The 72,089-nt window shown below is 32.4% G+C and overlaps 1 pseudogene; it reads left to right on the top strand.

Annotated features, from left to right (window-relative positions):
• The first annotated feature begins 34,189 nt into the window (after positions 1–34,189).
• On the top strand, positions 34,190–34,308 carry LOC120599075 (uncharacterized; annotated as a pseudogene).
• The last annotated feature ends 37,781 nt before the right edge of the window (positions 34,309–72,089 follow it).

Raw genomic sequence — 72,089 nt, 5'->3', positions numbered from 1 at the left:
TTTAAGAATAAAAAAATTGAAATGTTCTGCCCAAGGACACATAACCATTATCTGACAGAGATACATCTAGAATGTATGGCTCCTGAATTTGTACCAACCTTCTTTCCACTACAACTAGCTGTACTTTTCTGGAGACCTACCATCTTTGACACCCAGAGTAGTGAGTTACTTTATAGAAGAGACCTACAGATTAGGATATTTCATAAATTAAACGTCCTTTTATTGTTATCCACAGTGTATTTTCTTCATGCAAATATTCTTATATAAGGAGTAATATGAATAGAAATTCCTTTTAAAAAGCACAATATGTGTTTGGAACTTCTATAATAATGAAGAAAGAAACTCTAAAAATACACTCCTCCATAAAACCAATGAGTACATTTGTTAAAATTGCCAAAATTAAGTCTTTCAGTACTCTTAACTAAAAGCTCACAATAATTCAAGCATAATTTATTCAATGCAATTCTAATCAAAATACTAGCAAGATACTTTTGAAGATATCAAAAAATTGATTCCAAAATTTTTTTATGGAAATGCAAAGGTCCTAGAATAAGCGACACAGTACTGAAGATCACAAAGTTAAAAGACTCAAACTACATGATTTCAAGATTTTATATAATTATATATAACATATGAAATATATATAATTATATATATAATAATATATATAAATATATATAATTTCTTATACATCTAAAAGAGTAACCATATTCCCATCACGCACAACCTCATGTTAAATTAGGAGTTACTGGAATCAAACAGTATGTCACCAGGAATTAGTTTGGGCATGAAGAAAACACCCACATAACCAAATTGTTTTTGCTGCTTAATTAATTAATTTACATTGGGACATTTGAACAATAGCTACATAACTGAGATACTTTTGAATTCATCCCTTCTTACTCGTAGCCTAATTGTGCCAATCATACCAATATTTGTTGATATTACTTTTTACTTTTTAAAAAAAGTAAGATAAAGCACAGGAACATGAGAGAATATTAAAGTTTCACATTCTCTTCCTAAGTATTATGATGTCATGTAAATTTCCTCATGAGTTAAATGCCAGATATGGTCATCTTTGACAACTGACTTTTAGTGGTGAGGTTGTTGATAAAGCGAAAGGGAATTCATAAGCCAATGGCAATAAAAAACATGCACTGACTGGTGGCAGAGTGTATTAAAAGACTGGAACTGCAACTTTCATTCATTGAGACATACCCCAGCCCACATGTGTCATCAAAGAAAGTGTACCATGCCATATAAAGAATGGGAAATGACTGTGCACCAAAAGTAGCATGTAATTAAATACATATATGAACTCAGATGATAATTCAAGTTCAAGAAGGGGAGACCACAATGAGTATACGGGGGAACTTCTGTGGCTTAAAAGCCTCATGTCAGACAGGACCCCAAATCCCTACAGGCATAACTTCTTAAAGGACCCTACAGGAAATGTGCCAGTTACAAGAGTCATCCTCAGGAAAGCCCAATGTAGAATCCTATTGGTATTCATATTTCCTTGTCCAGAGGCAATTTACAAATTAGGAGTAATCTCCTTTTAAGTAATGTTTTGACATAGCATTTAACACTTACCAGATTACCATTGAATCAGACCAAGAAAGTTGACCTAAGGTCATATCTTCATGTAGAACTAAACACGTTTTAAAGATAGAAAAGGCTTATCTTTACCTACAAGTCTTAAATTTCTACCTTCTGTCTAGATTTTTTCTATAAACATCACAGTCTTGTACCCATGTAATATTAAATATAATTATATATAATATATAATATTATATATTTGCTTACTTGACATTTTCTTTTTGATCTAATAATGTCAGCTAATAATATCCAGATTTGAATTCTTGATTTTCTCCACCAAACACCTTCCTCGAGTCTTTCCAATTACACTAAATGGCAATATCTTTCTAGATGCCAACATTGAATTATTGGAGTCATCCATAACTTTTCTGTATCCCTTATACCTCACATCTAATGAGCAAACACTGAATATCTAAAATCCAAACATTTCTCCTAATTGTCACCGTAACATCTCTACCTCAAATAGCCACCATCTCTTGCCAGCTATAACAATAAATAAATTACTATATTGTCATTCTGCTTTAGCACTTCCCTCTAAGCTACGTATAACATAGAAACTTAAGTGATCTTTTTAAAGAAGTGAAATTTTATCACTCCTTTACTGAAAAACCTCCAGTGGCTTCCTACTTTCTCAAAATAAAAGACTACGACCTTTACATGCCTACAGATTCTTTTTGAAATCTAGCCCCAATTATCTCTCTGCCCTCAGATCATACTATTCTCACCCTTGACATTTTTCCCAGAACTATATCAGCATCCTGGGTGATCATTGAATATACTAAGCATGATTTTACTCAGAGACTTTTCAAAGGCTGTTCATTCTGCCTAAAATGCTCTTCTCCAAAATGTCTTCATGTTTTGGTCCTCATAGTTTTAAGTTCTTACTGTCAGCTTATTAGAAGGCATTTTCCTGACATAAAACAGTACCCTGCTCTGGAAATTCCTCTCCCCTTTGTCTACTCTATTTATCTTCATAATAGTCATCACCGTCTACCATACTATGCATTTATATTTTGGGTTTGCTTGCTAATGATCTATCCTGTTTGCTAAAATTTAAGTGCCCTGAAGTAAGAAATCTGGTGTATTATTTTTTTCACAGTTGTAAATGTTATATTTAAGTTAGAATCTGGGACAAATAGTTTCTCAATAAATATGTGTTGAAAAAATGATTGAGAAAATAAATAAATAAATTACATTGAGTGGGTGTTTGTGTGGGGGGGAGTGGATATGTGTTCATTCTGAATTTATCACTAAGTATGAAAATATTTGGCACAATTCTTTCCCTCAGGGTCATACTTTTGTAGAATGAGACTGTACCCTTTAGATAATAAATAATTAAGTCATTTCTTATGCATCTATTTCAACTGGCAAATATTTAATCTGAACATTTTAAGGCTAAACTCTCCTCCTTGCATGGTTCTACTGGGTTAAGTTAATTCTTGACATGTGTTAGCCATCTTTCAAAGGAGCTCTTTATATCCCAGGTCCGTTGTTTGCTTTTTCCTCCACGATCCCAATATCTCATATTGTCTTTGCTAAATTCAAATTCTGCATTTTTCTTTTAGAGGAACAACATGCAGCTCTGTACCTTCTGATAATCTATTGGAATCCTGGTTACTGTTATGATTTTTTTTTTTAATGTAACAGGTGAACTATGATGAAATTTGTGGCTGAAAAACCACCATTTGGTTGCAAATTTGTTTCTGCCTTCTAGGATACCAGTATTTATCTCTGGAGCAGCTTTATAGTAGTATAGGAGCAAAATCAGACCAAAGTGGGAAGAATTTTTAGTTTTAAACTTACCTTTACATTATGCTATAAGAAAAAAAAATGTAAAGGAGATGCCTTAGTGTCATTAAAAGAAAACCTGATCCAACTGAGGGAGATATACATACTACATAATTCAGATAACATAAATAAACTTTGTATAATGTAATATCAACTACTGTGTTGTTTTTCTGAGCCTTGGATCCAGGCAATTGCCAATTGAGAAAGATTACCATAGGGGAATGTTTTATTTTTCTTCATGAATTATGTTATATCCAGGACAGAAAATGAGGTGGGACTTGAACTTGGAGAGAGAAAAATGTCCTTTTTCCTTGAAGAACATCAGGGAGTTGAAAGAAGGGATTCCTATTGGTCAGGCTAAGCTGATCACTTTTACATGGTGACCTGTCAAGAGCAAATCAAGGGTGATGATGTGGGGCCTCGGGCTATGGGCTTTAAGAGCAGATCAGAGTTAAAAGCTATTTTTCCTTTTTATTTCCATTCTCTATAGGTCTTGTCAAGTCTTAGATAGCACAGACCTGTTTCTTTTGTATTATGGGGTATTACAGGAAATAATGACTTCTTCCCTCCATTAGTGGTAACTAAGGAGCATCAGAGGTGGTCATTGTTGGCTCTAAGTCCCAATATGTGGCTCTATAAGGACCTTTGACAGCTTTGAAGGCAGTGCTATGCTATTAAGATGAGAAGACCAGCAGGGAGGGACTTGAGTTTATTTATTTATTTTTTTCTAGAAGAAAAATGAGTCAATTCCTAGGATGTTAACAGGAGTAGCTTGGAAGCCAGTTTTTGAAGTCCAGGTCAATGTGGGCTTTGATAAAATAATTTGATATAAAACAGACACATAAATTCATTTTATAGATATGAGTTAGTGAGGCTCAAGAACAAAAAAACACCATTTCTAAGCAGAATCTATTTAATGACTTATAGATTGTTTTATGGAATTTTTTTATAATTTCACAGCACCCACACTACACTGCTGGCTGTTCCTTTAGCTTCTTTGGCACAGGAATGAGCTAGAATTTTTCCTTTGGTTTAGAGTATATATTCATTTCTGTAAGAGCTGTTTCATACAATTTCTCCTTACACCATTTTCTCTCTTTCAAAAAGATGCATTTGGGAATCTCCGTAAGACTTGGCAACAGCTCTTGGACTTACTAAACACGACCCCCTACACAACTTTCAAACTCACACGCAAAATCTCTCTTGGATCAGTACTAGGAATCATGGATTGCCCAAAGATAAATAAATAACGCTAAAGAAAGATTTCCTTTGAGAGTAATATGCAGAAATCACTCGTAAACCATTTCAGTGCATAAAAATTATCAAAATACATCCTTTAAAAGGTATTTTTTAAAAATTTATAGTCAGACTCATATCTGAGCAATTATTTTAATTTGGCTAATTGTATTAAATGCATACAATGTTTCAGACATTCTATAAAGTTATATACAAGACCGTCATGTCCCAATATTGTATAAATGTGTAAATGTAAGAATCTTTTAAAGTTTAGTTCTAGATGTCACACATTAAATTAAGAGTAAAAATTAGATTACTAAATATCACAATGATAGTAACATTAGTCAGATTTTGTGTGGTAAAAAAACACTTCAAAGAGCAGAGGCAAAACCAATAATAATACATTTGTTCCTGATTCTGTGGTGCATCTGGGTGTTGTTTCCAGCCTGGGCTCACTTGGTGGATCTTCTCAGTCAGAGGGTGGAACGGCCGAGAGAGCTAGAATGGCTGGATAGTTGGAGTCTCTCTCCGACTGTTCTCTCACCTTCAGAATTCTTGCCTGGACTCATTCAGATGTAGGAGAAAGGTTCTCAGCAGCAAGACAGGGTGACCTTATGTACAAGCACTTTTCATTTGTTTTGTTTTATTGTCCAGGGAAAGTCATATGGCCAAGTAAAGTCAGTGTGGGAGGAGACTGAGCCAAACACATGCATACAGAAAAGAAAACTTTGGTTGCCAATTTGCAGTCTCTCAGTAGATATGCTTGACATGGATGAGATTCTAATAAATAAATAGAAAAACAGAAAAAAGATGACAAAATTTTTAATATAAACAAATTTTATAATAAACTTTTCCCCTTCTAGCTCTGAAATATAATATTTCTCTTTTCATATTATTTTCATATATACATTTAAGCTTTATTTTATGATGTAATAGAATCTATGAGTTTAATTTTGGCTGACATGTTCCTTAAGCACACCAAGGGAAAGTTAACTTTTTAGTCAAATGCAAAAAAAGACTCATAATTAATATGTATATTTTTATTTTACTTGCCTTCTTATGAGTCCAAAAGTAATTAATATTGATATAAAATAATCACAATTTATACATAAAGTTTAAATGTTATTTAAATAATTATTATTCTCGAACATAATGATATACCTCCCTTGGTTATCCCTGAAGGCTAACTTAGAAGCCAAATAAACCTATAATTTCAGTTGGATATAGTCACTATCACTGAAAATTCCATTATTCTAGAGAGAATTCTACATTTATTTTCAGCTATATTTATGGCTGCTGCTAAGCCCTATTTGAGGAGAGTGTGATGAAACAGATAAATACCATAAATGAGACAACAACTGCTGGAAAAAAATTGAGGTAATAAAAAAAGAGAGAAATTTGGGGGCATGTGGCCCATTTCCATTTCTAACCACCTACAAAGCCTGAAGATACAGTTGCCAGACTATGAATAATAAATATCATGGCCTACTTGAAAAATAATGCCAAATGATATTGTGCCATATGGGTCGATTACTGGGAACCAATCAGAATCTTTTAAGTAATATGCGAAAATGTTGTGCTGAGTTGTTTTTCAAGTTGAGTTTAGTTGAGGCTTGAGAGCTGGCTTATGTAGTAAATATAAAATTCAATTTCAAAGTATTGAATTTCTTCAGGAAAATATTTAAGCAATGTATGAGGTATAATCCTGGCCAAAAGCCTCAAGTATTAAAATAAAATTAAATTGTTAGCTAAATAATGTTAAATCCATAACTTTGACTATAACTTCTCTTGGGAAACTGCACATTTTATGATATTTAGTTTAAGAAAAATAAAGAATGTTTCATTTCAAAATAGATGTAACATAAATTTAATGAGCTCACTAGAAATTTCTTCTGGGACTTCTAATTAATATTGAAATTGTTTTCTCTCATTTCCACATCATGTATTATAGAATTATAAAAATCTTAAGATTTACAAAACACTTTCCATGTGATTTTCACACAACTGTGTGATGTGCAGTAGTTGAGAAAATTAATTGTGGTTGAAAGAAGTTGAGTTAATTTCCAAGGTCATTCAATAGACAATTGTAACTTAACAAAGGGTGGAATTGAGACTTTTGCATATTTTATAATATTGGGATTAAATTTTATGTAAGCTTGCACAACAGAATTCTGAAAGATTTTTAAAGTTCTTATTCATAAAAACAAATCCAATGATTGCCATGAGAACATAACACTTTAAAAGGGTTTAGATATTTGTTTTCTCCTTTTTAAAATCAAAGTTCTTTGTAAATTTTCAATTCCAACATAAAATGTACAGAGACCTAAATTTTAATTTGTGGACTGCTGAAATGATAAGATTGTGTTATAATTCTGTTTTATAAAATACTTGGTCTATATGAGGAAAAAGATCCCAAATTGCCTTACTTTAGCATTTATTTAGATAACATTTTTACATATTAGAAGACAGAAAAAGTTCTGAGTCACCGTAAGAATGGAGTCGAATTTTCAATTCTCGATTGTTTAAGATAGTTACGATAAATATTTTCATGAGAATGCTTCATGAGTTACAATTCTAAAACTGAAGTGATTAGTGCATGTATCGGTAACTACACAAATCAGATCAAATTAAATATACTGTACTGGAAACAGTAGGCTCTCTAAAGGTACTTTTTAAATGAATCAATGTAAGAAGACCAAATATTATAATAATGAAAAAAAAAAAACGGAGTAAGTGAACCTAGAGTTTTTTTGTTAACTCTATTTATATGCTTTAAAACTATTTCCTAAGTATATAATAGATCTAAAAATGTGTGCCTCTTTACCAGGTTTGATTTGCTTTCCTACTATAGCTATGACAGCTTTACTAAGATTCTAGGGGCTAGGTTTCATTATTACACAATTCAAAATTTATATTTTTGAATGTGTCTAAATGACCTGTAAAAATTATGTATTCTAACATAATTACCATGGAGGAAGTTGAAGAAAGTACTTTCTTAATTAGAGATTGGTCCTACCCTAAAATGAAATGACTTGAAATATATCCATTTTATTTTGAATTTTTCTCTTAATGATCTCCAAAAAAGCGATATCATGGGAAGTCTGACCACATGATTTATAATTTCATTGTGATTTATTGACTTATATAAGCACTTGAAGAATTTTCAAGTGCATTTCATATCCACTGCTTATTTTGACCTTGATAATGTCAATTGGAGGTCTATACGTGAAAGGAAAAGTTATGGAACTTTTTTGTGGAATTAGAAGGAAAAATATGTCTTTTTAGTATTAAAGGATTTCCTTTAAAAATAGAACGAAAAAAGATAAAGAAGTTAGTAAATTCTCTCTATATAAATGTCATAAAGAATGTGAAGAAATACTGCATACTAGGCTAACAAACATGAGATCAATAATGAACTATTATAAAGAACATATAAAGCGCTTGCACAAATTAGTAAGAAAAAGACTAATAGCTCAACATAATAATTGGTAATACACATAAACAGACATTTCAATGAATGGCTCATAATTCTATGACAGGATTTCAACTGCTTTTGTAATCAGGGAAATTCCAATTAAAACCACAATGAGATGCCATTTCACACCCACAGACAGGCAAAAATGAACAAGTCCAAGAACATGAAGTTTTGGCGAGGATGTAGAATAACGGGAACTCTTATAAAGCAGATAGGCTGTACATTAGTGCAAACATTTTTTAAAGCATTTTTGGCATTGTATAATAAAGCTGAGAATGTGAAGTGTGAATTCATAATCTCAGTCCTGGGAATATGTCCTTGAGAAATTTTGACCTATGTCTGCCAGGAGTCATGTACATAAATGCTGGATGCTCATAACAGTGGCATTATTTGTTTTAGCAGAACAAAGTGAGACAAATGAATGAACAAGTTAACAAACATTGGAACCATGATATGCCTTGAGAGGAAAATAAATTAATACAATGTGTTACATTCTTATAATGCAAAACTGTTCTATAGTTTTGTCTGTTTATGAGTATTATCAATTATTATGTTGAGCTATTAGTCTTTTTCTTACTAATTTGTGCAAGTGGATATAAAATAAGCAGTGGATATAAAATGCACTTTAAAAAAAGAAAAGAAAAAGATGAACTATAGTTACCAATAGCTTGTAACTAAATCTCACAAAAATGATGTTAGTTAATAAAAAGCAAGTTGCAAGAGGAATGAAGAAGTGAAATACAAATATTTTAGTTGTGTTTTCACTACCTGGTTTAGGGGAGAAGCAGAGAGTAGAAGAGGAGGGAATAAAATTAAGGATGGACATAGAAGAGCTGCAGTTTACTGTTAAAGTTTGATAACTTGGGCTTAGAGTCTGTGTAATATTTTTAATGGCTTACATGTATAAACATGGACATCCATTTATGTTTTTAGACTTTAATAAACATTGAGAACTATAAATAGATGCTCCAATAATTTCTTGTTCCCCTCAATAGTTTATCTTGATCAATCAACGCTTAAATACACTTGGAGACCTCCTGCCATAAAAAAGTAAAAAGAGATTCAGTTATCAGAAATAATAGAGAAGAACAAATGTTTGATTTCTATTCCAGACCACAACAGTTCAGATTTAGCAAGGAAAACAGAAGCCATTCCATATATTCTGAGTCAGAAGAGATGTAATATAGTGATCTAGATGTAATTCACGACTGTTGGAAGAGCCGGGGCGAGAAAGGGAGCTGACACCAAGGATCTCCTACCAAGGATCTCCTGTATGTGCAGCTACCAAGTGGGTGATTCTCAGGAAAAAGCATTGGTAAAACTCACAGTCAGACACGAAGCTTAGGTGGCTACACTGCCAGAAATTTTTTCATTCTACACGATTCTTTAGTTTCCCACATGATTCCGATGCAGAGTGCCTGGAGATAAATCTTTGAAAAACTCTGTTGTAGATGATTATTCTTTTACTACCCTCTTGATCTCTTCAAAGATATAATAAAACAATAATTACATGAATATGAATCCATTGCCTTCAATAGTGGCACTAATTTTAATAATTTCCTTGGAAACAAATGTCTTTGGTGTAGCTGACAAGCCCTCAGCCACAAGTGACTGCCTTTATGCAAAGCCTTGCATTTGTTTTATCTTCTTCCTGTGGTTGAGAATCGAAGATCAGGTAGATTTGTTTTGGCTGCCCTGATTTTCACCAAGACTTCCCTTCATTAGACCACTGTAAGCCCTATATTCAACTCAGATTAGCTACTGGAATTTAAAAAATTGTTCCAGAACATGTCTCTATAGAATTTAAGCTATCGAGAAAATGTTTTCATTGCGACTTGCCTCTAGAGCTTGCTATTTATTACCATGAGGTAACTCCTACCAGCATCTATGATCGGATCTCTTAATTTCAGAAAGAAAGAAACTTGTTAACTAGAGATTTTGGATAAAATTTATACAAACCCATACTAACAGAACACTGACAAATATGTTTGTGAATAAATAGAATACTCATGTTAAAAAGAAAGTGATTCTCAGACTTACAATTCTTTCCTAGATTAAAGAATGTCTGTGAACTGTTAGTCAGTCTACTCTTGTTTTTATTAACTAGATTTAACTGAGCTAATTGATAAATTATCTTATTCTATTTATTAATGTAAACTTTAAAGATTGCTCAGAACAAAGAGATGAAGAAGATTCAGTAGGAAAAGTGACACATTTTTTTCTCTAAAACTATGAGCATACTTAAATTTTTCTAGCTTAAATTCTTATCAATGGGTGAAGAGAGGAATATGAATATTTTACTAGATTTTTGCTAATCTGAATAATGGTTATAACTACTTGGAGGAGCTCAGTGTTCAACTTATATTCCAAAATACTTTTTTATCATTTCATCCACCCCTGTAAGACAGGTCCTCTCGTTACCACCTTTTTACAAATGGTTGTTAGCTAGCTAGCTTAAGGTCTTTTAGCTTTTAGGAAGCAGGGCTTAAATCAAACTATGTGCATTTGCCTCTAGACTCACAATAGACAATCTGAGATGCCCCATGACTCCTCTGCTTTTGCCATCTTATTTGTCCATGCCTTATTCCGAGGAGTTATACTTTGGGGAACAATCTTCTGCCTATGAAAACATCTCAAACCAAGACAGTCTATGCTTAGAAATCAACTATGGTACCCCTATATTCCAGCTACGTTAAACCACAACTTTTTCCAGACCCAGACACTTCTGTTTTCCACACTCTTGTGTAAACTCACGCCTACCTTTTTAAAAAATTTTGGCAGCTTAAAATGGAACGATGTATCTCATGATTCTTCACTTGGATGGAATTCTTTCCTGTGCTTCTTACCCTATTCTGCCCTCCATGATCCCTGCCCCAACCTGTAAACCTTTACCCTGCTTTACCCCTACCCCCTTGGGCCCTCTGAACACCAACTCCCACCCCCTACACCCTGCCCCTGAGCATTCTTTTGTTCATTTCTTGGCTGGTCCCCAGCCTGGCCTGACCTCCAGGGCTGAGAGTCTTGGCTCGGCTTTTTTGGTGGTTGTATTAAATCTGCTATTCATATTGAAAAGATTCCTATTCTGGGAAATTTTATTCGTTATTTAAATGTCAAACACCTAGTACATGAACATCGCTTTTTATAATATTCTATTCTTTATGCTCTCCTCTAAAGAAGCAATGTAGCTAAGTGATTAAACAGATAGGGGAAAAAACAAACAAACTAGAATCAGACGGTCAAGGCGAAAACTCCAGCTCTTTGGCCTTCTAGCTGCACAATCTTGGGCAAGTATCTTTACCTCTCTGTGTAGCTCAGAATCCTTCTCTGTAAAATAAAAGGATAGGAACCATACCATCATTGAGATGATTAAAAGAGGTTAATACATGTAAAACATTTAGAATTTGTCTTGGCGCAGGACAAAGGCTATATACTTTAATATTATTTGGAACACCAAAATGTTTCAGTGACTTCAGCCAGTATTTTATTTTCCTTTTACAATTGCAATTATTTCTTTTGCAAATTATATCAAATAGGGTTCTTCACAGCAATAGCTAAATTTGATTGTCCGTGGTGGGTACCCCTGTACTGTCTTTAACAAGTGTACATATAATATGTGATCTACGGAGACTTTACTAAATCTGCTTTAATATGATCAGTTTGGTTAATGAGAAGAATATATCTGCATAATTGCAACAACTAAAGTCTACATTTAAAACAAAAAAACAAACAAACAAATAAGCGAAAAGAATAGCACTATGGCTTTGGCAGCAGTGAGAAAACAAGCTGCCTGAAATGAAGCGTCCATGATGAGAAAAGGCTGGAGATGAGAGAGGCTTGCCTGATAATCGTACTTTAATCTTTCTTCAGGGGAAATGGCAGGTGGGGATGGGAAATACACGATTGTGTGTAGTCCAGTAATAAGGCTCGATTTACATTTTAGAAATATTTCCAGACAGCAATATGAGGATGGTCAGAGATCCTCTAATCAAGTGGAAGCCAATTTTTATAATTTACACTTGAAACAATGATGGTCAGAAATAATGCAGAAAAGGGACTTAGAGGAGCAATAATAATGACGTGAAGTCCTGTGAAGTAAGGTAGAGTTTGTAATAATATCTGATTTGTAAGCTTACTGTGGAGATTGCATGTAAACAATAAGAATAGTGTTTGGAAATAGTAAGCATTTAGTAAGTGTTAGCTCTTGGTATTAAATAGATGTTTCTATATATTAAGCCTATGTGTTTTAGCAAATACAATTTTCAAGTGGCCACTCACTTTCTATTTATGACTTACTTTTTAAAATAGAAAAATTGGAATGCTAATATTTTATCAATAGAGTGACTATTATAGAAATTCTTTTAACCTGGGTGATTATGAAATTTTCATAATTAATGTTTCCCTAGATTTACATGTGCTGCAAGATTTGGGATTTAAAGCTAAATCCTTTTGTAAAGAGAAGTAGGTAATAATTTGGGGTTAATTCTAAACCTGGTAAATACACTTCCCAATCTCTATAAACCAAGATTTGCTCTGCCCTCTACTAAAAACCACATTTTTTTTTTTTTTCCTCCTGGAGGCTTTCAGTGTATTGCTTAATGTTAGACAACTATGGGCTGAATGATCGGTGTGCAAATAAAAGACATAAGAAAAGGTATTGGAATCAATAGCAGAGTGTAACATTTAGTAAATGTAAATAAATGCTTCTACTCATCCATAAATCAGCTCAAGTGATGCCATTATTATTTTTTATGGGCTAAGAAGAAATTCAGGGGTATTTTTTGGAAAGATTTTAAGGGGATTCCCAGATCCCAATGCATTTTGAGGAGACATTAATTAAGAGAGGGTCTGCCTGGAAGAATATCAAAGGAATTGAAGTTATGCAAAGCAACATAGATAAGATAATTCCTAAGGGATAAGTTTACAAATAAGAAACTAAAACAAACAAAATTAGCCTATCTGGGAGAAATGCATGTCGGAGTCATGATTATTAGCTATTACATATATTATGTATCAAGTGATTTTTATAGAAAACTTTTCTTATAGATAAGACATTCCTTTAATAATGAGGATTTTTGTTCCATTATCATTGGATGCTAAATTTTAAATTTTGCTCCTTTCTATTTTCAAGGAAAGCAAGGATGTGGCCATAGTGCAGGACAATGGTATTTGTTCATTCATTTAACAAATACCTACTGAACACCTGAAACACACCACGTACTCTCCTAGACATTTATTTGCATACATTGAAATTATTAATTTTAACAGACATATGGGGCTGACAAAAATAACATTACTTATACTCTTTCATTGTAACCTACTCATTAAGTAATTTTGACCTAAAAATGAATTATCAAAGCACACTTTTAATTAAAAGTTGGGGGAATTGATAAGCATATTGTAAATAAATTTATACTCTATCAAGCGACTTTGACAAGGATTAAGATATTAATCTTCATTTTTTATTTATGTAAACTATCCAGACCGAAGGAGAGATCTTAAAGCGACAACAATGACAATAAAGAGTACCTTAGGTATAACTGTTTATTCTCTAAATCAACTTGATTGAGGTATGAATAACAAACAAGAAAATGCATTCATTTTATGTATATAGATTGCTGATTTAAATACATCTGTGTTACCACAAATGCAATCAAGATGTAGAATATTCCCATAACTTCCAAAACATTTAGTAGGCCTCTTTTAAATTGCTTCTCCCCATCTTCCGCTCCAGGCAAACGATCTTCTCTTTGTCCATATAGATTACATTTGCCTTACAAGAAGAAGCAGGTTTTTATTGCATATGCATAATAGTTAACAAAAGGTAAGACAGTAGAATATTGAAGTATGTCATTTTTAAAGTACGATTAAGAATTCCAAATTTCTTAGAAAATAGTTTTATCATAACTGCAACATTCACAAATTGTGGTTAGTGATGTCCTTTAGATTAGATCTACTTGAAAGGCTCATGCTATGCCTTTTTTGATGTGTTTAGCTATGCATGATTAGCCATGCAAAATACATGAGTGGAAGAATCATACGCTATGAAGATGGTAGGACACATAAGCCAATAGAATAAAAGTACAGACAAAGAAGCTAAAGTTAAGAGTCCCTAAGGACCTTACCAATAGTCACCAAGATAGTGAGAAAAAAAAGTGAAAGATTGAGTCTGTTAAGAAAGTGCACAAAGTGACAATTTTATTGCAGATAACATATTAAAGGTTTGTTTAGTCAGCTCTAGGGCAGTGAATTTTATATATTTGTAATGCTATACTTTCTTAAATAATAATCCGTCATTCCTAATTTCCCATTGTATTGTAACCATTTAAGTAAACGTAAAATATTCTAACTTGTTTAGCTGAAATAATCATAGCAATGCTTTCATTACTGTTTGACCCTAGACTGTTAGGAATTCACACACTCACAAATGACTCTAGCCAAGCTAGTGTTTATTGGTAGTCGTATTGCCATTATTATACTATAAATAGATTTTGGTTAAATTCAATAAACATTTGATAATAACACTAAGCCAAAGCTTGCTTTGTGGAGGACTTAAAACTTTACAAAGCATATCTACATACATTGTCTTAAAATATTGTCTCTTTTTTCAAGAGATTATATAAATAATTTTCCTGAGATAATAGAGGTTATGAGAGGTATAATGAGAGCTAGAACCTAATTCTTTTTACTTCTTGTCTAGGACTTGTTCAAGGTTACAGTAGAAGTTTTCATCACTATCAGCTATGTGTATCTCTGTCACCCCCAATTCTCCCTCCCTACTCATTAGCCATCCAGCTTTCCCTTCTCCTCACACATCAATATGGTAACAAGTTGATCCTGTGTTATTGATAAATAATGTAAATATATTAGAATGAGAAATGTTCATGAGTGTCAACCTAAATTTCTATGCAAATATGCAAATATGCAATATGTTTTTTCCTTTCTGTAACAGGTCTTAGAGATTAAAATATTATAATTATTAGCCAAATATGGCATTTATTTATATTTTTAAAATTCCGTGGGTCAGGATGATTCATGTTTGACTTTGGGAGTAGGAGAGGGTTGGACCAAGATCAAGGATACATCAACTCTGTCTGGCTTCTCTGTCTGTACTTCTTTAGGGGTTAGAGGCAGGCCTCTACTCATATTCTCTTATGGCCTATCGAGTACTAAACATATTTCAATTATTCAACAAGAGGAATTTCCCTCTGGCCCTGTCCAGAGAGTGTGTGAAACTCCAATTTTCTGTTTGGCTCTGATATAACTCTTTAACTCACTTGTATATGATCTGAATATTTTTTAACGTATCTTCATCCTTGCATTTGTTCTTTCTTTAAGAGACTAAGCACTATACAGCAAATAAATTGGTGGTTTCTTCTTAAGGTAGACACATGCTTAACAGGCTTTCTTCTTGCAAATATGTCACGTGTTCCCTCAATGTTCACAATTTCAAAAGACATTCTTGCTATTGTTGTGCCTCATCTCACAGATGACTTTTAATATGTTTTTTTATTCCTCATAATACATAATTTAAATTTTTTTATTCACTGCCTATATCTTACTATAATTTTGTATATTCTCTTTTTCTTTCAAAAAATATTCCTCAATATTAATTTTTTAAATAAATTTTTACAGAAAACATTGCCTTTTAGTCTAGACTATTTTAAATTATTGTTTTCATGCAGTAAAATAATGGATATATCATGTATTAATTTTTTACTATTTCAATTACTGAATATGAATGATTTCTTCCAGTTATTTTTTTATTTCATTGTATTTTTTCCAGATATGTAAATCAATTGCATGTAAAAATGTTAGTAGATCTTCACATACAAAGAGTAAATTTTTCAATTTTATTTTAGTTTTTAAAAATTACATTGATTAGGATATCCAAGAAGACGTTAATCGATACTAGGTAAAAATACATATGATGTTGCCTTTAGCAGTCATGCTGTGCTACTAATATTGTATCTGTCGAGTAGGAAAATTTTCCTCTCCCTTTCTAGGTTCTTTCAGCTGGACTAATAATTAAATTGACATGAGACAAATTAATAAGACAAAATAACCAAATGTAATTACATATGCGTATATGGGCATCCCATATACATGAGAGAGTCAGAGACCTCACATACACAAGATGTTCGGAGACAAAAAGGTAAAATGAGGTAAATTAGACATTCTGAGCTAAAGAATAAGGAAAGGGTCCTGAGGCCTCAGAGGGAAGGAGGGTAATTTGCAGTACTATAGGGAGAGCAGACATTCAATGATTAAGTGTTTGCCCTGTCATATAGACCATAAAAAGTTACTTCTAGTAATAACTCTTATTATGAGCAAGGCCCCGATTATAATTCTTAAGGGAGAGATAAAAGTGTCTCTTGAGTCTGCAAGGCCTCAGTTGCCTTCAGCTCAAAATAATCCACTTACCAAAGTAACACATGATGCCAAGTGGCACACCTTGGGGAGGACTGTTCTGAATCTCTTCATGCAATTAAAAATAAAATTTGAATGATCTATTTTTATATATGTATAATAATTTTATTGCCAGATCTATATCTCCCCTCCACCCCACCCACCGAAATGGCAATAGACAAACTGCATATTGATATAAAGTTCCTATAAGATTGAGGTGGTCAAAATGACTACATCAATCAATGGAAGAAAGTTGTTCTGTAAAGTAGCTTGGACGGCCAGCAGACTTTATGCTTTAAATAAGATGCATTTCATTAATTTTAGCGTTTAATTTTTTCTTTGTTTTTAAGGAAAAGAATTCTATTGCTATTATCATTAATTTATGTTGGATATGTTCTTTTAGCCCATACATTTTCCCTTCATTCTTTGGTAGCAGAATACGTCTTGTAGAAATCCATTCTACATGCCTGTGGCAGGGCCAACCCTGCTTAGTCTCACTTCTCTTACAAGGTTATGTTCATGACTTAGGCCACGGAAGGATATGGCGAGACCATGGCCATGATACATGTTAGATGGCTGAGAGTTCTCTATTAATTTTTCAAATACAGAAAAAAAGACTCTTTTTTTTTGCTGTGATGTTGAGCAGCTTATAATGAAAGAAAACTTGAAGAAAAGAGAAAGACAGTTTTCTCTTGAAAACTTTGTAGCTTTAGTAAATAAAAGAAACAGTGGAAAGACGGTTAGGGCCTTTCTAACATTAGCTAAATGATTGGAAAGAAACACAGCACACATATAATTATATCTTATACAGTCTGACATTCCAAGTTAATGGAAACAATTGACTGCCTCTCTTCCCCACCAAACACAAACAAAATTCTTTGGCAGTGGTGTATTAATCTAGTTGAGCTAGATTTTTATTGTTTGCTATGAAAGAGGCCTGACTGATATATTATTATTGTTAGTGTATCATGATTATTGTATGTTATCTTTTGTTTTGTACCAGTAAGAACATTGGGGAACCATTCTTTGTTGCATAAGTCAGAGATCGAGGAAGCACAGTAGTAAATCCTTGGAAGGTAGGTGACATAAAGAATATAAGTAAAATTTAATATGATCAAATAAACAAAATCTTAGTAGAAAATAATAATTAGCTTGACAAAATATTCTTTCTTATCTAGAATGGTTTTGTCTTATCTTTCTTGCATTCATTTTTGTTGTTCAGATATGATTCTGTTATGATATATATGCTTATACTGACATTGAGTTGTCAATAACTTAACAGTTAACAAATTCACATTAGAATCCCATTCTCTCCAAATAATATCTTTCTAATCTATTGTGAACCTTCCAGAATTCTGTGTAATTATATACAGCATACATGTTTGGAGTATTCTTTTGTGAGCAATATGCAGAAGCTTTAGCCCATGAACTTTGAAATATTCCATAAGGTTGGACAGAAATGCAGTGGCTCATTTTCAGGTCACGCAATAGGTAAAATGCTATTTGTGTTTACAGTTCTAAATACACATAAGCATATCTGTGTACATTTAAAAACATTATTCTAGAACATTATCAACATATCTAACATAAAATTACTTATATATGAAACCAAGTCAAAAATTTCTACTTCTTATTAAAGTATGTCATTAGTTAAAATTCCTCAGTTAACAATAAATGTATGTCAACCTAACCACATTTTGGCACTGTTTTCTTAGGAGCACCTAAAATATTGCTATACTTTACTTCAGCTTTAAAATACTAACATATGAGATTTCATTATATTGACCACTTACACTGACACTGGTAGGTTTATCAAAATGCACTTCTCTATCTTTTCTGAAGTTATGATAGCAGCAAAATTATTTCACTAGTTTCATGATGACATTAAATACATCTATGAACACTCCCCAAGTTTGTTTTTAATTAAGATTCTTTAAGAATTAGATAATTGAGCATAAGCTCATAACATGGACATCTGCCAAAAATTAACAGTAGTTATGCTAGTGAACTATGTTGCCTAGTAACAAAAGCAACAATAGCATTTTTATAGCATTTTAATAATACATTCAAATTGTCCCAAAGTTCTCATAACTAAATACATGACAAAACTACTCACACATATTACATAAATACCCTGGTGAATATGTATTTTGTCTTCTGTTTCAATGTTCTTTTTGTATATTATCCCAATTTTCTACTTCATTTTGGAAATAAGTTCTGTGCCACAGTAGGTGCCAAATGAAGAAATAGAAAAAAATAAAATAGAATCAATCATTAATTTTAGAATCGAAGAATAAAATTTCTGTAATAGAGGTTTTCATGAATGAACTTAATGGCTGAATAGACATAACAGAGGAAAGAGAAATGAACTTTGTGACAAATCAATGAAAATTATCTAAGATAAAAAAACAGAAAAAAACTTAAAAAAATAAATGAACAGAGACATGGGAAGTTGTTTGATGATCTTAAATGGTCTAGCACATTTGTACTTAGAATAGTAGAAGAGAGAGAATTGAGAACGAAAAATTTTGAGAAATAATGTTTAATATTTCCTAAGTTTGGTAAAAGATATATAGTTATAGATACAAGATGCTCTGAGGATATCAAGTAGAAAACAGGAAAATAAGCCAAAAATGAAGTACATCTTAGCTAAATGGTTGAAAGCCAACGATTTTGAAAGCAACTAGAGAAAATTAACAAATTTCATATACAAAGACAAAATTTCAATTAATAACTGAATTCTTATCAGAATCTATGGAGACAAGAAAATACAGAAACCACAGCTTTAACATGCTGAAAGAAAAACAGAACCAACTAACCCTGGCACCCCAGAATTCTATATCTATTAAAAACATTCTTTATTAATAAAGGTAAAGTATAGATATTTTCAGGTAAAAGAAAACCAGGGCAATTTATAACCAATAATGTGCCCTAAAATAAATGTTAAGGGAATGTTTTTAGGGTGAAAAAATAGTAGCAGAGTCTGACTGTGTTCTCAGAAAAGAAAGAACATTTGAAATATTCTTTCTGGACAGACGGAATATAATGTTTTTTATTTTGTCACTTTCAAAAATTTTTGATAAATATGTATAAGATTATCTGTAGGTTTATGTATATATATATAATAAAACAATTGTAGCATAAAGAAGAGTATGTTATAATATAACATATATTTGCAAGTTTTTGCTATTTTAGATAAAGTACTGAACAAACTTTGCAGAATTAAGGTTGTACATTGTAATAGCAAGTTTTTGCTATTTTAGATAACATTACTGAATAAACTTTGCAGAATTAAGGTTGTACATTGTAATTCTGCTAATTACAAAAAAGTAACAAAAAATAGGAAAGTTTAATTGGAGTTCTAAAAATTATTTGAATAATAATAAAAAAAGATGGTAAAAGAAGTTCAGAGGAATAAAAACAAGAGAAAAGCAGAAAACATATAAAATGTTTACAAAAACAACCATGTTAACACACTACTTGTTAATAGATTGATTAAACGAACAAAGTAAAATCATATTTTCTGAATGGATTAGAAAATAAAACAATATACTATCTACAAGGGACATGCTTTTGTTTTAAAAACAAATATACTTTAAAAGTAAATAAACGGAAAATATATATAAAATACAAGTTTAAAGATAAGAAGACTGGAATAGTTATATTAATTATAAATAAAAGATTTTAAGACAATATGTTCTACCAAAAATAAAAAAGAAAATTTTATTATTAATTAAAGATAAATTCATCAGGCAGATATAACTATCATAAATGCTCAAGAACTCAATAACAGGATTTTCAAATGCATTAGGAAAAACTGAGAGAATTAAATGGAGAAATAATTTCATAATCATAGTTGGAAACATCAGTACCCCTCTCTCAACAACTGAGAGAGCAATTAGAAAAAAAATCAAGTAATAAACATCTAAATGATATCTTCAACACCATTAACTACTTTTACTTAATTGATGTTTACAGAACACTAAAGTTAATAATGACAATATATATTCTCAAATTCAAATGGTAGATTTACCAGGGGAGATATTCTGGGATGTGAAACAATGCTCAGTAAATTTTAAAGTATTAAATCATACAGAGTATTTTACTGATATGAAAGAGTATTTGCTCATGATGGAATTAAATTAGCAATAAAAAAATATAACTAGGAAAACCCCAAATGTTTGCTACTTAAATACACAAACAATCTATGGGTCAAAAAAGAAATCATTGAGGGAAATTTTTTTAATTGAACGTTAGTAGAAACATCATATATCAATGTTTTGGTATACAGCTAAAGAAATGGTTAAAAGGATATTTAGAGTACTATAATTATTTTATACATATAATTCTATGAAACAACAATGTTAAAAATCAATAATTTAATCTCCATTAAAACTTTAGCAAAAAAGAAAAATTTAACCCAAAATAATTAGAAAGAACAATATAAAAATAAAGGGCATCAATAAAAAAGAAAATGGACATATAATAAAAAATTAACGTAATAAAAATGGATTATTTGAAAAAATTAATAATCCCTAGCAAGTTTGATAAAAAAAAAAAAATCAGAGGAAAGACACTCTGCCAATATCAGCCATGCAGGAAGGGGCATATGTGTCTTTTAAAGAATTCTAAAAGAGCATCATTAACAACTTTATATCGATAGATGTGGCAATTTAGATGAAATAAACAATCCAGCCATAACCATTGCTGCAAGAGCCCGCTTCACACAGGTGTGAACATTCCCTAAACTTGGTTTCTGTCCCTGAATTTTTGCGTGCTTTGGCTCCCACATTCCTGCAAACCAGAATGTGCAGATGTATTAACACCCACAAAACAACTCTTGACCGTGAGGGATGAAGAACAAAAGCTAATGGATACATTGTTTTCTTTTCTATTCTTTTCAGGTATAAAACTGCAAGAAGCATTCTACACAAATTCCCAGATACCTCAAATGGTTTCAATAGAAGCAAGTCCCAGTTACTCACAGCTCGATAAGAAACTTATATTGGCTTTGCCTCATTTCCTGTCTTACTCTTCACAGTCCTCCACTCTGGTTTCCTGCCATGACAAACACAAACTATCTATAAGCAAGTCTTAGAGTCAGGTTTCTAGGGAAAACATGACATCAGTGGGACCAGAAAATTTGAGAAATATCTGGAAAATAGCAGCTGGAATTGAAAATGACAGTAAAAAAGAGCAAAAGAATTATTTTCTGATGATCTCCAAATGAGTAGCTTGCAACAAAAGTATATCTTTTTCTCACTTTCCGTGTTCATCACAGTTGTAGTGTAGCTCTATTCCACATGATCTTCACTCAAATATTCAGTTGGTTGGAGTATTCTCTACCTGGAAGAATGACAGTTGTCATATAGAGATAAAAGAAGTATGTCATTTCTCACATTTTATTGTATAAAGCTTGCCACATGGCCATACTTGAGTTCAATTGCACAAAATATATAACTCTCCAACAGGAATGGATTCCAAATATTTGTAAAAATTGCCTGTAATTAACTGGTAACCCCGCATCAAATAATGCCGGAAAGTCACTAGTGTAGGTTGACCTGAAAATGTTAAAATGCCTTAATTGTATGGGATTTTGTGTTATACCTCTGACACTGATTTCAGCCAAGCTATTAAGGAATTATAGGTATCATCATGCTGTTTGAAGACATGCAATTTCATGTCCCAACTTACTCCTCGAAGTAGTAACTGTGCCGATGTCAAACCCATGCAGCTTCAAGCACTTAAACGTAATAACCCACAGTATTCAATGAGCTGTTTCTTAATTCTGATGACTTTGTATATCTACTAAGAAAAGTGAAAATTTATGTAAACAAATTCTAAGGTTGTGAGTACCACAAGAGAATGTTGACTGAGGCAAGCACAACATTGGATGGAAATACATTTCCATTTAATCATCTTGGTGGGCTGAAGACAACTAATGCATATCGAAGATAGATTGAGGTAAATACTTGGAACAGAGATTCAGAGCTACTTCTGAGCCAGAAAAAAAGAGGATAATGCATGTCGCTGCAAACCTTTTATTTGAGCATTGCAATTAATTACATTCCTCAGGGTAAGAGAAGTTAGCTTACTATTATAATGCCTGTTATATCATAGTATTTCAAGCACCATTTTTGTGTAGTAAGTTTAAAATGCCCTGTAGATATTACATAGCTATCATAGTCCTTCTCAAAAGGGTGGGATGGTCTGAATTTGATAATAGCTACCGTTGGACTTGCCTGTGCTGAGCTATTAATTTAAGTTTAGATTGTTGAATCCTGTTCTTTCGTTTTATAACCAAAGTCTGTTTTTCATCTGCATGTACAAGTTGGCCATCTGCTTTGGTGACAAAGAAGAGGTGCCTCAGAAAACGTTCTCAGTCCATGCTGCAGTGTTGAAAGTTTTATAAATCTATTTGGAGTCATATAAACATTACTTCCCTAATCCAGACCTGGTATCATTGATAATGGTTTGTTTGCTTATTTATGTGTTTATGTATGTATGTATTTATTTTTATTTCCTATGTTCCTACACAAAAGAATGGAGAGGTTTGAAATCATAATTTATTTTTCTTGTTTGCAGTGCAGTCCCACTTGTCATATTTTTCTAAGCTTTAGGCCTGATTGCTCTGAGTATATGTGTCTGGCTAAAATATGTACTTTATTTGAAGATGGAACCTCTAACTCCAACAACACAACTTACCTCTGTGAACATCAGTACAGAAGACTGTCAGCTACATAGCTCTGGTATGTTTATCTCATACATCTCCTTTCTCACTGCCTCATTTTTTACTTCGTTGAAAATAAGAGATCTAGGGAAGTTTGCTTACAACTTGGATGGAATTGTGAAGAATGCAACTTAGACCAGGTCCTTGCTAGTTTCTATTTCTATATTCTCCTAGAATTGGCAGGATGTAAATGAAAAATAAATTGTGGTGTTTTGGGATTTTTTTGCAAAGCTAAGAGATAATGCTTTTGAAATAGTTACAGATGTTTCAATGTTCCTCTAAATGGATCTGAATTTAATAAGTTGAGAGTCTAAGTCTGGGCTCTGTGAACACATTTGTCTGTCAATTTGTTTGCTCCAGTACTTTTGTTGGGTGCAAAATATGTTGGCCAAATGAATACACTATTTTAAGACATACTCAAAGTTTGCTTCTTAACTCCATCAACCAATCAAACTTCCATGAAAAGAAATTGTCAATAAATTTTTCAAAGCTTAACTTTTAAAATATATTTCGGTAAAATAGATTTTTATAAAATGACAGAGCTAAATGTCATATGAAAAAAAGACAAATTAATTAAGTGAAATTTATAAATTGAGATTTACTCTTGGTCATTTAAAAATAAGCACAATAACCACTAACTGATATTTGTTTAAAAATGGCCTCTAACTCCAACCTTGGTAAGTAAATATAATAACTAATTTCACTTAGAACACCCCCTTTTATTTTTCGGTTTCTCTGTAAATATAAATATAAGTGAAATCTTCAGAAATCAATATGTGAAAAAAATAAATATGATAAAAGAGTAAGCTTTTAATATATCTATTTTTTTATTTTCTGAATATCAAACATATTTATTCTGGATATGCTTCTAAGTAAACTTGCACTTTATTAACGTAATTGGGTTAATTACAAAATACAGGTTGGGTATTTGGGATGTTTAAAAAAAACTTCAGTAAGGGTAAGAAATATTTGAGGTACAAAAGTTGATAATTGAATAAAGTCAAGTGATGTTCTTGGTTTTTGTATGGCTATTTAATTAGATACATTTAGGGTAGAGCAGAATGTATTATTCTATAAAAATAACTTAGTTTAAGTAAAAATATCTCAATATGAAAAAGCTTAAACAATAGGGTAAGGACATTAATTGGTTTTCCACAAATAATAGTCTAGGGTTGGCTTAATCTATTGGCTCCAGCTCTCCTTCTTTGAATTTCTCTTGTTACTGTTTTTTCCTACATGGCACCTTCTTTCTCATGTCGTTAGTTTCTAGTCTCCATCATGCAATTGAGGTGTGCAGAAAGGAGAAATTATTCCCCAGTGGCTCTCCTGAGAGAGAGAAAAAAAACTAAAAAAAAACCCCAAACCAAAAAAAAAAACAACAAACAAACTGCAATAACAACTACAACGACAAAACACATTCTGCCCTTATTCCCAAACACATTTCTCTCATATGCCTTTAGCTGATAGGATTATGTTCCTTCCTGCCTGAATTGACTCCTGTGACCAAGCTAATGCCATGTGATGATTGGCCGCAGCCTGATTTCAATGAGAACCAATCACTGGCTGGGATTGTAGCATTATTTTAAGATAAATCAAACCATATATACAAAGCTGGCAGGTGCTAGCTTTCTTCAAAATATACGAAATGGTCAGAAGGCAAAATAACAGTTGATTTCTAATCTCCATCTAAAATATCAAATTTTAATCTAGCTTACCCTTGCTATATATGCTTGTTTTTGTGGGTAGAATAGCTCATTGATAAGTTTAGTAATTCTGCTCCTCTAATAAATGTGAATCTATTTTTTTCTAAGAAATATAGGGACCCCAAGAAAAGTGTGTGTGTTCTGCTTACACAACTAAAATGCTAATCAACTTTAATTGCAGTATCTTATTTATTTCTCACCTAATTCTATTTGAGGCAGAACTGTTATTAGCCAAGACAGATACTAAACTTAGATGCACACAGATGTAAATATGGATATGAAATAACTACCCATCACTATCTAGATTAAAGCCTTTAATCCAACAATTTTCTTCCCAAAGTAAACTGAGTTGCAAAAGTTGTTTGTTCCCAATTTTCTATACTTTTCTTGGTCTGGTAAAACTGTCTAGATTCCACTGATTTACTGCTCAAAGATAAATTGATTTTTAAGGCTCTAAGATGTTTGACTTGAGTTTATTTGAACTTGGGTCCATCTCTGTCTTAACGGTCTGTGTACTGAGTTTGGTTAATGTTGTGGCTGTGACTCACCATGCCTTGCTCTTGGCCACAGCACTATGGAAACTTCTGAGTCTGCATCTTGTGATGTCCCCTATGCTGTTGACTAGGTTTCCTGTGGTCTAGACAGTAGCCTGAGGGAAGAAAATTTTTGTTAATATCTATTTCGTGAACCATAGTATGTAAACATTGCTTGTTCGAATTTTGTTTAAGATTGTCTCAAAAAATTTTATTTCAATGTATTTGTATTTAACTTATTTAGTAAGTTACAACAGTGAATATTTGATGTGTATTCATTGTCAAGTAAGGTATATTTTGGAAAGAATTTCTTTAAGTACACTACTTGTCACTTTATTTTCTTTATTTTTATATAGCAATCATTTTAGAAGTACAGGTAATTTTGTTTAAAACATCTATAATTTTCAGATATGGCCTCTTTTTACAAGATTGTAAAATCTGCTAATAGTCAATGTGTAGTATTTTTATTTGAAATATTGTATTGTTTAATGACATCTATGTATCGATCATCTATCTACCATCTGCCTATCATCTGTCTATCTATCTATCTATCTATCTATCTATCTATCTATCTATCTATCTATCATCTATCTATATCTATCATCTATTTATAATCTATCATCTATCTATTTTCATGAATTGTTGTAATACAAGAAAACCAAAGATATGAAAACCAAATGCTGATTTAAAACAAACAGTTATGTTAAGGCTTTATTATTCACATTATAAAAGTTCATTTTAAGTTTTCTTAGTACTTTTAACAAATAATTTATTATAATTTTATTTAAGCAATTACATTTCAGGAATTTCGTAGTTGCTTGAACAATAATACATATGAAGATGCCATTAAAATGTCAGGGACTAAACAAAACTAATTAGTCTCTGTTTTCTGAGAGTATAAGGTTTACACAGATAGACAGACAGATAGATAGATGATTGACAGATTTCACATGAGTAGATATATTCATTTTTAGATATTTGGGTTTGTCCTGATTACTGAGAGGTTATATAAAAATATAATATGCCTTTTTTTATAAAGAGATTAATATATTCTTAGTCATAACTACTCTGAATTAAGAGTTTCTTATTTCCCTGAAGTTGTGGAAGAAGGTAGTGGAAATTCCTGTAATACTGGCAGGGAATCCCCCTTCCATCTCCTTTACCAAGGAAATACCAGAAAGAAACCTCTAATTAACTTTTAGGAGTGCACTTTTTCCAAAGAATTCCTATTTTTCCTTGGAGACTCTGTTATTAGAGTCAGCATGGGAATAGATGAAATAATTTAGTGGAATAAATGTTAAACAGTTATATTCAAGTCTCAGAGAGATGTTGCAAGCCCTAGCACAGGAATAATATGAAATGCTGTAAATGGACCAGAGATGAAAGTTCTAGGATTGTCAAAGGGAGCTTTCTAATGTCATCATAGCTTTAACATTTAGAATAAAAATTTATTGAATTCCAGACTGTAGATCAGTACGGAGATGAGACTGGTTTCATTCAAACACCTGACTCCAAAGAATACAGTAGAGAATTCTCAAAGCTCCCAAGTATGGAGTTTTTTTTTTCTTCTTCTTCTTTATTTGATTTCCTCTACATTTCAAGTACTTATATAATTTAAGTACAAAAAAAGATTCAACCTAATCCATATAATTACACTATTTCTATTTGTTATAATCTTTGGAGCTAAGGAACAGTCAAATATATTTCTTTTTTAGAGTTGTAATATTTTGACTTTGTGTTATCAATTTCCAGATTAGAAGGTTTTCTGCTAAAGGATTTTTGTTGTGATATATAAATTTCCATCTTCTCGCTCTCTCATAATCACTACTTAATATTATTATTTTTTATATTGGGATGCTTTGTGATTGCTATAATATATAAGATCAGAAGAATTTGCTCTCAATTTTAGGATGTGAAGTGCCTGAGATTAGTAGTTTTATTTTTTTCTCCCTGGTATTTCCTGTAAAGAAACCTGGCAGCTACAATACCCTCCATCCAGTGGCAATTAGTCATTGCTATTTTAATTACTAAGTTGGCAGAATTCAAGCTTCAGCAAGTTTTCATCTTCCCCACATCTACCGTAATACCGTTTATTCTATTGCCAAAGTTTCTAAATAGTTGATTATCTAATTTGTGTATTTCACCTTCTTGTTTCTGGGAAATTAAATCTGATTTTAGAATGTCTTCCTTCATTAATTTGATATAAAATCTCACTGATAATAAGCTGATGGTGTGTAGCTATAAACTATAGTTATAAAATATTTCAAATCACATTTTAACATTTGCCACATTAAAATTTAACAATTAGAATTTGCATACAATGGTAAAAGTAGATAATCTTACATTAAATACAATTATTTCGATAGGCTTTAGAATTCTGATACAAAAATTATATTTCATTATCCTTAACTCTCCCACTATTGTGTGCTGATTGTAATAGGGGAAAATATCTTGTCTCTGTTATGCATCATATGCAATCATTTCTGGGAGGCCTCATCTACACTTGGACTTGATTTTGATTGAGATACTGGACCTTGTGCCTCAGCCTGATGAAACTGTAAGGAGATGAAATCTTTTGTGGGGTCTTGTGAAAGGGTGAAGACACTTTGCATGTAGAAGAAATGTAAATAGTTTGTGGATGGAGGAGGCCACACTTTGTGGTGTTTTTAAAACATGACCACAAATTCTTTGATACTCTTCCAACAAGAGGTAGAGAATATGCCCTTTTCCCTTGGATTTGGGCAGGATGATTTTTACAACCAATAAAACAAAGCAGAGGATGATATGTGACTTCCTAGGCTATGTCATAAAATGGCATGCAGTTCTTGCCTTATTCACTGAAATGTTCTATCTGGGAGACTTAAGCTTTTAAGTATGCAGGTTTGCTCAAATAATGTGTCTATGCTGCGAGAAAGCCCAAGCCACCTGGAACTTGCGACAGCAGTCCCAATGTAAGAACTTCAGTTGACAGTCCCAGCTGAGCCTGGCCTTTGTCTTCTTCCAACTTAGTTTTGTCAGATATGTATATGAAAAAGCCTCCAGTTACTCAATCATTTAAGTCTCCAGATATCATGCATCAAAGACAATAAGTAGTCCCTGCTTCCGCTCTCTCCAAATCTCTGACCTAAAGAATCCATTAATGCAATAAAATGTTCATTATTTTACACCACTAAGTTTGATTTGATTTGTCATGCAACAGCTGGTGACTGGAACACATACTTGGCATAAATCAACATAATGAAGATTAGTATTCATTTACTTGTTTCAGCCATTTCAGCTATAATTTGACATCTCAGGTATAATACCTCTAACTTGAAAAATTAAAAAAAAACCAAACTTTTTTTCTCCCTACACTTTCAACAACATATATTTCTAATGAAACAAGGACATTAAATTTTCACTTAATCATAAAAATATAGTTGTGTATTTTGTTTTAATAATAAATATTTTATTCTAATCAATTATTTTGAGTTTCTCGGGGCTCATTTTCTTTTAACACTAAAATAATAGAAGTATCTCAAAGATATTTAATGTTTAATCATTTTATGATAGGGAGAGCTGAACCTGAATACACATCTCTCTTCTGTTTCTGTTTTTTTTATCTGACTTTTGTTTTAATCTATATCTCTGACATAAATGAGCATCATCTGGCATACACAATGTGAAAAAATTTGAAGTATTAAGTCTTAGAACCTAAAGAAAAATAAATGAGTGATTTTTGGTGTAAGAAAAATAACATCAAGGTCTTTATCATAATTCAAGCATATACTGGCTCTCCAAGAATTTTTATATAGTCACATAAACATATGCACATATACATTTGTTTTATCTCTTCAGAATTAAAGAATATTAATAAGGTCTTTCTAAATCATTAAAGATAATGCCAAATAAAATTAAATATTAATAAAATTTGAAAGATATTAACCAATTATATAACTGAAACTTTTTCCGAACATTTAAAGAAACAAAAAATTTAATTTACTAGACATAAAAAGTTTGCATTCTTGGTAACATTGATGTTTTCTTTGAGAAAATCTTCCCAAAGCCACATCACCCTGAGAGAATCCACACAACTAGAAGGAGAAAAAATATATATATCTTTCTTTTGTCTTGGGTAAACAAACAATTAAGGCATCTCTTTTTAAATGACATTTAGATTTAACTTTTTGATTTGCTTGTCAGCATTCATCTTCCAGTATAAGCACTACAATAATACTTATTAAAAAGAGAACTGTTTTCAGACATCAAAGTATGACTATTCAAAGCCTGCATTTGGAAATTAGGCTCGGATGGAAGAAATGTTATTTACGCAGAGCAGGAAAAAATTGGAATTGCACAATATTGTTGAGTCTTTTTCAAAATCTCAATATTGGCATAAATAAAAAGTCAAATTCTTTTAGAATAATCAATTGTAATAATTCAATTGCAATTATTACAGATTGGTCTCACTTCACTAAAGCCAAAACCATCTTTATAAATAACTATTTCTAACTCACAATTAATAAATCTCATTGTCTATATAAATTTCATATCAGTTTGTTGAAATATTGTGTTCTAAAAGTCATATTTTTTTTCTTCACATTTTTCATACTGAGGACAGTACTACATTTGTCATTGAAGAAAAAAATTCTGAAGAATGTTTTAGTTGTGCCATGTTGTATTATCCCTACTCTGCTCTCTATATATTGAATAAATATCTACCTCCTTACATATGTGTATACATATATAAGCCATTTGTGACAACATGGATGGCTCTTGAGATTATCATGCTAAGCAAAATAAATCAGACAGAAAAAGTTGAGAACCATATGATCTCATTCATGTGGGATATAAAACTGAAAGCAACAAATGAACAAGACAAACAGGGATTCATGGCCACAGACAACAGGTTAGTGGTTACCAGAGAGAAAGGGGGAGGTAGAGGTAGATAAGGGTAAAGGGGATCAAATATATGGTGATGATAGGAAATTTAACTTTGAGTAGTGAACACATAATGCAATATAGTATGATATATTATCGAATTGTACATTTGAAAACTATATAATTTTATTAACCAATGCCACCCCCATAAATTTAATAAAAAATAAAATAAAACCATGTTCTCCTATCTGACTTAAGAAAAAATTGCAACAAATAATGTGACATACTCACAAGAAGAAAGAACAATACCTATAAAAAGTACATATAGTGTTAGGTCATCTTAAATATAAAGCAGCATCACATCTCTAAATGACAACTAATAATAGCATAAAAAAATAAAACACACAAATGAGTGGACATATTATATTTTTAAATACAAATTTCCAAAATGTTTATGTTTTTGTAACAAAAACAACATACTATAGCAAAATAAATAGTGCAAAAAATTCCCACTTTTCAATCTTACTTTCATCCTGGTTAAGTGAAGAACATTTGGAAAATCCTCCAATATTTTGAGTGTCCCTTTCACTCCAAAATGGTCCTGTCATCTCTCAGGGCTGATGTGAAGGTTTATGTAGAACACAAGTACAGAGTAAATATTAAATGAATGTCCACTTTTTTCCTCTTTATTCGTTCTCTTGGAGCAGGATCAAAATCTTAATCATTCTTATATAATCTAGTGTCTTGAAAACAGTAGACATGAGGCAAATAGTTGTAAATTATACTGACTTAGTATTCAACTTTTATAAAATTTTAGTTGAATATTTTAAGTAATTTCCACTTGTCTTTTAAAACAAAAATAACTCATAACATTATAATATAGAGAATACTTAACATTTTAGTGTTAAATCAAATTTATTATAAAAATTAAACTACATTAATATAATCATCATAATTTAGAGTGGTAAAACCCGTGAAAAAGTAAATACATGTGAAAAAGTAATGTATGTGAAAAAGAAAATAAAGCAGAAGCACACCTAATTAAATTGTAAAACTTCCTTCCTTTAACCTTGAGTCATCCACATGAAAAATAGCAGACTATGCAGACTAGCAGACACAATTAATCAAATTCTACATTAGAAAGGAAAGCTATTAACATTTTCTGTATAAATTATTCTGCTGTATACCATCATCCCAATAATATAAGTATTATTCTTTTTAAAAAATCTATTCAGTATTTTATTCAGGATTTATTTATGACATCCTTATATTACATGAGAAATTTAGCATTCTTACAATTCCATTTACTTTCCTTTAACTTCCCAAATTTGAGTGATTGTACAATTCTTATCTTCAGTTTATTTATTCATTTATACATTTATTCAGTAGCATTTAGCGTGCACATGCTATGCACCAGTCACTAGTCCAGGAATATAACAGCACAAATGTGATGCCCATGTGAAGCTTGAATTTCAAGGGAAATGACAAATAATAAAAAGTAAATGAACTAATTATAAGATAATATGACGGATGCACCTTGCCTTGCCTTTACAGAGAATATCGATGGTGCCATTTTGGTAGCTGAACAAAACCTCTCTTCAGAGGTAATATTTAAATTGATACCTACAGGTCGAGAAGGAAGAATCCAGACAAAGACTAGGATCTTAGAGCACTCCTGGTAAAGGGAGCTGCAACTACATAGCAATATCGCAAAGGTGGAAAAAATGTGATGATCTGAGGAAGGAAACAGAAGTCTGAGGTTCAAATTATATGGTTAAAATGTTGTCTTTGTCTCTCTGCTCTTGGCCCTATTTCTGTGTAGGCGTGTGTGCGCGTGCGCGTGCGTGCGTGCGTGTGTGTGTGTGTGTGTGTGTATTTAATCAGCTCTCTTTTCATGGTGACCTCTTGAAACTCCATACTTATATTCTTCACCTTGTTAACCCTAGCAGAATAAGGTTTTCTTGTTTTTTTCTTATAATTTCAGTAAAAGCACTAGCTCATTTTTCATTGGTTAGAATTGATTCTTGTGGTTGGCTAAATCTGGAATATAGGTTGATTCTTGGAGCAGATAAAAGAATAAACTAAACCTGAACCATGTGGGGTGAGTTGGAAAAAGTACTTTTTTAAAGGATGACTAAGGTGTTGTTACTACAAAATGGGCAAACAAATACCCAAAAATGAGCCATCACAATAGAAGTCTTGAAACATAAAAGTGGGCATGTCAGTTGGCAATTTGGAGCTCTAGTGTCTAGGTGGAAGTTGGAGGTTCAAAGAAAAAGGTAGTTATCAACAGATAGATGATATTCAAGAAATGAAAAAAGTTTAGTAGGAAAAAGTATAGAGCAGAGAAAATATCATATGACCTAGACCTATGGGACTCTAATTTAGAGGTTCAGTAGATGGTAAGAAACCTGGAAAGGAGCAGCCTGCTTTTCTGTACAGGTGGGTGATATGGAGAAGTACAACAGGCTCAGAAATTCTGTAGATAGTTCTGCATTTTATTCCTGTTCTCTGTGCATATTCAATCAGACCTGACAGTTTTTCTAGGATACTGTTGAGAAGGATGCCTCTCTCTATGCAATCACTTCCTTTTGCTCTACTCAGTTGCTCCTCCAATCCAATCTCAGTGCTACATTCCAGAAAATCTTCAACGTTAGTGAAATGCATTAATAGCACACTTTCTTGCTTTGAGAACCATATTTTGGGTTTACAAATCTTAAAGTAAATTTTCTTTATTTCTACAGGATGTTGAGAGGGAAGGAGGTAAATGTCTTTCCTCAATCTGCCACCTTTGACTGGTAGTCTAAATGTTATTTCTATAAAATAATTTCCAGAAAGTTCTATATGTTAAAAAAAGAAATTCTGCTGTGTAAACTAAGTAATAATTTCCTCCAGAAACTGAGATCAAAAATAAATAATTGAGTAAAATTAACACTTAACTAATGTGTTTTCTTTCTAATTTATTTTAAAAGTTTAAAGCTTTTCAGGCAAAAATAGCCCACGAATAACTTTCTACAACACCTTTATAATATTCAACTTATTTAATGTAACACTCTGATATTATTGATTTTACTCAGAAATAACATTTTTGCCTTTGTACCAAAATAAGAATAAATGAGCTTTAGAAATTTTATCTCTGAAAAAAGAAAGCAAGCATGCATCCATCCTCTTACTGAGTGAGTGGTTTGCATTTAAAATTCTGGATAGAATATATCTCTCTAACTCAGTGTTTTTTTTTTTGGGGGAAATCCTTAACAAAGCTATAGCAGAAGTCAGAATACTTGCCTCAAATAATACTATTGTTCATAATTAGCTATAACTATGGGTAATCAACCTCTCTGTCAAAGGGAGCTCATGTATAAAATCTCTTCATAAGATTGTTGCTAGTCTCAGTATTATAAAAAATGAAACATATTACAGCAATAGACACATAATGGTTGTTTAATTCACATTTGCTGAGTCTTAAAAATCAAGCTCACAAACAACTCATGGATTTCTAGTTGAAGTATTCTGTTTGTTAGATATTTTCACATTTAGTTCAAAAATCATTTAAAAATCTGATATGAAACCAGTATACATGGTTCATATTCATTTTAAAAGCATATATTCTGTTTATTTATTTATTTTTTTCATTTCTTTTCTGGCACTGCCTAAAACCAGATAATATTATATAATATTATAGTATGAAATACAAATTTGTTACTGAGCTTTTCCAGCTCCAAAGAAAGGAAATAAAATCCCAAACTTTTTAGACACCATGTATAAGGAAAACATTTTTCATGGCAGGTAAATATATGTCATGTCTCTAACAATCTCCAGGTGAGTGGTCTTATTTCAAATTGTTCTTAAAATGATTGTGGTCTATGGCCATGCTGCCTTGAACAAGCCCGATCCCTTCTGATCTCATAAAATAAGCAGAGTCAGGCCTGGTTAGTACTTGGATGGGAGATCACCTAGGAAGACCAGGTGTCGTAGACACAAAAAATAAAAAATAAGGGATTGTAAGCTGACAAAGTCCTTGCAATCTGTAAGGTCAACCGAGGGTGACCTCACCTAAAAAATAAATAAATAAATAAATAAATAATAAAAATTAAATAAATAAGTAAAATGACTGTGACATTAAGGCCAGTTCAGTTAGACAAGTGGAAATATCTTTTGACTTCATGGCTGGTTCTATTTTAATCCTCATTTTTTTACGTGAAACAGAAATATTTTCTTTATGATAAAAATTGATCATATCCAATATGAAGCTGGCATGTTAGCCCGTCGTGTAAGTGGAAATAGGTCAGTTCTCATTTAATCTATTTATTCAATACTACTGTGGCATTGGAGAGTTCCATCACTTCTCTAAACCACAGTTCCACTATCTCGAAATGTGAATAAATTACAAACCTGCCTTATTGTGTGGGTGTGTGTGTGTGTTAAGGAATTTAAGCTAATGACAATCTGAGAGTAAGCTAACTGTACATGTTATAGCTGCTCTTGTTCTTGTTTCTATCCTTCTATAAGAAAGAACCATGACTGAAAGTCAAACTGTTTAATTTGTCATGAAATTTTGTTTTTTTTGCTTTGAAATTTTTCAGAATTCTATATGCCACTTTTCAAATATTCTATTTGGTAGCTTATAGCTGTAAATTTTTAGTGGACAAATACGTAGATTTTGATATAGCTACAACATTCTGTTGTCTTGTAATAAGCCAAAAGAAATGGCAGCCCACAGGACGGAAAAATTCCTGTATCTTCTGTGTTGTAATTTGGTTTCTAGGTTACTATGTTTTTCTCTTTTGGAGTTTATTCCTTCTGTTTAGAAGACATATCCCACCAAGATCCTTCAAGAAAAGAGTACATAAAATGAATTTTTGCATCTATATATGTCTGAAATAGATTTTGCTTTCATGCTGGTTTAATAGTTTAGTTGGCATTAGTTCCTTATTGCTGTTATAACAAATTATCACAAATTTAGTGGCTTAAAATAATAAAATTTTATTTAGATTGATGGAGACTTTGTTTTGGAAAACCTTTTTAAGTATTTTTCAGAAAGGTACCTGTACCTAGACTTCTTACTGTGATTTTCAGCAAGACTAATATGCATGAGAGCTTTATTCAAGCTTAAGCTTGCATGGCTGTTACCTGTATTGCAGAATACTGAGCCTCCAAATGACATTCATCAATTTAATCTGCTACCTGTGTGGTTCAGTACACACCCTGATTCCTTTTTCCCATGAAGGATGAAGGACTCTTCTGGGACATCAATCTGCTGATTTCTCCCATACCTCTTTATTGAATTATTTGCTTAAAGTTTGCTATGTTGCATTACATTGCTCTTAATGTTTTCTTCTCCCCTATTTCTTCATCCCAGGGCAAATAAAAGGGTGAGGAAGAGAGAAGGTGGATAGGGAGATAAGGGCAAGGTTAGGGAGAGGATGCTACAAACTTAGTGGCTTCAAATAATACAAATTTATTTTCATCCAGTTCTGAAGATCAGAAGTCCAAAATGGATCAGCAAAGAGCTGCATTTCTTCTAAAGGTTTTGGAAGAAAATATGTTTTCTTGCTTTTTCTAGTTTCTAGAACTTTGTGCATTTCTTGGCTTCTGGCCCCATCTTACATCTTCAAAGTCAGCATCCAACATCTTTTCAATCTTTCCCTATCTTTTCTGTCACCAGATTGCTTTTTCTGACCTTCACCCTTTCTCCTCCATCGATTAGGACTCTTGTGATTGTATCCGTCCTTCCCAGATAATCCAGAATATTTTCCCCAACCTAACATCTCCAAAATCCTTTTTTCCATGTAAGGTAACATAGTCACAGGTTCCAAGAATTAATATGTGGGCATCTTGGAGGGCCATTAGATTGTCTACTGCAGACCCCCAAATATTCATGTCCACTTCACATGCCAAATATGTTAGTCCCATTTCAAGATCCTGCAGATTCTCAAAACTTTATAGCATCATCTCAAGTCCAAAATCTCATCTAAGTCTCATTATTACAAAATGCGCAAATCTCATTAGAAAACATTTTATCCGATCTCTAAATACATTGATGAGACAGGCATAGAATAATAGCTATCAATGTCTCAGTTCAAAAAGGAGATGGGAGAATGAAAAGAAAAAAGAGGTCACCAGCCCTAAGTAATTTCTGTTGGGAAATTGTACCCAACTGGGCAAGCAACATAAGATTCAAGTCCTGGGAACAACTCTCCATGGTTCTGGCTCTACCCTCTGGCTCAGGCCTTCGCACCGGGCTCATATTGTTTTTCATGAACAGTATTAGGAACAGCAGCTGAGTAATTTTTCCGGCTTGTTCCTTACCTGTAGAATTTTGGGAGTCCAAAAGCCTGCCTTCATTTTGTTCTCTCTCTGTCTCTTTTAGTCCACCTGGCAATGCGACTGTTGACATGACATTCTCAAGGACCCTGTAAATTTCCCTTGTATGTTTCAGAGATTTACTCTGTTAGGCAACAAGCTCATCTGCAGATCTTTCTGGGATAATCCCATCTCTGTTCCTGGCTTCTGTTTGGATGGCTGAGAGGATCTTTGAGTCTCTTTACTAATCTCTCAAAGAGCAACATGAGAAATTGAATACTCTGATCTTTTGATCCTTCTAAAGCTCTAGTTAAAGGTTGCACAGCCACACCCTTGGCTTTCTCTCCAGAGCAGGCTTTCCTGACAGTGAGCCTCCTAATTTTAGTGTCTTTGAATCTGGATAGCCCGAGAATTTTTCATGTCGAATTCTATTTTCTTTTCTTTAATAGTGTTTCCAATCTGGCTCTTTCCTTTTACTTTTCATCATAAGCATTAGGAGAGAACTAGGTTCTACTTTCAACATATTGTTTAGAAATCTCACCTAGATATTTGAGTGCATTGCTTACAAATTCTTCTTTCTACATAACTGTAGGATATAATTCCACTAAGTTTTCTGCCACTATGTAATAAAGATTCCTTTTTCTCTAGTTTTCAGTAACATTTTCTACATTTCCTTTTGAGCTCTCACCAACGATGGCTTTAATGCTCATAATTCTATCAACGATTCATATATGATAATTTAGATATTCTATCAATGAGCACGGATTGGGTGAGATGTGTAATAAGTGATCTCTGAGAATTGTCTTGTCATTCTGATTCCCATCTTTTTAATATGAATTGCTCTCTATCTGGAAGCTGTTACCATGTTTTTGTGTTTTGTTTTGTTTTAATATCATTGAGATGTTAGTCTCCTTTGAACTAGAAACCCATTATACTAAGTTATTAATTTGTTTCTGTTAACTTGTTTATAATTTTTTTTCTTCTGAAACTTTTATTTTTCATTTTTAAATTTCTGAAATTGAGCTTACTGGATTAAACCTGTAATTTAAAAATCCTTTTTTCTTTATTCACATATTTTTGCTCTATGTTTCCTTCTGTAATTGTTTTTCAAATTTCAGAAACTTTTACCTATCTTGGTTTTTTAAGTTAAAAATTAAACTCTGTTTTTTCTGTTTTTTTTTTTCTCAAGGTGTTCTTTATATGATTGTTAGAATTTTAATTTTCCTACAATGTATGTGTTTTATATGATTTCCTTTAACCTACTTTTTAATTTATTTTGATACTTTTCATTTAGAAGTTTTTCAAAAATATCTGGTGATCCTAAAGAGTGTGTTTATAGTTTAAAATGTGGCACTACAAATATTCTTTGCGTCCACTGTGTGCTTGAGTGGGACTTGTTGGCTAGTGATACTACAGTGATCAGGTAACATCCAGCCATTGCATCATGGTACATACAAAACTTTATATCATTTTACTTCTTCTTTGAGGCCATTTATCATCTCCGAAAAAGAATGCTATAATCTGCTGGTGGCAAGTAGCAGAGAGAATAGTAGAATTTTACTGTAATGCTTAATTTTTGCCATGCTGTCGCAGCTCCTAAATTACAACCTTCAACATGCTTCATGTTCCTGAGATGAGAGCTTCAGTCCTGCAGTCTCTCCCAAAAGTAAACTTCCTGTTTTTTTTGTTTGTTTGTTTTGTTTTTTTCTGGAAGTGGAGGTAGTTACTTGACTTCAGGAGGTTGAAAAGGCATTGGGGACTGAGGTTCCTTATGTATATACTTTCAACTCTATACCTGATTTCAGTCCCATATCATCCTCTTATGTTCAGAGACATCTATATTTTCCAGTCAATTATGGTTACCAGTAAATGTAATATGGTAGATTCTATGAGGTTTATCTTTCACTGAAGGAATTTTGCTGAAATAGCATTGACTACTTTTGACTTAGAAATGGATAATTGTATTTTCCAATGCCACTAACTACATTTTAGGGGATGGCTCTATAGAAACATTTTGAAAGATATATATATTCAAATATATACATATATGTGTTTAAAAAATAAAGAGCAAGTTTTTATAATTAAACTCAATGTTTATTGAACCACTTTTTCCCCCATAATCAGTTCTGTTCTTCAGAATTTATCTCATGACTTTATAATCAATGCCTCCATTTGTTACTTTGCACAATTTCTTAAAATAGGCTTTTATCGTAAAATCTGCTACTCAAAAACACTACATTTTGATTTATTTTCCACTTTCTAATATCATGACATTAGCATTTGTATACTTCTTTCCATATCTCCTTACACCCTTCTTTTTGAGAAACTTCGTCATTTGTTTTACTAGTTTTACATTGTCATGACTGATAAAATATTTATTTCGCTCTGTAGTTATAATTAAGTTTTCCGTGATTGGAACACAGACTGAAAGTTAAAAGAATAGTAAATAGTGTTCCTGGATCAGAAGACTCAATATAGTTAAAATGATAATCCTCCTCAAATTAATCTATAGATTTCACAATATCACAATCAAAATCCCAGAATTCTTTATTTTTATTGACAAGCTAGTTTTAAAATGTATGTTGAAAATAAAGGACTTAGAATAGTCCAAACAGTTTTGGATAAGAAGAACAAAGTTGGAGGAACCTGTAGTAAATTGCAGTATCTCCAAGCATTTCAGAAGGATTTCTAGTGAGTAAAACTTCTTTACTATCCTGTGAGCTATAACTGTACTCTCTCCAGTAAGATTTGGCTCTCAGCCCTAGGATAAGTTTCTTCCTTGGGTGATTTTTTGTTTGTTTGTTTATTTGTTTGTTTGTTTAGTCCTAGGGGGTGATGGTTACTTCCTATATCTGATATTACTATATTCTTTAGAGTTTTGTTTGTCTCTTATTAGTCAAATCCCCATTACTACAATTCCCATGTTAATAATCTTTATATTAAATTCTCTTTTTCAAATTACTGTGTGGGTTTTGTGTCCTGATTGAATTGTAATGGATATACTGCCAAAAACATGAAATAAACCAAGTGTACATCAAGTGATGAATACATAAATAAAGTGTACAACCATACAATAAAGTATTTATCAGCAATAATGCACTTCTGATATAAGCAATTATATTGTCAAATACCAAAACATTATTCTAAGAAAAAGAAATGAGAAAAAAGATTACCTACTGTACGATTTAATTTATATGACATCTGAAAAACAAAATAGGGCATAAATCAAATCAGTGGTTGTGAGGGGCAATTGTTACAAATGCACATGATGGTACATTTGAGATGAGCAAATATTCCTTGTTTTGTTTGTGAAGCTCAGAACTGGTTAGATAAATAATATTTATTATAGGAAGAGAGAGTTTGCTATAAATATATTTTGTTCTCTATGGATCCAAACTTACAAGTATGGTTGCTCACTTACAGGAGAATATTCTTAACATATATTTTAATAAGTTCCCTAGCAATTCCTCAAAGTTGACTCATTTTAATTTACTTATATTGGCCTCATGTCCTCCTACAGTTTGTTTTCCCTAGAGTTAATGATTACTTTTCTATTGTCTTAAATTTTCACATTTATCACATCTTCGATATTTTATAAGATTTTACTTTTACTCTCTCATGAAATACACTTTTCTCAAAAGCTTTGCTTTTGCAGTCTTTGTCCTGATCAAGTCTGGACTTACTTTTTTGGCCATGTCTTCCTTGCTCGATTTCATTGGATTCATTTTCTTCTCCATTTTGTCTTCCTTTTTATTGTTTAATACTTTTACTATAAACTCATCTCTGATTTCCTAAAAATGGATAAATGTAAGCTTAAATTCTGGAGACCTTAAAATATCTTTATTTTTTACTACATTTTGATCAACAGATGTGAAGTTATAGGCTGAAAGTAATTTCCCACAGACACTTAAATTTTCAGATTACAGATGAGATGACTAGTGCCAAATTAATTCTCTTTCTTTTTTTGATAAACTATTTCATTTCTCATTAGAGTTTTTAATTGATACTTCAAAGTGATGTGCTATATGTCAATCTGTGTATATATTTTTGTTAATTTTACTAGGAGATTGATTAAACCCTTTAAAAACTTTAGCCTTCTGCTCAGGAGAATCTCCTGTATTGAGTCCTTTAATAATTTTTTCTCTTCTATTACATGAAGCTTTTTGAAATACCCTGGATTTCCGAGAACATTGCTCCTTTCTAGTAATTATTCTTCTCCCAACCCCATTCTTCTGGATTTTGTTAAGAGTTACCGTATTATGATGTGACTCAACATGCTCTGAGTACAGTTGGTTGGTCTGAGGGAAATAATTGAACCAAGAAAGGTCAATGAGTTTCTGAGATTTTTTTTTTAAAGTAGCACTAGAAAGAGGTCAAAAATGTTTTATTGCCAGGAGCTGAATTTTAGGTTGTAAAACTCAGTGTTCACATTTATTGCTATGCAGAGAAAGTTCTGATGAGAAGTGGGTTATACCTATATGAATACCTATAGCTATATTTCCATCTATGTCTACATTCGTTTGTATCTATATCAAATCAATACCTATATGAAATATAAATCTATGTCTATATCTATGGCAGTTGTTTTCGATTAGGAGGAATTTTTATTCCCAGTGTACATTTGGCTATCGTGCTGAGGGAGGTACTACTGAATCTAGTGCTTCGAAGCTGAAGATGCTGCTATAAAATGTACATACACACAACAGCCTCCCATCGCAGAGAATTATCTAGCTCACAATGCTAATAGCACCAAGTTTGAGAAACTCTGATCTAGAAAAAGCTTTAGTAAAAATGAGATCCCTGGTTATGTTTCCTTACCTAAGTGTTATTCACCTCCTCATTCTTATTTCCCCCAAATACCTCATTATCATTAAAATGCATTCCTCTTTTATGCTTAAACTATTTTAAATGATATTTTAGTTTATTTCAACGAATGATATCTAAACTAACAGTGACTTTTCCTATTCACTTTAGTGTGTATTAAATAGTGACAGACATCTTAATATATTTGAATCATGCTGTTTCTTCCTTAGTTGCCTTATATCCCAGCATTTTTATTCTCGATGCACACAGGGGTGAAAAGAATATTAAAAAAAATAAATGAATAATATGTAGATATGAAAATATAGTTCAACGTAAATTTTATAAACGTATAGAACGCCTTTGCTTTCAGTACTCATGACCATCAATGACTATCACACTGGAGATATTGCTGCCTTTTAGCAGCCAAAATGTGTTCTGAATCAGAAAATAACATCTGATTTGAGGCCAAGATTTTTTCCCAAAGAAAGCACTCTGAAATTTGGACTTTTCTAGTCAGTAACAAACTTTCCCTGAGGTTAGTGCATTAAAAATGCCCTGGCTGTCTGAATTGGGGGAGGCCGCAAGTATGAGAAAATCTTATTATCAGAAATGGAAGAGAGTCCTATATTGATGAAAAGCACAAAATATCATTCTGCTTATCATGAAAAAAAAAAAATACCAAATGTTCTTGGGTAGATTACCAAATGCATTTGTGCATTTTTTCTTTAAAATTTTCTATTGAAAATTTAGGCCTTAATTATTTGTGAATTATCTATTTTTTGTGAATTACATGTTTTTTTAACTAAACACTTTAATGTCATTTTTATCAGTTAACATGTTGTGCCTTTCGTTGGAAGAAACAGGAATTGATTTTGCTTTAATAACTAGGAAAATTTTATTGGCTCACACAGTCAAATGCCCAGAAGTGATAGCACCTTCTGGGCTGGTTGATTTGACTACATTTCTAATTTCCTGTTTCTTTCTCTTTGTTCTAGATTTCAGTATTAGCTTTATCCTAAGGCAAGATTCCCAATGTACTTCCAAGATGACTGACAATAACCTCGTAGGATATGGTATATACTATCTTGTGTAAGTACCATTGGGGGATAGGGGGAAGAAATCTAGTAGTTATCTCAAAGAACAAGAGATATTCCTTCTCATTAGCTCCCAGAAAGAACAATTTAGTTCACATGATTATGCACTGACTAGTATAATGTCACCTTCTCAAACTCTTACATAAACATGGAGATACATACAAATCACCTCTGGTCCCTGTAAAAACATAGATTCTTATTCAGTGGGGTTGAAGTCAGATAATTTACATTTTTAACAAATTCCTGTGGAATATCTATATTGCAGGTCCTTGAGTCTTTCAAATGATAAGTACTCCTCATTCTTTTTCACTGTCAGAAATAATAAATTTTGATCAACTATTTTAGAATAAAATTGACCATTAATTGTTTTAAGAAATCAGTATTCAATTCTGCTCTGGCTCTTAATGACCTTTTCTGCTTTTTCAGCCTGAGAAAGAACTTTACAAGTTGCCATTAGACCAAGGACTACTAATCAAAACATATTTTATAAAAATTTTGAGAAAGATTTTAAAAGATAACCCCCACATTATTTTTTGCTGTCATTTGTTTGGAAATCATACTAGAGAAAAATAAATATACTGAGAAAATATTGTCTTAGATTTCAGAATATGGTGACAAAATGCTACAATAAAATTTAGTGTTTTGAGTAAACCACTCCATCTTGGTATAAATCGGTAATGTTGACATAAGGAAACTATTTTAGGACCAAACAGAAACTATGTTTTAGCCTTTTTAGGAATGTTTCATCTCAGTTGTCAACCAAAGAAGGAATTGAGGACATTCTAACACGGGATTCTTTAAGTTCCTTTCCAAGAAAATGTGCTTGGCTAACTCTATGACAAGTTCATCTCGAAGTAAAAAGTATAATGCTCATTAGAAAAGTCACATAACATTTCATAATGAAATATGAGTATCTCTTCCACTCTTAAGTTTTTAGTTAATATCTACCACTCGCAGTAGTCATTGTCTTTTCAAAATGTTCCACTGACTTTCTAGACCTGAAAACGCACATGACTGGTTAAATTTTTAGTTTGCATTCAGTATTCTGACTTCTAATTTCACTGACCATTTCCTCCTTTCTCCACCCCTCAACAAGTCTCTAAAGAAAAACTTAATTTCTTGACAACTGCTTTCTAATCCCCAGTAGCTCATTCATAGATTTCTTTTTCTTACTGCCTTTTCGAAGCTCACGCTTTGTCCCTCCATGAGTTTTCTTTTTTCCTGGAATATTATATCCATATTTCAAAACTTATTGAAATGTCTATTACTCTCAAGGACACAGTAATCTTTCCTTTATGTGCATTTGTAATACTACTTTCTAGAACATATGAATCAAGTGCATTACAATATTTGTTACTATTGTCTTATATTATTTAACTCATGCACTGTTCTTTGAAATGTGTTATTTATGCCATATGTCTTTCCCTAGTATTTCACCTTATAGATACAAGTATCTCAGAAGATATTGAATTGGTTGATTACAATAAAAGTAAAAAGAAACTGTTACATTAAAAGTTTAACTACTACATTTTGAAAAATGGCTGTGGCAAGTATTATCTACAGAATATTTTCTTTACTACATTGTTGAATGTTTATCCAGGAATAAGAACTATAAATGATTCCCCATTTTAGGAGAAATAAACTCACATTTGAGCATGAATGACCTATTGAAAACAATCACATGTTGATGGATTACTTTGTTGTTCTGGAAAATTTAGAATGAAGTATTTATGTTTGTGTTCTCTATTTTATGTTAGCCAAATTGCACTAAGATTGGTTTCGTTAAAAAGACAATGATTCACAGGTATGTTTCAAAATATTTTAATGAACCTCTTGAAGTTTTAAAAAATGATGTCCTCGAATATGTATTTAGTTATCTTTATTACCTCCATAAATTTGCATTCTTCCTCTTACAAAATTTAAGCAGTGGCTAATGTACCCTCTGGCCAAGACAGAAGCACAAGGGGAGGTTCTTGGTAATCAAATATTCCAGTTTGCATTGAGATAGGTTTCACCTCACCAATAGATCACAAGGAAAAGGATTTTCTAATTATTTACCAGAATATTGTCGCTCTGGGTACACATTAACATTATCTGGGAAGCTTATAATAAAATACTAAAGTCTAGGAATTATTCTACATCAAATAAATCTAAATCACAGTGGGTTGAAGGGTTCAGACATGGATAATTTTAAACACTCTCATGATGATTCAAGTGCATAACCAGGATTAAGATGAATTGACCTAGGGAATGATTAGTGAGTAAATACATTAAACATTTATACATATGACATGTGTACAATGTTTTACACTATCGTTCAGGTCCCACAAATTTTTTGGAAAGTTTGCCTTTCCTTTGGATCTTTACTTCTGCTTTAGGCAAAGAATTGGCTTAAATGCTTAGTTTTTGAACAACCATTTGAATCCCTAGGAACTTTCTTGTTAACAGAAAGGTAAGTTTGTTCTTTGCCAAGAGACTTTTTATTGCCTGCTAATAAAACATTCCAACTTTTTCCACTTTAATCATTAGTCTTTTTATGGATTGAATTAAATTCTGTGTGCTTTCAATAATACACTCTAGCTACTTCAATTCACCTGGGTGAAGCTATATTCTCAGCAGATTCTAAAGTTTCCTTTCCCTGGAGGTATCTTCATTTAGTCATAGAAAACTAATGGAGAGGACAGCCAAAGACTTCAACAATGCTCCAACCAAAAATAGATCATTACACCAGGCAAGACTTTTGATATGAGTTTGGCTTCCTTTTTTGTTTTCTCACAAGCAGAGAATGTGCAGGCAATAACAATAACTAAAATAAAAACTGCTCTTCTTCTGCTAGTAATTATCATTGTAAAATAATATATTTAATGTAGTTTTACATTTTCTTTTACATCATTTTACTTAAACCCTTGAACTTACATGAAGATCTTTAAGGAAGCGACTTACTCTTTAATACTCAGGACTAAGAATTTCATAAAGAATACCAATAAGAGACCATTTGGTCAATTTCAACAAAACAAATATTTTTTTGTCAATATTCTTACCGCTAAAATTATAGACACTGTCTTTCTTTTAGGAGCCCATTCAATAATGTATCCCCTTATAAATATTCAAATGCTTCCTTACTATTATGCCTTCTCCTCGGCATATATAGATTTTCCTTCTAATATTAATGAGGAAAACTGCAATTCTTCACTTTGTCTCACATCTAGTCATCTCTCTGTACTTCTTTTTTTTCTTTTAACAGCCAAGAATACAAACCTACAATTCATGACCCTGGTTTCAACCTCCTTCCTTTCCATCTAATTCTCTGTGTGTTGTAACCTGGCTTCCACTCCTATAATTCCTCTAAACCTGCCTTTATTATCTCCCAAGACCCCATTTGTGCCAGTCCACATCCTCTAAATTGGTCTCTTGGGCAGTTAACAGGGCTGACTCTTTTGCAATCTTTTTCATCGTTTCTTTGACTTTAATCACATTTATTTACATTTTGTATCTCTAATTATTCTGTTTCTTCTCTTTTTTTAGGTACTGCTATCTCTATCTAAGGCTTGAATGTTATTTCATAGAATTTTATTCATAGATTGTTTCCCTTTTCAATTTTCACATTTTTCTAAATAATTTCTTAGTTGTTAGAGCTACTGTCTGCATCACCATGACTTCAACATTAAATTGCTTATAAATTTTTTATTTCACAGGATTCTCTAATCAAATCTTCCAAAGCTAAATTCACCTCTCACCTCTCATTTTTATTCAGTCATTAGAAGAATGATATTCTTCAATAAGCAAGAGTGAATGGGCTATATGGTTATTCACAGGAATAAGAGAAACCACCAAAAATGCAGTGAGTTAGTGGATGTAATAGTGCAAGTTTGTGGAGTTTTATTTCCAGGTTCACCTATTTCATCAAGAGACCAGATACACAGTCATCGTGTGATTATGTTAGTGGGAAACAGGGAGAAGAGAAAGAAAATTGAAGATGTTGTTCAATAGTTATTTAGAAAAGTAAGGGATTCCTACCAAATGGAGTAGGAGAATGTCAGGATTGCCCTGAAAAATCACTAAAGACACTCTTGAGAATAATGGTCAAGAATTAACATGAGTCCAGTTGGCATTGTATTTTTCAGCAGTAAACATCTACAGTAGATGTGGGCACTGACTAGGCATTAAGTTAGGTTTAACCAGGGTTTCGTTTGTTTGTTTACAAAGAAAAGATAAGGCAAACAAGTTGAGAACGTATTTTTTAAAAAATGATTATAATGAAATTTGAGCTCAGTAAGAAGGTAAAAGAGTGAGAAAAATATGAAGGGTTGGGAAAAGATTTGAAGACCATCACTAAAGAACATTAAAAATAAGATAACCTGTGATAGAAACAAGAAATAGAGGAAATGGCAATTGGAGTAGACTATTGAGTCTGAGTTTATGGTGCAGTTTTTGGTAGTGATGAGTTCCAGTTCTATAATAAGAGATAGTTAGAATTGGATTGGAGGACAAAGTAATTATAGGAAAAGGAGTTGAAGAACTGAGAGGCTCAGAGACTAGAAGAATTTTCTAAGTGGATGTTGATAGCGATAATAATAATAATAAAATTATAGAATCAACCATGTTGAAGAGCTTGAAAGTAAAGCAAGTGGAGAGAACTTTATGGAATGAAGAGGTAATATAAACCAAAATTTGTGGACAATTACAGCAAGTAGTTATAGTAGGTGATATAGAGAGGTTATATAGAGTGATATATAGTAATATAGAGAAGGTCATATAGAGTATAGGTGGTAAAGGAATTTCAAAGGTATGAATTTGAAAGAAGAGAGTGACAAGGAGGTGGAAGATATTATCAAGAGCAAATAATACACTTGCCTAGCATTAATGTCTAGTCTTATAAAGACAGTGAGAGAAAAAAGAAGTTGTAAGAAAAACATTTCAGCAGGAAGGTGACATTTTTCCATTAAAGTAGGAAGGTGAAGAGGATATTTGATCAAAGCTTGAGCAGGTAGAGGACTTTGCTTAGTCTGGACATCAGAAGGGCCTAGTGGTTCAGATTCAAAGAGATGAATCCATGTGTAAGAAACAAGAGTCCAGGTAATGAAAGATTTGGGTACCTTGAGTTTCTGGAGGCACTGGTACAAATATAAAATTAGCACATGCTGGAATTAATCTTATATATTTTTAGAGCAATTGTGGTAGTGAAACTGTGTGTTTGGAGATAGGAAATGGTGAAATATCTCTAGAAATACCCAGAGCTCTGGTACCTTACCTAACTGCATACGTGTGTGAGAGAAAAAAAAAAAAGAGAGAGAGAGAGAGAAGAAAACTCTTTCTTATAGTTTAGAACATAATTTGATGCCTTTATACACTACATCCACTTCCTTCATTAAAATATTAAAACAACTTTCTTCTAAAAACTTTTGCACTCCTTCCAGCATTCTTGCCAAAGTCCATGTGCTTTCTCTATTAGCCAAGATTCTTCTAATTGCCTCCTTGGCTTGATTGTCTTCCTTTGAGTAGTTAATACCATGCTCTCTGCCCCCCACCACCACCAGGACAGTCTCTCCTTCATAGTGCTAAAGACAGTCTTTTCTAACATGAAAATCTGTTAATTCCACTCTCACGTCTCAAATTATATTGGTTAAAATCTAAACACCTTTCACAGTATTTAAAGTATTTTGTAATCTGGTATATACCTTCTTTCACTTAAGTTAAACATTTTTCAGTTCTTTCTGTGGTATTTTGAACCATGTGTGTATCTATTTCATCTTCTTGCAAACCCTTTCCTCTGAAGCTCAGTCTGATTCATATATCTCTTTTCAAGTAAGAGGGAATTCCTGTATGCGGCAGTTCTTAATTACCCAAAGTTGACTTAATTGTCCTCCTTCTCTTCCCCGTGATGCTCTAGGACAGGAATCATCTCTTCTAATTTTCCATTGGCATAACTTCCTTAGGAAGTATGCTCCTCCAGGAAAGATTTCTTCTTCATCTTTCTTTTTTTCTTTTCTTTGATGTCCTGATTCAAAACAATGCCTGTCAAGTAGAAGGCTTTTGGTAAATATTTGTAGGCAAATGATGTACACAATGAACAAGGTAACTCTAAACATCATTGTGGCCTTCACTCCAATATAGATTTTCATTTTTTCAGGAGGAAATATGTGAACAAGAAGAAAAACACTGATACAATTATTCTCATAAATGTTGTTTTAAGGTTAGGCAGAAAAAGTCGCTCTTTCAAAAATGGAGATAAAAATCATTCTTTTAATCGATTCCACCACTACCACCATCAGCATGGAAGGAAGATTTGACCTTATTGTTGGAGATTAATTTCTCTTTGAGATTGTTATGCTTTCTGTTAACTCAATATTTGGTATTGAGATAAAGAATATCATAATAGGTACAGTGAATCACACTATTAGTTTTTTCTTTAGTAGATTGGGAGGTTAACTGCATACAAATAGAGGATTCTTACAACCATTTTTTTTTTGTATAATCTAAATATTTCTTTCTGATTTGACTTCTACTCTCTAAAGAAAGATACATAGTTAAAAGTGTGACCGAAATTACTTTTCTATGATTTATTGCAAGGTGTTGTTAGTAACTTAAGGTACATACTTTTTATCTTCCATCAGATGATGCCGTTGAGTTATTTTGTAAAATAGAGACACTCTATGTAATCAGAATTTATAGTTAGGTTATGAATGTCACTTTATCATTTAGAGCATTAGAGACGTTCTCATTACTCTCTTAATATTCATAGCACTGTATCTCGATAACTACACTTTTTAAATTTCGGTGTTCACACATTCTTTCCACAACATATATTTTATGGTAGAGCATGAGGGACAGAGCTGAGCTAACTGGAGCAATATCATTCAATAGACATGGTACTTTATCAAAATTCAACAAATGAGGCCAAGACAGTTCTAGGAAGGCATGCTCTGTCTTTGTAACTTCTGAGGTGGTGCAAGGTATAAATATGAATCTTGCTGTGGTTATTGTGTCTCCCTGAAGGAAGCCACCTTCAGGATGAGGCTTATAAGGAAAGTTAGAGTAGACTAACTAAAAAATTCTGCTTTTGGATGAGGTAGCACAGCAATAAAATCAAACAAATCACAAACCTTCATATTCTTCTGGTAGATGACCCACTTTATTATTTAAACTAATTAAAGTTATATTTTCTATCTTAAGTGTTATATAAAGCATTCTTATAAATTGGCACAGCAAAGTTGTTACTTTCTGTAGGCAATTGTTTTGATAATGTGTTTGCAGTGGCAATAAAGAACACTCTTTACAAAAAATAGCCTTTCCCTAATTAATCAAAGTACAGAAATTCCATGAAGGCATCAAATATATCAATGGATCTTGTGATGAATACAGAAAGCCATGCTAAAAGAATGAGGACAAAGGACTAGAATGTTTTGGTGGGTAGAATGTAAAATCTAAAAAAAAAAAAAAATTGGTTTCACCAAATTCTACACAAGTTTGAATGATTGGGAGCTGGGCTGTGACTGGGGAAGATTTTTGCTGGGGCTTCTAAGGAGATTTAGATCAGAAGGATATGTGGTTCACAACTCACAGAGATTGTGTTTACTTCAAAAAGTGATCCAAATGCCAATACAGTAATCCTCCTTTACCAGCAGAGAATATGTACCCCAAATCCCTGTGGATGCACGAAATCACAGAGAGAACCAAACCCTATATATGCTGCATATTTTTCCTATACATATATATCTACTATAAACTTTAATTTATAAATTAGGTACAGTAAGAGATTAACAACAACAATAATAAAATAGAACAATTATAATAATATACTATAATAAAAGTTCTGTGAAAGTGGTCTCTCTCAAAAAAGTCTTATTTTACTGTACTCAACTTTTCACTTAAAAAAAAAGTTTTAAGGCTTCTCTTTGACATATCTGAATTGAAAGCATCACCACTCATGTGTTTTGGGGCCATTATTAAGTAAAATAAAGGTTACCTGACCACAAGCACTGTGATACTGGGACAGTTGATTTAATAACCTAGATGGCTACTACAGCATGGATACACTGGACAAAATAATGATTTATGCCTTATTGGGATAAAGTAGGACTGTCATCATGCTACTCAGAATGATTCCGGAAATATTTATTTCTAGAAATTTCCATTTAATATTTTCAAACTATGAATAACTACAGATGACTGAAACTTTGAAAAGAGGAACCATAGATAAGGGAGAATTTATATATATATATATATATATATATATATATATATATATATATATATATATATATATATATATATATATATATAAAATGCTTTATGTCAATGCAGCTAGGTGGAGAATAGAAACAGACTATAACGAATAAAATATTTGCACTAGTTATTTTTTGAGTGTTCATACTCTTTTTGCTTATTGAACTTTTGAAGGTAAATTAGTATCTTTGTGTTAAGTAAAACGGAACATATATTAGGTTTTAGCAACATTAAAAAATTGGTTAAATCAAGTTATAGTTGAATAAATCCCCAAAATATACTTACCAAGCTTATTTGACAGCTCTCATTTTTAGGTATGATTATGAATTCCAGTGGAGACTGAGTCAAGGGTGGAATTTTGCTGTTTTTTAAGTCCCGTGGGTTGTTTGAGTATAATTTAGGGTGAGGCCAGACTAGTGAACTTTTGTCTCCATAAAAGAGTGTTGTTTATGACTTGACTATGCCCTGCCTATTAACTGCTTCCCTATCTGAACCAATAAATTTTCACAGCATCCACCAAACTAAATGGAAGCTGAAACTTCACAAGTGCAGGTTGTTAATGTCACATGCAAGCTTGTTACAAATCAGCATAAACACTAAACGACCCAAGAGCACAGGATTTGAGTCATACTTAATTTTTTAACTTTATGTGGAAAGCAGAATTCAAAAGTCCCCTTCAAACTTGTTGATTTATCATGCTAGTGCTTAGAAAAAAATAAAAAAATAAAATTACCAAAAAATTTTTTCCATCTATTAAATATAGTGAGGAAATATATACTAGATAAAACTAAAGTTCTTAAGTCTAACTCTCTGGAAGAACATAGAAATATATGTGTGTGTATATGTATATATATATATATACATATACATACACACATTCTGTTTGATGCATGTTTAATGCTAAGGAATGTACTCAAATGTTTTATGGATATTTATTTAATATAACAGTTGTCTTTAAATAACTTACATTAGTACTTTTTCTTTATTTTTGTTTCATCTATTGTGATAATTATTTATGTGCAATAACAAAAAAAAATTTGTTATATTATAAACCAGATCCAATGTGCCAGTATTTCCTAAATTGATAAAAATATGTATTACTTAAATAAAGACTCAAGTGTAACTATACATTCTTTGGCAAAATAACGTGTTCTTGGAAATTTCAAATGTTTTTTTAATTAAATTTTGATTATTAGTTAATCAGAATATATGATATGCCAAATGTTGAATTCTGATATCATATTGTGTTATAAATCAGGATGAATCTAGAGTAGTGATAGGCAAACTTTTTCGGCAAAGGGAAAGACAATAAATATTCTAGCTTTGTGAGCCATAAGGTCTCTGTTGAAACTAAACTTTGTTATTTTAGCCTTGAAAGCAGCCCCAGACAATATGTAAATAAATGAGGTGGCTATGTTCCAATAAAGTTTTATCTATAAAAACAGGCGGTGGGCTTGATTTGGTTCATAGGCCATGGTTTTGCTGACCTCTGATCTAGATATATAAAATATATTGTTTCTAATTAGACAAATGTATTCAGTCTGGCTTCAGTACAACATAGTTATTTATTACATATTCTAATGATCTACATATGTAAATATTTTTTTGATATCTCAAAAAGAAAAGTAATATCAAAAGGTTAACCAAAATGACCTGGTTATTGTAAAATAGAGTTAAAAATATCATTTAAAAATAAACATATGAAGAAAGTAAAGAAAAATTTTAATGGATTTATGCAATTCATATTTATAATAATATTTCATATTTCAAAGGACTTATATTTGTAACAAATTTTATATGGCATTTCTCTCAATATTTTGAATCTTTTCGGGATAGCACATATTAGCATAAGTTTTAATGCAACAAATGTGAATATTTTTGTTTCATTTAAAAAAATCTGTGTCTACTTGACTATCATAAAGTTTTAACTTTTGAATTAAAATTAATCAATATTATTATTATCAACTCACATAAAGCTGCTATAATAGAAATGTAGCAAACGATCGTATTTCATAAAATAAAATGTGAAGTTTTTTAATCAAGAAAATTTCTATCATGGAAATATCTTAAGGCATGTAATACTTTATTATTTTCTCTATCACATTTGCCATCAAAATTGATAATTTTTTTTAATAGTGTTCTTGTATTACCTCTAATATATAAAGAACTGGAAGTTATCATTGTATTATTACAATTTTTAAAAAAGCTGCATAAACTGAAAATAAATAACTTTTTTTTGAATTTATCAGAGAACTCATGTTGCAGGGGACACATTTTATAATATGAGCAGACGACAAATCTGAGATTCATAGTCAAGGTGTCCTAATCTGGTATAGATGCTGTACAAATCGTAAACTGGTAGGAACACTTGAATGGGAATTTTGACAATTCGTTGGAGACTGACTGTAAACTAGCATAGAAATGAGAGACTCTTGTGGGTCACAATCTTTAAAGTCTCCATGGGTTCTACTTCTAGAAATCGCTTCAGGTTCTTAATGGTGAAGAGTTGGGAAAGATTGCAAGTGACTCTCTCAGGAAGAGGAGATAGGAGCCATTAGAAATTCACCTATAACATTCTTTATAACAAAGGCCTACTCTCTTCAGAAAAGAATTTATTCGAGTTTTATCTGACCTATGCTAAGGGCCCTTGCCTTATCCAGCCTCTTTTAGCCTTCTTATTTCGATTTAGGTGGAAAAAGCTAAGACACTTGTGCAAGTCGCAGTTCAAGGTTACGAATCAACTGAAATACTGCGATTTAAACAAAAGATTATAGAACAATTCCCCTTCTCCACATCCTACACTAACACCAGTTGAGCTCCAGGTTAATTACAGTGGATTACAGATGAAAGGGCTGCAATACTTTTAGCAAATCTCAAAGACATCAGGGGAGATGAAATCTAAGATACTAGAGAAATTTGAAGCTTCTGGCATTTACATTTATGGTAAATATATATATCTATATATATATCTATATATATCTATATATAGCTATATATATTATATATATATTATATAATATATATAGCTATATATAGGTATATATAGATATATATATAGATATCTCATTTTTTTTTTTAAAGCAGAACTCTAAGCCAGATTAATGTAAACCATTACACTAAAGACCTATTTACTCAATACACCATGTTGAGATTGCAGAGGGGAAAAATTCATACTTAAAGGTAAAGAAAGCCATGAGCAGACAAGGCAAAAATCAGAAACACAAGACATAAAACAGCTTTTGAAATAATCAGACAGGGAATTTAAAATAACTATAATTAGCATGCTATGAAGTCTAAAGAAAAAAATTGACAACATGAAAGAACGGATGGGTAATGGAAGCAAATAGCCAGAAACACAAGGAAAGAATTAAAAGGAAATGCTAGAAATTAAAAACACGGCAACAGGTATGAAGAATGTCTTTGATAACCTCACCAATAGACTGAACATAGCTGAGGAAAGAATCAGGGAGCTGGAATACATGGAACTAGAATCATATATGACATTAAACTTCTCAAAATAAAATGTAGAGAGAAAAGGAAATAAAAAAAAATTAAGAGCCATAGGACAATTTCAAAAGATGTAATGCATGTATAATTAGAATATTGATAGGAAAAGAGATAAAATTGAACAGGGGAAATGTTTGAAGTAAACATAGCTAACTACTTATCGAAATTAATGACAAACACTAATAATAGATCCAAGATGCTCAGAGAATATTAAGCAGGCTAAATATTGAAAAATCTACACTATGCATAATGTATTCGAATTGCAGCATAGATAAACAAAAATAATGTCTTGAAAAAAGCCAGAGAAAACTAACAGCTTACCTATAGAGGAATACAGATGAATTATATTGGACTTCTAAGTGCAGTGAAAATTTTAAGAAAAAAGCTACCAACCTAGAATTCTTTATTCAGGAAAATCACACTTCTGAAGTACAGGAGAATTAAAGACTTTCTTAGAAAAACAAAAACGTAGGGAATTCAGAGTCAACAGACCTGTCCTAACAGAAATGTCAAAAGAAAATTCTCCAGGAAAAATAAAAAGCATATAGATCAGTTACTTGAACCTATTTAAAGGAAGAGAGAATGTCAGAAATTGAATAATTAAAAATAAAATAAATGTTTTTTATCTTAATGATATAAAAACAACTGTTTAAAATTATAATAGCAACAATGCATTTAACTATTATAGCATATAGCTAAGTTTAGAGATTTGAGAGACAGGAAAAAAATAGTATTTAGTTCAAGTATAAGGAAATTTTTAGATCAGTGTAACCATTTTGTAAGACGCCAAATAGTGGATAAACAACACTGTGCATTTGTTAAGAGCCATACAGCTCACCAGAACAAGAGTAAACCTTAATGTTTGAAAATTTTAATAACTTAATGAGATCCCAGGATGGAGTACAGACAGCGACAAAATAATTTAATTCTGTTACAAATCTATGGAATAACCTTAATGAATGGGTGGTAGGGAAAGATGCTAACCTAAATAACTTTGGAAATGAGTGGAATCTATAAGGCTAAAGACAAAAGAAGCTGTATATATGTACTATAATTTGGTTGATAAAGTAGTTTCCCAATGTGGCATGCATTATAAATTATGAAACCTCTGTATGTGTACACTAGAATTAAATAAGTAAATGGATAGGGATAATGGAATCCAGATTTGTCATTGCTGGAGTGGGAGGTAACAGATAACCAAAGAGAGGAGGCTAGAATGATCCGAATGGATTATATTTGAATATATCAGTATAAACTCATGTTTAGGTTAATATAGATATAGATGTTTACAAGTAGAAATAATTACAGATATGTGTACATACACAGGTTACTATATACACATATATTTCCCTGTTCTATTTGCTGCGGGGTCTAGCAACGAAGACACCCCAGAAGCAATGAACACACCTAGCTTTCAGATCTTCATTTTTAATATTATCTCCAATAAAATAAATCAAGGCTTCTTAGATAAATTACTATTTTTAAGATTTGAGCAGGAAGCATACAATATCAGTATTTTTTAGTTCCAGAAAGTAAGAAAATACTTATAGCACGCATGTGCATGCATGTGCATGCACACACACACACACACACACGTGCAAACATACACACACAGCCCTACAGTGATGTAAATATATTAAAGAGACACAGGAACCAACTGATAGAACTCCCAATGGCCAAAGATAACAATTTGAACAAAAAATAAAGTAGTATTGTATTATAAGTCAAAGTATAACATCAATATACATGAGTTCATTGTGTTATAAATAAATGACTGGATAAATAAAGGTGAAAGAAGAGACAAATCTCTCCTGCTAAAAAATTTCAAATAATTTATGTAGTTATACCACATTCATGGAAATACAGCATAATACCCCGCTTCTTAAGTATGGGCTGCACAGAATGACTTCCTTGCAAAAGGTACAGTATGAAAAGGGACAAGGGTGGTGAGAGGGATAACTTTGCAACAGATACATCTGACAAGCACCACCTCAGCCAGATGATCAAGGGTGATATCAAATTGAATAAATTAAGTTGATAAATTATGTATCCTTGATATCTTATAATGAAAATGGCACTTTCCTTAGTTGATTGTCTTCTGAGAAACCCATAACTACAGTCTAATCATGAGAAAAATATAAAATTCCAACAGAGGAGCATCCTACAGCGCACCTGACCAGTCCTCCTTAAAACTGTCAGGATCAAAAACAAAGGAAGTCTGAGAAACTGTCACAGTCAATAGGATCCTAAGGAGACATGACAGCTAGATGTAAAGTGGTACTCTGAGCGGGATGCTGGAACAGATAAAAGATATTAAATAGAAGCTAAGGAGTTCTGAACAATGTATAGATTTTAGTTAGTGATTATGTGCCAATATTGGTTCATTAATTTTAACAAACATGCTATATAATAAGACAGTAATCATAGGGGAATCTGGGTGAAGAGTTGCAAGAACTCTCTATATTATCTTTGAATTTTTCTGTAAATCTAAAACAAATCTAAAAATAAAATATATCATAAAAATAAAATTATTAAATTATGTTCTTCATCCTTAAACTTAGATTTAAGACTTTGCTTGAAATTCAAGGCAAATGACATTCAGTCAATTGACATTCAGTCAAATGACACCTTTTCAGTGTCATTTTTTAACTGTTCAATCACTTGGCATTTATGCTTATCATTCTTATTCAGTTTAACATTTTTCTCATCAATATTTCTTACGTCCTAATTAAAATTAAATGAATCCCAGAATTTAAAGCTGCCACCAAAATGTTAGTCAATGATATTGACACATGCTCTCAGTATGCTGGTAACTCTCTTCTATGTGTACTGAGTTTCTCCAAATAAAATCCAAGGATATTTTATTATAAATGTAAATCACATTCTTATATTGCTGTCTGAACTACGTAGATATGTGTAATGTTTATTTCTTAAAAGTGAGGCTGAGTGCTGTTTTTGTGGCTGCCAGTTAAACCTACTAGTCTCACACAGAGCAAATGTTGTAGTCTTTCTATAAAATTAGACCAGTAGTAGTGAAAAACAGCTCTGTTTAATACAGCAATAAATGTTTCTCAATGGCTCTCCTTGTATCTTATAATATTACTTGAAATTTTAGTGGCCCAATGAAACAAAGAGTAAATTCCTCACTTTTGGAGATGGTAAGGCCGAAAGGAGGGAAAAATAGGAAAGTTGACATTCTCACCAAATACTTGTCTTGGGGAAATATATCAAGTCATTTTCTCATTGTTGTTTGCAGTGGTAGTAAAAGTAGTGCTGTGTTGGTAGTGATGGTAGTAATGATGATGGTATTGATGCTGCTGCTATTTTTTGGTGATGATGACGTTATTTGGTGATGATGGTGGTGATAGTAGAATTGGTGTGTTTGGTGATTGTATGGTGGTTACTGTTGGATATTGGTAGTGTTGGTGCCGTGTTGGTAGCGGTGGTGCTATAATTAAATATATACAACAAAACAAGCAAAATTTCTACACATTTTTATAGTTTGTAGTCTAAAAATGATTAAGAGGATAACCTTTTAAGGTAAGCTTGTTAATTGCTAACATAGTTCTCAGGACATGGTTATTGAGTATGGCTCAATTGCAAACTTGGGCTCTGGAAATTCCTTCACACCCATGCATTGCTCTCAGTGGCCTTGACCAATATATGGTCATCGTGATTATAATACAAGGTTCATGTGTTCACATTTTCCAGGAATTCTCCCTGTACCATTCTAGTCTTTGGCTTACTACTCTAGTGCAAGACATTAGAAATAAAATGTAAAGTATGCTGCAATTTCCTTTAAATGCATTTACAGTTACATTTTTAAGCTCAGCGTGTGTATCTTGGAGGAGAGAAAGAGAACCAAGCCACTCAGATGGTTTTTGAAAATGAAATTCCTTTCAGTTTGAAGTATTTAGCCAGATGATCATTAACTGGCAGGTGTGCAGTACCACAAAATTCACAAACATTTGGTTAAACAAATATAGGGAAGACAGTTTGGCAACATGAAAGCTTTCTACATCTACTAGGGAGATTGTAAGAGAAGGTCATTGTAAGACCTGAGATTTAAATAATAAATACAATGATAAAAGAAAGTATAAACAAAAAAATGGAATGAAATATCAGGACCTAAATTTTTAAAATTAAAATATTATTTAAGCACATTAACACTCTGAGTCTTCCTTGTTCTAAAAGTAAAATTATTCACTCTCAAATATGGACAACCTTAGAAAACTTGTGAGAATTTTTTCTGCTTGTTTAAAACATCTTATGATTTACAGTAAACTAGAAATAATATCCAATTGATTGTAGTTGATCCTTTTGAGAATTTATTTACGTTTCAAGAATTTATTTACAATAAAATAAAGTATATTTTGTATATTATGCTACATTTTAATTCATTTTTCCAATATTTAAGTAATACTAACTATATGTAACTATGTTCTAAAAATGTATTGCAGAGGGCTCTGACTTCATATAACTTTTAATAAGAAGTGGTCAAGTTTTGGAGTCTGACATTTTCATATTCTGAATTGACCACTTATAAGCTATATAGTTTTGGGCAGTTTGTTTATCCTTTCTGTACCTCAATTTCCTAATCTGTACAGTAAGCCAGTTACTACTTATTCTATTAACTTGTTGAGAATCAAATGATAGAGCTAAGGAAAACTATTAAGATATGTAGAACATGATATGAACTTTAAAAATATCTATCCCTTCACTAAAAACACACACACACACACACACACACACACACACACACACACACACACACAACACACAAAAAAACCAAAGGGGATTTTAAATTAAACTGCATTAAGTTGTATATAAATCACCTAAGGGCTATGCTTAAATTCAAGTCTGATAGTGTTAGTGTTACTACCATAATAAATACCTTTGAGTGCTGTCTTCTTCATTCATTGGATATGGTTCAGATTCATGCTGTGAACATGGCCAGCTTTACCTCGAGTGATTTGTTGGCACCCTTTAATCCAATTGCGTTGATAAGCATTCGGGCCTCTATAAAGATGGTCTTCTTCTCTTGTCCTCTAAAATAATATTTACTCCTATCATCTTGGTTTGGCAAGTTCTCATTCTATAAGACTCTATCTAGTCTTATGTGTTTCTTTATGAGAACATTACTTTCTTTCTTCCTTCCTTCCTTCCTTCCTTCCTTCCTTCCTTCCTTCTTCTTCCTTCCTTCTTCCTTTATTCCTTCCTTCCTTTCCGCCCTTCATCTCCCTACCTCCTCCTTCCCAGCCCGCCCATGCATAGCCTTCTAACAACAACAACAACAACAACAACATAACAACAACAACAACAACAGCTTTAACAACAACAACCTTTCTTTCTTTAATTAGCCCTGTTCTCTGTGCATAAACATTTTAAGGCTTGCTACACTGAAATGCCACCATTTCCATATGCAAAATAAAGAAAGTAACAATTTCTATCTTAATGAGTAGCTGTGAACTGGTTAACACAACGCTTTTAGATGGTAAATGTTCAATAAATATTAATTAGTAGTATCTATGTGTTTATTTCACACTCATGTTTTTATCTCTCATGCATAGCATTTCATAATTTATAATTTCTACAAATATTTTAATAAGTAAGATATAGCAAATGTTTAGTAAATAAAATTTAACATGAAAAACAGTACATTTTACAAAAATTAGTCTTTGAATAAATTCCACACATCTTAAACTTAATCTATAGTATCAATACTACATATTTAAAAATTCAGATGGTTATTTTAAATATTTTCTATTAGTATTATTGTCCTCAAACATATTTTTGTAAATTTAGGTGTAAGCATTATAGATATTAAGATATAATTGTTTTGCTAAGAAGTTTACAGAGTCTTCTCAAAATGGGCTTCAGATTGGATTGGGATGGCAGACTGCACACTTACTTCTGGTTCAATACCCTTAAATGCCAGAAAAATATTATACTCTGAATTATTCTGTAATGGTGTTGAAAAAACAAGAAGCTGTGCCATACACAAAGAAGAAATATTGAAAGCCACTGAAACATAGAAAGCAGATGGAAAAAGAACAAAGAAACTTCACTCTAAAAGAGTTCCAGGGTGGAGCTAGTGGCAAGGTAAGAACAGGTGAAGAGAAACACATTCTCAAAGATGTTAGGAGTTGGGAGGGTCTTTTCTCAGAGAAAGTAATTAAGGCAGAGCTTTTCTATTAATTCAATCTAGTGCCTTCCACTAACCTCACATCTTTTCGATAGGAATATACTGATTGCTGTAAAGAAAAAGTACAACGTTTCTTTATCCAGGTCTATTACTATCTTCTCTGAAAGTGTTCCACACACTCATATAAATACACATACATCTAATATGTAAAAAACATATTACAATGTTTCACCCAAGAAAAAAGTTATGTGCAGTAGATTTCAAAGTGTTGGGCAAATTATATCAGAGCCTCTTTGATATCACAGATTTATATTACTATACAAATCCAGCCATACTGACTAATCTATGGTTTAGAAAATTAGTTTTGAAGTAAGGATAGTCAAATTATGGTATTCCACTAGGCCTTTGTTTATTTATTTATTTTTAATAAATAAAATATATCATGCCGTGGAAACATTTTTTTTTTAATGCTAAACTATAAGTCAGTAATTGATAGAGTCAGAATTTTTATTCCACTCTGAGAACTTTATTTTTAATGTTTATGCTGAAAATTATAACTTCGTGTTAGCTGGACTATTAACAGACAGTTGAGGTACTTCCCTAAAATGCATTAACACTATAAATAAAGGCAAAATATCGTAAACAATCTTGTCTAGCAGTAAAGAATTGATAAAACTAAATTGTAGTCCCAATCTACAGTGAGATATTGCTCATTCGGACTAAAATATTTTGTTATTTTGTGGACTTTAAAGTCTTATAAAGTCTCTGGCAGAAGTGAAAGAAGAAAGGAGGCCCCAGATCCCAGAGCATCTGTTTCACTGTTGAAACAATGCATTTTGGGATGGGTGAAGTATGGCTTAGACTCTATTATGACAAACAACTTGTCTTACCATTCTCATCCCCACCCACTGTTTACATTCATTGATTAGCATGAGAATGTTTTATAAGTGAACAAAAGAGAGATTTGTTGTTGTTATTGTTGTGTTTATGTGGGACAAGAAATAGTTTAGGAGAGCAGAAGAGATTATATAACATATTTTCCCTATCTAGTTTCTTAATTTGGAATTTAGCTCCTTGAAGATAGGAGTAAAAATCTCAGAAACATCCAGGGCAAGGACAATGATCAGAGCTAACGAAGTTATTAAAGAGAAATGCTGTGAAACTGCAAAATAAGCAGAGTTCTTTGGCCGTTCGAGAGACAGAGTGTTTGGAAGGAGGACATCTATTTTGTTGTGTAGAATCTAGCAGCAATGTGGCGGATTGGATATTTGTGCTACATCTGTAGAATATAGGTTATCATGTAAAAGGTGGTGGTATCTGTAACAGTTTCATGTCCAAAGAGATATTGAGCTGCAGAGAAAGAGGAAAGAACAAGTGGACATTTGGTGATGGTAGGCCAGATTATACTGAAATAAAAACACTGTCCAATCTGAGTAAGTAAACAAAACAAAGTGTATTTCTTGCAGATCCTCAACAGAGAGGCTCTCCTCCTTAGTTATTCGAGGCCCCAGGATGATGGAAATTTACTTTTGACAAGAGTTCCAACATCTCTGGAGCACTTGGGAAGGGCAGAAACTTGGTGAATGACACACGAGCTCGCTGCTACTTCCAAATGCAGTCACATATCGCTTCTCTTATTTCATTGATCAAATCAAGTCAAATGGTTGCAACCATCTTCTTTGGGGCAGAAAATTGCAATCTTTTCTCTTCCTGAAAGATAGAGAACTGACAATTTTGACAAGTATAAATTGTTGCTGCAAAGTTTTCCCAGTAGCTGAGAGTCTGAATTTTGGGCCCATGTCAGATCCCCATTTCAGATCTCTTCGATATCTCATGTTTTCTCTGTTCACATTAGTGGGTCTCTTCTCAACATAATCTGGTAACACAAAGAAGTGTATATTCGGAAGTTAGGAAGGCTTGGGACATTTATATTTCATTTGCTTTTGAGATTTCATTTCAATAGAGTACTTTAGAAAAAAGAGAACTAGTTTAATTAAAGAATATTTTTTAAAAAGAGGATATTTACATTATTCTTTAAATGAAAAGAATCAATGCAAATCATTGTGTGTAGCATAATTCTACTTTTGTATCAACGTTGTCTTAGTCAAGATCTCAGTAGAAGACAGATGATGTGCTTGTCTTGAACAAGAAAGGTGATAAAAGAGAGAAGGAATTCACTTGGCTTCAATTTAACAGGATCTTAAATCAGCTATTAATTTTATTCACACTAAATTAACAGAAGGCTTTACTAAATGCTGAAATCCAAAATATTAAGTGTGAAGTGATCAAGGGGAATATCATTCATGAAAAGTTCTTTTTAAAGTGATTATTGCCACTAAACATGTGAGAAGGGACTTATAATTTCATCTCAGTATTGGGAGCTAGAAATACAACTACTGAAAAATACAGATCTAGCCACAAAAATTAATATAACATATTCTCAGAGTATTCTGGAGGCAAGACATATATTATTTAACTTTAAGAGGTACTTATTTAAAGCCTCAAAGTTGCTCTAAAGAAGAAAGCCTGTGCAACAAATGAAGGTTTCTGAATTCTAAAATTCTCCATTTTTCTATTCATCTCTATAGCACAGAATTAGAAGGAAGGTGTCTTGCCAAGGGGGTGTCCGTTTCCTGTATATGACCTGTAGAAACCATAGATCAATTCTGGAAGCAACTGGATACTTACGTTGAAGCAATCTGGAAAACAGTCTCAATTTCCCCAATTATATCCTATCTCAGGCCAGAAATACATTAAATGTTGTATCATTTTAGTTATTCAACAATTTCTTGATGTAAATATAAAGATAATAATGTCCCTATATCACAGTTACTGTATATTGAATATACATCGACTTTTGTGGCTTTTGTTGTTCTTGTCCTGTGAATGTTGTTTCAGAATATATACCTCCTTTCTTGGTAATAGGAAGAGAGTTTAGACTGGTTGGACCTATTAGCCTGACTATGACCTCTTGTGCTTGTAGCAGAAGATTTTTCTAATGCATGATTATTGGGAAAAAATTTATAAAACTGTAAGACTTTCTGGGAACTAATTGGCTGTTGCCACAATTTCTATATTTTCATAACTAGTGTCTCAGTATTTTGATATTATTATTTGGTTGGAAAATGAGGCAAAGAATATTAAATATTTCTTTTCTTTTTCTTTCTTTTTTCTTTCTTTTTTTCTTTTTTTTTTTTTGCGTAAATGTCTGCCAGATATTAAGCAATGGTTATAATGTACTTCCTTTGAGGAAAAAAAAAATCACAGTGTTCGAGTAATCTTTACCACAAAAGGAAGAATATTAGCTCCATCACACCCTTAAGCAAACACATATGAAGCTCAAACTTATTTCAGAAAAGAATTGCAATTTGGAGGCAATGCAGATCTTCCTTTTTTGTACTATTGAAATATGCAAAAGATATGCATGTGTAATATTTTTCAATGCTACAAATTACCATTCAGTTATAAAGAAACACTTGTTAGAAAAGTATTTAGAAGGATTTATTCTAAGAATATATTCTGAACATAAATTTCCATAATACAATTTCTAGACAGTGTCCAAAAAGTTGGAAATAAAATCCTTCAGGAGAGGCCATCAAAAGTTTATCCAAATGAAAAATTGTAGACTTGGCTAAAGCACCGCCTTACCTTCATGGATTAATCACTTAGGAAGAAAAACTCCCTGGATACTTCAAAGGATTCTGAAAAGATGTTCTTTCCCAGAAAATTGTTTTAAATTCTGAAACAGAAAGTCAATCTCACCACACTCTCTCACACACCCTAGCAGGAAACTAGATTGTAGCCAGTGGTTACACCCTTTCCCTCTACTCTCTCAGGCTTCAGAAAGGGATTCCAGGGCTCCAGATATATTGTATCTCTTTTTTAAAAACTCAAAAACAGTCTCTAACTTCCTAAGAATATAGCATGTATCTATTAAACAAGAGGAGAGCATTGAAGACACCTCTATTTCCTCAATGGCAATCAAAAACATATGCAGAAGTCATAAAAACAACAGATGATGCCAGAAAGTTGATGCTTCAACGGTTGACCACAGAAAACTCATGCCTGTGACTTAGGGGGCAGCTGTCTGCTAGAGCTTCATAAGGCAATGAGCAATGGAAAAGTGCAGGGCTGTTTGTTCCTGGGCTTCTGTAATTGTTTTTGGATTGGTGCTTGTGAAAAGTTAAAAAATAATAATAATAAAATGGACCTGCTTCTCGAAAACTGCTCTCACATCAACTTTGCCTTGAAATTCCCTCATTATAGAGTATTTCATGAAAAAACATGGCAATCTATATAGTAGATAACTTCAATGAAAAACACATATCATGATACTTGAAACACTAGAGGAGATTTAACACTTTGTGCTAGGGACTCTCGTATAACACCCACATAAAGACTTTGGCTTCTTTCTAATGCAAGTTGTTCATGAGAGAGGAGGTAATGAGACAAAAATAAGCCTCAGGCACAATGCAGTAACGCAGGAGAATGAACCTCGACAAAGATCTCACAGGGGAAATCGAAGAATTCATTGGGTAAAAAATAACAATGAGCTTTGGAAGAAACCAGAGACATTGCTATTTTAAGATATTGCTTATATCATATCCATAAAAATTGAGCCAGAAATATTTAGGTCTAAGCTTTTGTTCTAATGGTTGATAAGTAGATATATGAAATTATAAGTTAATCATACCATCTTGCTTTGAAGAAAGTTCAGAAATAGAAAGCTGAGATTATATATTTCCACCTATTTATCCAACCTTTTATTAATATTACCATAGGAGAACGCAGAAAATAAATAAATAGGAAAAAAAAATTAATAAATGAGAAAAGTGTCAGAGAGTGACGAGTTCTATGCAAAAATAAATAAATAAGCTGGAGTAAAGTGCCACTAAATAGATGGGTGTATACTTTATATTAGGTAAACAGAGTAGAACTAAGAGATGACAGCTAAACTGAATCTGAATAACAAAGAAGTTACGAGATAATCATGGACCACATATTCCAGGAAGGAGAAAGCAAGGACTTACCATTGAAATGAGCTTGATTTATGTAGGTTGCAGCAAGGACAGTGTAGGAGGGAGAGAAGTGACGGCGAGAAAAGTGAAAGTATTCTTTTAAAATAGTCATGAAAAATTGTCAGACTTCTCACCATGATGCAAAATATCAACCAAACAACTACCACCAACACCATTAGAAATGAAATCAAAATGTGTCCAAGGTTAAAACCAGTGAGCTGGATTCAAAACCATGAAGTAGGGAAGCTAAAGAATAAATAAATAAATATTTGGTGAAGGAAGATTAGAATCCATTCAACTAAGCTGAACTTATCATCTGATGTGGTCAGAATTTTGATTGAAGGACCATTCTACCTTTTCTAATCTTCAGGTTTCTTATTTGGTTCAAAGATGATTAAAAGGAAAAGTCTAATTATATTAGGATGAGTTTATCTGACTATTTGCATTTTGGAAAATTGAGCCAGAACAAACCTTGGGTCTGAATCTCTATATTACAGGGTAGATTGACGAAAATGTTCAGTTTATTTAGGCGTGAGCAGACTCCTTGGAGCTGAATTATTTTAACTATGCTCATAAATCATCTTTGAGCACATAAGAATGTCAAGTCCAATTGGGAAGCCAGGAAAGTATCGTAATGGTGTAGCAAGATTAGAAGGATAACCTTAAAGAAAAACATCTCTAAATGTGATATATGTACATAAATGCCTTCTTGACTGTCAACGTGAGTTTCACCTACCAAGATGTTCTATGTAGAGAGATTATTCCAGACCATGCAGGTGGGTTCATTCTAATCACATGAGCCCTGAAAAGTAGAGAACTTTCTCTGGCTAGAGATAGAGAAAAAGAAGGCGGAGAGATTCCTAGTGTGAAAGAATTTCATATCTTGTTGCTGACTCTGAGATGTAGAGCTCACAGTCAAAGACTAAAGAAAGAGGCCTCTAGGAGTTAAAACAGACCCAAGCTGACAGCCAGCAATGGGACTGGGACCTCAATCCTACAGGCACAAGGAACTGTATTCTGCCTAGAACCAAAATGAGCTTAGACATGGATTCTCCATTAGAGCTTCCAATAAAAGCCCTGGCCTGCCAGCACCTTGATCTTGGGCTTCTGAGATCCAGAATAGAGGATCCAGTGGACTACCTCAACTTCTGACCTACAGAACTTTGAAATCATAGATATTGTTTCAAATAATCCAATTAAAAAATGGGCGGATCTAAATAGACTTTTTCCCAAAGAAGATATACAGATGGGCAACAGGCACATGAAATGATGTTCAACATCACTAATCATCAGGGAAATGCTAATCAAAACCACAATGAGCTATCACTTCACACCTGTGAGAATGGTTATTATCGAAAAGGCAAGAAACAACAAGTGTTGAGAGTGTGGAGAAGGAGAATCTTTGTCCACTGTTGGAGGCAATGTAAATTGGTGCAGCCACTATGAAAAACAATGCAAAGGTTAATCAAGACATTAAAAATAGACCAATCATATGGTCCAGGTTTTGAGTGTTTATCACTTTTGAGTATTTATCCAAAAAAAGTGAAAAGACTAATTTGAAAAGTTATCTTCACTTCCATATTTACTGCAAGATTATTTACAATAGCCAACATATAGAAACAACCTATGTGTCCCTTGTTGAATGAATAGATAAAGATATAGTATATATGTTCACATCAACGTGGAATTTAAAAAATAAAACAAACAAAACAAGACTCATAGATATACAGGACAGATGTTTGGAGGTGAGGAAAATGAACGAAGGTGGCCAGTTGTATGGAGGGTAACTAGACTTATTGTAGTGATCGCTTTGTACTGTATACAAATATTGAATTACTATGTTATACACCTGAAACTTATGTGATATTATATAATGATTCAACCACAATTTAAAAAATAAATAATAAATTAGTGTTGTTTAATGCTCTGTTTGTGGTAATTTGTTACAGCAGGAATAGAAAACTGATATAAGGATTGACTTTTGAAATAGACTTAAAGTTTAACTAGAGACGAGGTAGGTCAAAGCTATTAGCACTATTTAAAAACTTTCTGCCAGTGAATTCAGAACAATGTTAAAGAACAGAAATATTAAAAGAAGTTTAATAACAACTTGAATATCTTTTGGAAGTTATTTACATTCGAAGCACAATGTCAATAGCAATCTTTACTCCTAGAATATCTTTCAACCATAGCTACCTCTAAGAGGGTATTGATTTTGTTTTCATTAATAATAATTATGGTAAGGTCACTAATCTAAACCCCCAATGCACCTTGATTCAATTATTTTTCAATAAATGAGTCATTGCCAATGCAATTCTTAAATTCCAACAGAAAAAAAGTGGTAAGTATTCAATCGACAAGCATACCAATAGATAGATAGATGATAGATATATCTATATATATCTCTATATATGTCTATCTATATACATTATATACATATTTAATTATATACATATTTGTATATGTCTATAATTATTTTTTAAGTAAAAAGACGAATAATTCTTTTTATTTTAATTTAAACTCCTCTATTATGATGTGTTCTTACTTTTCCTTCTACTCTTATTCAAATATGATAAAGTAAAAGTTAAACATTTTGTATTTTTTGTACATTGATAGACCTCTTCTTTCCAGCTTTCTTTTTCTCATTTAGTCAGTTGCTAACTCGAGACTCTATCCCACTTCTTAATCATTTTTTAAATAATTCTCTGACACTACAGAAATTAATTAAAAATGAAAATTCCAGAAGTCAAGGTTAAAATAAAACTTAAAAATAATAACAAAAAATGATTTTCTCACCAAATACAATGACTTTAAGAAAGTATTTTGGCATTTTGTCAATGCCTAATTTTACTACTTTCTCTTGTACAAAATTTCCCCTTCTTTTCACATTTCAAAAATATCTATTCAAATTAAAGAATAGTTCCCCCATTCATTTTTTGTCAAATAACTTTCTTTTCTCTTGTAATGTCTCAAATCTATACATATCATTAAAAAGGTAGAATATGAAATTATGCAGAACAGGAATCTTGTAACTTAACTTTTGCAGATTCCTTAGATTACTACAAGATAACTTTGAATTATATGTGGCCAAAGAGTAAATAAAGAATTTCATAATATCATAAATTGATAACAGTAATGTCTATTTTTTGTTTTGTTTTGATATAGTTGTAATTCTTGCTTTATTAATAAAACAAACTCCTATATGCAATAAAATCAAGAACTTTACAATTTTTTGAACCATTATTTAATTTTCACTCATTCATTTGTTCATTCATTTATTTAGCAAATATTTATTGCATATCTATATATGGTCAGCACTGTTTAAATTGCGAGGATATAGTAAGAAGAAAAAACTGGCCAAAACAACCCTGTCCTCATTGGAGTCACATTATATTTGGCAGAGAAGTATCTAATGAGTGTTACAGTGTAACTCAAAAATATATTATACATGTAGATTTCTATATACTTAATTTAGTTCATTTCGAATAATTGCAATTTTTATATGCTAACCTTTAAAAAATTAAATTGAAATTCCATTTTGCTTTTAAAGTTGTTATTAAAAAACAAAGCAAACAGACAAACATATATGGGCACTAACCCAGACTGTAGTAGAAGCAACTTACGAGCTGCTTAACTTGAATGAGTAAATATTATTTTTCCCTCCATTTTACAGCTGGAAAATGCCAGAGACAAGTAAATGTTAAGTACCATGCCTGAGGTCAGTCAGAGAGGCTCAGTTGAGTCTGGGCTCTAGCTCAGAAATTCCCGATTCCCTGCGGTTGGGACACAAGTTCATAGCCGCTGGCTCACAGCAGCTTCCGGAACAGAACAGTTTTCCTGTAAATCTTAGAGAGTGAGGCTGCCACATCAACACGAGTCCTCCAGAAACCAGGCTACAAAGAAGGTCAGAGACCACAAGTTCTTATTGCCTTAACCTTTCTGCCCGCATTGAGGAAATTCACAGCAAGGTGAGTCTCGCCAAAAGAAGAGACGCAAGAAAGATGACTCTGGAGGAAATATCGTGTCTAATATCGAGGGAGGACAGTTCAGAGCTGGCAAAGCCTGGGAAAATTAACTTTTTTTCTGTGGAAGTCATGAAATTAAATTTAGCATTCTTAGCGGTTTTCTGACAAATATTTTTGCTTTTTCATTAATCCCAAATGAAAAAGTCTTAACTCTCAGTTAAAATTAGAGCCAGGTCATGAATGGCTGTGAATCTGTAGAGCTAAGTTTAGTGTGCTACAGACTTAAACAGTTAAGCTTGGGAGTTTGAAGAGAAACCAATTTGAATTTAGGTATAGCTAAATGAATTCCAAACCCTCTGGCACACGAAACACAGGATTTCCTGCCCTGATGGACTGCAGTGCACTTGGGTGGGCTCAGAAGCTGTGGGAGAAAAACAAAATTAAACTCAAATGGCCGGATTGCTAACATTCAACATATGAGAATCATGATACTGAAAAATTACATTGCAAAAACAAAAATAAAAACAAAAACAATAATAAAAACATATTCAGAGGACTTCATCTGCAGGGACAATAGGCTCACCAATGAGATCACTTGTCTGCTGCTGCAGTGGCATTAAGAGAAATAAAGCAAACTGTCTTTGCCAGTGAGAAATGAAGTTCCTTACTTTGCTCTCACTTCCCATCCCCAGTCCTACTGTGCAATTAGTCATCCAACATACAGAGACCCATTTAACATATATTTATCGGAAATTTAAATGTTTCAATATTTAAATTTAATATGTATCTTCTGTTCCGCATGCCAAACCACAATGCACAAGAGAGAAAGAAAACATCCTTCCCCTCATAGACCTTCAATATGAACTACACATAAACAGAGATTAGATAAGATGATGCATACACACATACATACACACACACACACACACACACATATATGATCACATCTATAAAAAGAGTCAGATCAATCAGGTCTCTAGAATGCTGCATCAGGGACTCAGAGTCAGTGATTAAGTTCCAGGAAGGGTTGAGCAGGTTATCTTGAAGCTATATGTGTATAATGACTTTACTGTTCCATAGGGATTGTAGGTTTAGTTTGGGTAGTCATGGGAGGAAGTTACTAATGGAGATTATCAGAGTGAAAGAGGTTAAAACCCGGGAGAGTTTTCCTGACTTTATTACTGACTATACTCAGTCATTTCCTTGGTTGTGTATATTTAATATTTTAGACCTTAAATTATTATGTGTCAATTAGATTGACAGAGAGAAAAAACATCCTTTGGACAATTGTATCACTTGCTCCCTTTGCTTCCATAAAAACAGAAACCTTGTTTTCTAAGAGAGTTAAAATAATATGACTAAAAATCTTGAAGTCATCATTCATTCCTTCCTTCCTTTCTTCCTTCTTTCATTTCTTACATGCAGTCATCAAGTTCTATCATCAGCTGCTTGCTTTTTCAGCTCTCACAACACACATTACCTTAAGAAAAAATGAAGGCAAAGAATGTTTGACCCATTTCTCTATCCTTCTTAAAAGACTAATCTTACCATTGAAGACCTCTGCTTAGAAAACTCCAATAGCCATTAGCTAATGTGTTGGCTTTAAATTCTACTGCCTGACACCAGTTTATTAAACACATACTGCCCCTTGCACATACACATTCACTGATTCAGCAGAACCTCACTCATTCTTTGCATCTACCTGGAATGTGTTCTACTACTGCTTCCATCTTTCCCTCCCTTTTTTCTTCTCTACCTTCTATCTTCCTTATCCCTTCTTCCCTCCTTCCTTCCTTCCTTCCTTGCTTCCTTCCTTCCTTCTTTCTTTTCTTCCTTCTTTGTCTTCCTTAAGGCCCACCTCAGGTGCCAAGGCTCTTTAAATAGGCTTAACATTAACTATCATGATTAAAATAGAAAAAAAATAAAATTAACACTATCGGTTTTTATCTTTTTTGCTTGGTAAAAATGAAAAAAAAAATGATAACACACTCAGTTGCTGAGACTATGGGAAGCAGGCACTTCCATAACCAGATTACAATAGTTCTGTTTGGTACAACCGATGCAGAAGACAATAAGTAGTGGCTACTAAAAGTGAAGATGTGCGTGGCCTGTGGAAAAGGCCATTTTTTAGGAAATTTATCTTATATACTCACACATGTGTGCAATAATGGATATAATGGTTATTCATGCTGGGGTTTTATTTTGTTTTGTTCTTTTTTTCATAGCAAAGATTTAGACAGAAGTATTTATAAAACTTAAAATTAATAAATTTTACATCTGGAGTATTATCTGAGTACATAAATATGATATATTTATTTATATAAATAATTAAATATTATTATCTTTTAAATAAGATTAAATACGATTCATTTATCAGTAAACAAAGGAACAAAAATATCTAGATATTAAAGTGAAAGGATATACAAGATATATTAATTGAAGAATAAAGAAAATAAAGTGCCAAAAATTAGAAATATGCTGTAAGTTTTGTAAAAATTGAAGAAACTAAGAGTGCATACTTAAATTTACTTGTATGTTCAGATACATTCTGAAAGATTATATGAGAGATTGCAAACATTGAGGCAGGGTAGGAGGAGACGTCTTCACTACATGTCCTCTCAAAATTATGAAATTGGAAAATATATTTTTGAAAAGCACAAGCTCTTACTAAACAGTGCAGCTAGACTGTTTCTTCCTT

Source organism: Pteropus medius, unplaced genomic scaffold (assembly GCF_902729225.1).
Source record: "Pteropus medius unplaced genomic scaffold, Ma_sr-lr_union100, whole genome shotgun sequence".
Lineage (NCBI taxonomy): Eukaryota > Metazoa > Chordata > Mammalia > Chiroptera > Pteropodidae > Pteropus > Pteropus medius.
This window is presented reverse-complemented; position numbering and strand designations above follow the sequence as displayed.